This window comes from Peromyscus maniculatus, chromosome 1 (assembly GCF_049852395.1).
Source record: "Peromyscus maniculatus bairdii isolate BWxNUB_F1_BW_parent chromosome 1, HU_Pman_BW_mat_3.1, whole genome shotgun sequence".
NCBI classification, from domain to species: domain Eukaryota; kingdom Metazoa; phylum Chordata; class Mammalia; order Rodentia; family Cricetidae; genus Peromyscus; species Peromyscus maniculatus.
In genome coordinates, this window is record NC_134852.1 from 25,425,830 (window position 1) to 25,496,783 (window position 70,954).

Consider the following 70,954-nt stretch of genomic DNA (forward strand, 5'->3'; position numbering starts at 1 on the left):
AGGAATAGATAGGTGAGGAAAACTCACTTATCGGGGGTTCTTTTGACCTTTGTAAAGTGGATTCAATAGCTTCTTTTGATCTTCTGAGGTTAATATGAATTCTTATTTTATAAAAGAACATAAAAGTTTGATATAAGGCTGGAGAGATGGCTCAAAGGTTAAGAGCACTGGCTGTTCTTCCAGAGGTCCTGAGTTCAATTCCCAATACCCACATGGTGGCTCTCAACCATCTGTAATGAGATCTGGCTCCCTCTTCTGGCCTGCAGGAATACATGCAAACAGAACACTATACATAATAAATAAATAAATCTTTTTTAAAAAAGTTTGATATATTAGTATTATCAGTCAGTATTGAAATCCAAATTATAGAAAAGCAGTTGATGGATAGGTAACCGAGGAAAACTTAGTATCCTGAGCTTGTGACCCAAACAGTATCAGAATTGTATTAATGTTAAAATCTGAAATTTTAAAATCTTAAACAATATCTATAACAATATCACTTGCATGTGGTTTTGCTGATGTCCTAGAGGGGACTGCATACGCCTCTGAGCTCTGCCCATATGAATGGCCACAGAGAAATAAACGCCAAGCCACAATTGGACCTCTGCCCCACCCAGATGGCTAGAGTGCCGGGCACCCTGCCCATGCTGGAGCCACTGACAGGAAGTGACTTTTTGCTGCCCTTAATAAAGATGGCAGTGAAGTCATATGACCTGTCTGTCTTTGACCTTAGCAAAGATGGCACCTGACCAGGTATTCACATGGATTTTTTGTTTTGTTTTGTTTTTTGTTTTAGACAAACTGAACAGATAAGGAACAGATAAATTGAAGCATTTAAAGTTAGTCAGATGGGCTGGAGAGATGGCTGGCTCAGTGGTTTAAAGCACTGGCTGCTCTTCCAGAGGTCCTGAGTTCAATTCCCAGCACCCACATGCTGGCTCACAACCATCTGTAATGAGATCTGGCGCCCTCTTCTGGCCTGCAGGCAGAATACTTACGTAATAAATAAATTTAAAAAAAAAAAAAAAAGTCAGAAACAAGTGTATGTGGTCACCTCCTGAGCCTCAGTAGCTGCTGCAAAGGGAATAATGCCAGCTGCCAGGGGTGGGAGGGGCTTGTCTCCAAGAGGCTCACCCCTGCAGTTAGTGTGGAAACAGGGAACAGGCAGAGACAGAACAGCATGAGACAAAAGCCTAATGGTGAAGGGACCAGACAGCAGCAGAGGAGAGGGATGAGGGGCAGAGGAAGGGTGAGGGGCAGAGGAAGGGATGAGGGGCAGAGGAAGGGTGAGGGGCAGTTTTAAAGGGTGGAACTGCTAAAGGAGCATGGGGGAGCGGGCAATAAGGAAGGAGTTGGGTCGGAGGTGAGGTACACGGTCCAGCGGACGGACCTTCAGGGTCTCAGAGGGTCAGTGAGGACCAATAACTGCTCAAGATAGCCAGTGGACTATCATACCAAACGCTAAGAGCCGTGGAATGAGTGGCTGCAGGCCGTCTCCATATGCAGTCTCATAGGAACAGGCGCCGGAGGGCTTAAAGCCCAAGACACATGGTGCTGGTACCGGAACTTCAGGAGACCATGGTCGACAGACGAGAGCATCCTCGTTTGTGGGAAATGGCCAGAGGGAAGGGGGGAATCTTACTGATCCCAGGGGTCCCAGTGGTGGGCGGTACAGCGTCCCAGTGTTTCTCAGACTGCCAGCAGGCAGGAGAAAGCGGTGGGAGAGCCTGCCGATGTCACTGGCGCCAATGTAATGATAGGGGGCACGGGAGGCCCTGGCTGGCCGGGCCAAGGTGTCCCGTGGGTGATGGAAACATGCTGGGCAGATGTGGCGGTGGGCTGCGGCACATGAACAGCCACCCATACCCCAGACGCTGCATCCACGTGGAAATGGGTTTATTATGATAGAAGATAGAGAGAAAGATAAGGAAAGAGAGAGAGAGGGGCGGGGGGAGGACAAGGGTGCACGCCTCATGGCGGGGAAGGGCAAAAGAGGGAGCGAAAGGGGGAGGAGTTTTCTTCTTAAAGGGAACGCAGGATGGTGTCAGGAGGACCCAGGTGGGTCCCCAAGGGGCGGGTCAGAATGCTAACAGGTATCCCTCAAGACTGTACCTGATCTGGTTCAGGTGCAGGCTCTTGGAGTGGAGCCGGTCAGGGGTCTTGAGGAGGGCCAGAGCCTTGAAGTTGCACCCTGGTTTGCGGTCTCTAGGCGTGAGACCACGGTGGAAAGGGTATTCAGATGAAAGGGCTGTACTGGTGGGAGGCACTGGACTTCTGGGGAGATTTGGAGGGAACAGAGGCAGGACAAGATGCTGGAGGTCTGAAACAAAAATAGGAGCCAGGTGGCGGTGGTGGCGTATTCCTTTAATCTCAGATCTCGGGAGGCAGAGCCAGATTCAGGTGGATCTCTTGAGTTCGAGGCCAGCCTGGTCTCCAGAGTGAGATCCAGGACAGCCAGGGCTACACAGAGAAACCCTGTCTCAGAAAAAAAAAAAAAAAAAAAAGGAAAAATCTAAATACATGTAAGACTCCTCCTTTCTGTGGGGAACACTGACTACCTCTAAATTGGTTTGTTTTGCATACTTGAGTTAAAAGTCTGCATACAGACATGTGTAAAAGTCACAAATGGGCATCCTGGTTTAGTTAGAATTTTAAAGGATTCACAAAGGATGTTATAGGGGCTGGAGAGCTGGTTCTTTCATCCTTGGTGAGGACTAGGGTTCAGTTCCCAGCACCCACCTGGAGGCTCACAACCATCCATAACTCCAGATCCTGAGGGCTTTGGCTCCTTCTTCTGGCTTCTGTAGGAACTAGGTGTTCACACACAAACACTCAGGCAGAGCACTCACAGAAAATAAAAATAAGTACACCCACAAATAAATTCTTAAGTTGGTAATTCACAGTAGTTAGTAAGATTTCTAAAGACTACACATGAGTTCAAAGCCGATGCTAAAAAAAAAAAAAAAAAAGAAATCTATTTTGAAAATACTTTAGCCGGGCGTTGGTGGCGCACACCTTTAATCCCAGCACTCGGGAGGCAGAGCCAGGCGGATCTCTGTGAGATCGAGGCCAGCCTGGGCTACCAAGTGAGCTCCAGGAAAGGCGCAAAGCTACACAGAGAAACCCTGTCTCGAAAAACCAAAAAAAAAAAAAAAAAAAGAAAATACTTTAGAGGCTATAACAAAGCAAAGATAAACTCTGGGAATAACTTTCTAGTAAATTCTATATCGAAGGGAAATATCATGTCCTGGGTTAAAGACAGAGGGGGAAAGAGAGAGCTTCCGGCTATTCTGAAGTTTCCCCATTTGTAGCCAGGCATGGTGGCACACACCTTAATCCCAGGGAGGCAGGTTGATCTCTGTGAGTTCAAGGCTAGCCTGGTCTACATAGCAAATTCTAGGACAGCCAGAGATACATAAAGAGACCAATATATATATATTTATATTTATATGTATTTTCTCATTTGGAAAGGCCATGTTCCCTCAGGAAGCCACACTCACACGGACCGTGGTCATCTCTCTTTTATCCACTTTCACACTTAAGCCTGTGTGACACTGTCTTTATTTTACAAGCCGGTCCTAAATAAAATTCCTTTCAGGACTGAAGCCTTGAATCCCAGTTTGTCCTGAATCAGGTCCCTAAAGCTTAAGGGGAATTCTTCCAGCTGCTGAGGGTGACAAGGTGGAATGGGGTCTCTGTCTGCTCAGGGCTAACATTCCTGAGTGGTCCTGCTGCAACCCATCTAGTTGATAGGTTTCCCCACCCTGCTCCTGTCTGCCCCCCCTACTCCCCCCCACCTCCCCACCCGCTCAGCTTGGCTTGAGTGTTAACCTTGGGTTCCTTTGCTTTTGTTTCTCTGCCCAGAGATCCAGTGAATGCCAATAGCACCAAAACTAGGAATCCCCTACCAGTGGTTCTCAACCTTCCTAATGCTGAGACCCTCTAACACAGTTCCTCATGTGGTGGTGACCCCAAAACCATAAAATCATTTTTTTTTTTTTTTTTTTTTTTTTTTTTGATTTTTCGAGACAGGGTTTCTTTGTGTAGCTTTGTGCCTTTCCTGGATCTCGCTCTGTAGACCAGGCTGGCCTCGAACTCACAAAGATCCACCGGCCTCTGCCTCCCGAGTGCTGGGATTAAAGGCGTGCGCCACCACCGCCCGGCCATAAAATCATTTTTGTTGAGACTTCATCACTATAATTTGACTGCTGTTGTGAATCATAATGCAAAATATCTGTGGTTTCTGATGGGCTTGGGGGTCGAGACCCATGCGTTGAGAACCACTGCCATAGAATCATTTATACTTGGTTCCTGGGTCCCAATAATAAATAGTACATGGCTTTGAGGCAGACATCATCCTAAGACCCGATACCCCACACATCTGAAGCCAGTCTCTTGCCTCTAGAGAGCAGCCCAGGACCCAACGGAAAGACTTCCCGGATGCAGCCTGTTCAGAACAGCTGCCTTCTGGCGTGCTTCCTCCAAACCCGGAGCCTCATGACCATTGTCTGTGCCTCTGCTTATCTGCCATCTTCGACACTGTATAGAGCCAGCAGCTTCCGGGGTGAGAGAGGGGGTGGAGGGTTGGAGTGGGGCCAGGGGAAACACTCTGGCAACCTCTTCCCCTGTGATGGTCCCAAGAAGAACTGGGTTCTACAACGTATAAACCTAGGCATTACAAGGATTTTTGTTGTTTTTTCAAGACAGGGTTTCTCTGTGTAACAGCCCTGGCTGTCCTGGAACTCGCTGTGTAGACCAGGATGGTCTCGGACTCACAGAGATCCACCTGTCTCTGCCTCCCGAGTGCTGGGACTAAAGGTGTGTGCCACTACCACCTCCTGGCGAGGATTTTTTTTTTTTTTAAATCACTACTGCCTCTTTAAAACAAACAAATGAACAGGCAGGTTTTCACAAGGTCCACAGCTTAGCCAAATCTATGTACAATACAGTTCTAGGGGCTGAAGAGATGGCTCAGGGCCATCTGTAAACCCAATTCCAGGGGATCTGATGTCTCTTCTGGCCTCCAGACTCACCAGGCACACCAGTGGTGCCCAGATATACATCAGGCAAAGCACCTGTACACGTAGAATTTAAAAAGAAGATACAACTCTAAATATTTTTTTATTTAAAAAATATTTGTATTATGTGTCTGAATGTACACATTACGTGAGTGTCTGGGAGTTACAGATGGTCATGAGTCACCCTTGTGGGTGCTAGGAATTGAACCTGGGTCCTCTACGAGAGCAGCAAATATTCTTAACCACTGAGCCGTTTCTCCAGACCCCTATTTATTTATTTATTTATTTATTTATTTATTTATTTTTATTTTTATTTTTATTTTTATTTTTATTTTTATTTTGTTTTTGTGGCAGAGTTTCTCTGTAGTCCTGTCTATCCTAGAATTAGCTCTGTAGACCAGGCTGGCCTTGAATGCAGAGATCCACCTGCCTCTGCCTCCTGAGTGCTGGAATTAAAGGCATGGGCCACCACCACCTGAGTATGGGTTGGTTGTTTTTTGATTTTTGTTTGAGAGAAAGAGAAAAAAAAAGAATATGAAGTTGGATGGGTAGGGAAGGAGGATCTGGAAGGAGTTGGGGAAGGGATTTGGTCAAATACATTGTATGAAAAGAGATTTTTTTTTTTAATGAAAAAAATCCTTTGAATGAGAGAGAGGGCAGCATATTGTCAGCTACTGCTCCAAACTGGAAATGGAGGAAAATCATGTTAGAAAATAAAAAAAGGTCCAAAATTGATATCCTGAGATAAAATTAATGTGTGATTCTGTTTACAACACTAAGGTTTTCTTTTCTATTTTTTCCTTTTTTCTTTCTTTCTTTTTCTGTTTCTTTCTATCTTTTTGTTTTGTTTTGTTTTGTTTTGTTTTGTTTTTCAAGACAGGGTTTTGCTGTGTAGTTTTGGTGCCTGTCCTAAATCTTGCTCTGTAGACCACGCTGGCCTCGAACTCACAGAGATCTGCCTGCTTCTGCCTCCTGAGTGCTGGGATTAAAGGTGTGTGCCACCACTGCCTGACTGGCTATTTTTTCTTTTTTGTTTTTTTGACAAGGTTTCACTATGTAGACCAGGCTGGCCTATATCTCAGAGATCCACCTACCTCTGCTTGCAGAGTGCTGGGACTAGAGACACTAGGCCTCATGTGTTTTTTACATAGTCTGTTTCCTCTCAGACTAGCCCTGCATCCCTGTCTTGGTTAGGGTTACTATTGCTATGATGAAACACCATGACAATGCTGGATGATAGTGGTGCCTTTAATCCCAGGGCTCGGGAGGCAGAGGCAGGCAGATCTTTGAGTTTGAGGACAGCTTTGGTCTACAGAGTTCCAGGACAGTAAGGGCTTCACAGAGAAACCCTGTCCCTAAAAAAAACCAAAAACAAACAAACAGAAAAAGAAGCCAGGCAGTGGTAGTGCACACCTTTAATCCCAACACTTGGGAGGTACAAGCAGAAGGGGTCTTGACCCACAGGTTGAGAACCACTGCTCTAGGAAGGAGGGGAAGGTTGGGAAGGCAAACTTCTCTCCTTTTTCCTCTGTCAGGAGACTTCAGCCTCTCTCTGCTTGTCTGGTGACTGCTGCCAGAAATCAACGTGATCTTGAATTTTAATCAGGCTTTATGCAATTTCATCACATTATCCTCACGTGTGTCTGCACACACACCCCAAAATATGAAAAAATAAATAAATAAATCCAACTAGGTACTAAATACTTTCATTAGTCACAAAACTGAAAATTTTGTGATAAAACCTAAGGATGCCCAGGGTCCTGAGTATTCATTCATTCACTCACTCACTCACTCACTCACTCACTCACTCACTCACTCACAGGTACCCAAGTCTTCCCCAGGTACATGGCCTTCCCAAACAGCAGCCTAGCCCCTTGTCCTCACAAAGCCCTGGTTCTAGTGGACTAGATGGCAGAGCAGTGAGTGCTTCTAGAAAGTACAGCCAGGGGTTGACTGTAAACACACTGGGAACAGAGAAATAAAACCGGAAGGGATGACCCAGGGTCTCTGGAAGAGGAGGTCAGGGAAGGCATCCTCCACCCCAAATATAAAGGGCAGACACCTGAAGAAAGGGTTCCATGCAGAGGACACAGCTTCAAGGGCATTGCGGGAATGGGGTTCAGGTTGCTCTCCCGCACCAAGCAGGATGGACACGCCCCCGCCGCCCACACACCGGGCTGGATGATGAACACCACCGACCCAGTATTAATGAGTGTTTTCTCTTTCCTTCTAAGCCTTGCTTTTAACCCACTGGAACTCAGCCGCCACAGCCCAGCGGACTACTAAAGAAATAACGATTCTCTGCTGCTGAAGGGGGAATGTTGCTCTGATTTTATTCGTAGGCAGTCAGAGACTCTTCCAGCCTTGGACTTGGACAGAGTAGCCCACGTTCATATAGGCCGTGAGATTGTAAATTAGGAAATATCCACTAATTCACTTAAGCGGGGGCTGAAGGGAGCTGTAGAGAGATGATACCCTTCAGTAGATGTGGGGCGTTTACCCACCACCCCCACAGCTTCCCAGAGTTTTCTTGAGTGCGAGCAGCAGGAAATATTAGATAGAAGGATTTATAGCGGAGAATCTTGCGGAGATAAACAGATAGAAAATAAAGGATAGCCTTGAGAGGGCCTGGAACCTATTCCAACGGGCCCGGACTGTCTCTGGTCCAGGGTTTTTATAGAGACGCCAAGGGGTGGAGCAAAAGACCTCCTCCCCCAGCACAGCCAAGTGCAGGCCATCTCAGACACCTGCACTCAGGCCCGTGGTCCTGATCATCCTCTATTCGGACCTGCTGGGTAAAGCCACGAGGAACCCCAGAACGGGCTCCCACAAGTAGATCCCTGCTGCTCTGGAATATCAACCAGGAAAACACGGCTCTGCGCGGAAGAAACCTTGAATACATATGCGTACCTTTGAACACACAGTCAATGATGCTCTTGATGTCTGAATGCTAGAGAGGGTTTATTCTACTTCACACACACAGCACTGTAAGGCCTGAACTGGGTCTCCCTCCCCTCTGCATTGTGTCCTCATGGCAGGGTGGGAGGATGGGTGGTGGGTGGGTGTGAACACTTAATGGTGGAGGTCATCAGAGTCCTTCACCTAACTCCACTCTGCAGAGAGGCGGTGTGTGCTGGATAACCCAAAGCGGTCGGTCAGTCTCAGCCCAGGCTCTTGGGGCTCTTACCATACACATGGCCCTGTGGGAGTCAGGCAGGCTGAGGAAGCCATGGGATCCTCACAGAGGGATGAGTACCTGGAAGCCCTGGCTCCAGGCCTCTGTCCCAGACTCCACCCCAAGTGACCCTGGGGACCTTTCCTCCAGGGCTGGAATTGGACTTCCTGTTAGGGCTTTATTGGCCTGTGTAAGCAGCCCGCCCACTGCCATGACAGCTACGTGTAAACTGGGTCCTCTGGCCATCTCTTTCTGCTGAGACTCGGTGTGGAGAGCAGACCTGGATGGGTGCTCTTGGCCTACTGCTCTGGTGGACTTCTAAGAAACATGTCCTCTTGGCAACTGCTTATACTTGGAGTCCAGTTTAGTGAAATCTCACAGCCAGGCAAATGGTAACAGACTACTGATTTGGGATGCCTCACTGTCACAAGATCAGGTCGTTGATCATACTTAAGGTTAACTTATAGCCATGACAATGACCATTTACCTTGTGTCCTCTAATACGGAAACTAAGACATGGAAAACACAGTGCTGGATTAGTCACAGGCAGCAGATATAATGAAGCACAGGATGCTACAGCTTTAGCTGCAACTCCTCCGCCCCAAAGCCTCATTAGATGTCTGTGGACCAGAGAGAGGTGGCTGAGATCCGTGAACATGGACTACTCCCATTCAGTCCCCTCCCCTTCCTTCACAAACTGTGGCACAACCCTCTCTCCGAGTCACAAAAACCAGAGTCCAAGAACGGGGCTCTCTTTCCCTCACCCGCCAGTCAGCTGACACTGGAATCTACAGACTGTGCCTCTTCCGTAACCAGAACCTGGAAATGAACAAGAGGACGAGGCTGCACCATGAACATCGCAGGTTCAGCACAGCTCTGTCTGAGGGCAGATGCAGGGGTATCAGTGTAAGCCCTTCAAACGTTTCATGTCCAAGGGGAGCAAGTGAGTTCACATGTCCGTGATCAGTGAGTGACCCCTCGTCCCTTCCTACGCCACTGTGGGGAAAACTCTTTGTCAATGGTGTGAAAAATGGAGAAACATTCTTGGCCAAAATTACTAAGCCATTAAAAAAAAGCCAGCATAAAACAGAAATGCAAAGGGGTTAAGAAGAGACTGGGGTCCGAATCAAAAGCAGAGTCAATCCTCAGAATTCATGGGGAATGGAATTCAGGAGCTTAGCACACCCCAAAAGCTGTGGAAGCTCTTGAGTCCCATGTTAAACAGGGTGTCGTGTTTGCATGGAGCCAAACACATCCCTCACCTGCTCCAGTCATTTCTGATACTTAATACCAACACTGTCTAGACAACAGTCATGCGCGTGAAGTGAGGAATGGCGGCAGGACTCACATTGTCCATTGGGCGGAATGTGTTCCTAAACAGTTTTGAGCTGCATCCTGTCGGCTTCCTTATCACTGCGGACTCTCTAGCCCACTTCCGCAGCCTCTAACATGCCTCATTTTGTCACCCGCGTATATGCGCACAGACACATAGACACATTTACCGTGTGCTGTGTGACGTGAGAGCTCCTGTGAATAATCCAGATGAGAACAGAAGAACCCCCATTCTCCTCAGCCAAGCTACCAGGGTGGGTGGATTAGATGACAAATTGCCGTCACTGAAACCCCTACATGCTGTGGATTCTGACACTGAGGAATGACACAGACGCGTTCATCTGTTTCTGGCAGTGTGCTCCAACGCAGCCATGCGCCAATCCATCCACTCGAGGTGGGGCTAACCCTGCCTGCCTGCCTGCCTTTCGAAAGGTCATCTAGAGAGGCATAGCTTTTCCTTTTTCCTGGCTTTTCGCTGCTTTCCTTTCTTCCAGGCACTGGGAATGGCCTGGTCCTGCTTTCTTCCACACTCTGGGCCTCTTCGCTCTTTTCTGAAGCTCCTCCCCCTCCCTTCCCAGTAAAGCTGCTTGTCTGCCCTGTGGTTGGTGTGCCCTGCTGACCTCCATTCTGACTCACATCCCTGGCTCCTCTCTTCCTTGTCTCCATCTCCCTTTCCAGGCAGCCGTCAAGATTTCCATCTGAATGCCCTGCTCTGTCCTTTCTAATTTTGAAACATATTTAAAATGTTTTATTTTATGTATGGGTGTTTCACCCTCATGTAAGTCTGTGCACCCTTGCATACCTGCCTGAGGCACATGCAGGCCAAGAGAAGACATTGCAGACATCGGAAATAAACTTATAAAGGGTTGTCAGCTGCCTTGTGGGTGCTGGGAATCAAACCTGGGTCCTCAGGAAGAACAGCCAGTGCTCTTAACCACTGAGCCATCTCTAAGGTTCCTTTCTTTTTCTTTTTCTGACAGGGTCTCACTGTGTAGCCCTGACTGGCCTTGAATTTGCCATGGACATCAGGCCGACCTTGGACTCACAGAAATGTGCCTGCTAGTTTGGCATTAAATGGGTGTATTACCACCTCAGGCCAGCCCCTGTATTTGATTCCCAGCACTGGAGAGGGATTCAGAAGACAAAGAAATCTAATGGAAAGCAGAAAATATGGCTACACCTTGGAATCATTGAGACCTTTGTTCAAACGATGGTAAACCCCATTCACAAATTCTAATTTAATTGTTCTGTAATGGAATGCAAGCATGGGCAACTTTTAATCACCTATTGGTGCTAAAAATAGGCAGTTGTCATGGTTAATGGTGTCAGTTGGAAAGACTCTAGAATCTCCCGTGACAGGCCACAGGCACACCTGTGAGGGCTTATCTACGTGGGGGCAGCCTCAGAGAATGTCTGGAGATATTATCTTGGTCACTTAGTACAAATGACAAGACCCATCTCCAGTGTGGGTGGAACTGCCCCCTGGCCAGGACTTCCTGGACTGTGCAGATGGAGAAAGCACACTTGGCACTGTGGACGGTGGGTGTCATGTGACCAGCTGTGACCTTCCCACCCTCAGGGACTCTACCTTTGAACGTGAACTGGATAAACACGCTGTCCCTTACGGTGCTTTTCTCAGTACTCTGCTAACGGGCCCCCACCCTGCAGACCTCAGCACACAGCTGCCCCTTCAGCTCCTCTAGCCCCTCCCCCCTCCAGTAATGGGCCGTTCTAACCGGCTGACTGGCACCCACTTTTACCCCCCTGTTACTCACTCCCGCTCCACTATGGGACCCCCTCCATCTCTCTCTACCCATTCCAACCTGGCCACAGTTCTCCCTTGGTGAGGGGTTGTCGGGGTGCATGCAATGGTTAAGGTACATGTCTCCTTTTCATTAAGTGAACTCTCTCAAATAGAGAAAAAAAAAAAACCACCTGGGGTCTTATATGTCTAACTCTACTTCTTTCATTAAAGAATTCCAATATATCACCCGACCATATAGTCTCACCTTCCATGATTATATATGGATATCATATATCACCTTCATATACATATACATACATTATATATAATTATATATATTATTATAAATATATATTATATATATAAACATATATTATAATATATAATATTATATATATAATTATATATAATGTATGTATATGTATATGAAGACCTCAGGTCAGGGTCCTCAGCTGCAGCCACTAAGAGCCCTATACCCCCCTTGAAAAGGAAAGCTCCCCCATTTCCCCGTCTCCTCTGCATCCTCCGAAGCTTCTCCCCCAGAGGCCGGCTTCTGTACCCTCTCCCCCTTTCCTTCTCCCCCAGTAAATCTCCCACATGAATTCTGTGTATGGTGTGACTCTCTCCTGCCACTAAACTGCAGCACACAGCACCCAGGTCATCCAGAAGATGAGGAAAGTCTCCCCAAGGGAGAGTGCCCCCAAGGGAGAGTGCCCCCAAGGGAGAGTGCTCATGTCGGTAATAGAGGCAGAAGGGAAGGCGTTAGGATGAGTCCTGGAAGTGTGGTTCTCTCAGGGTTGCCCAGCCTGGGTGGAAGGAGCCTCCTTCAGGGCTATCTCAGGCAACTCTTTTATAGTTATGAAGAGTGTGGCTAGGTCTGGGAAGAAGAGGTCCCCTCTGTAAACACACAGGAAGGAGGGAATAAATAGTCAGTGGGCCCAGGATCTCCTGCAGAGCAGGACCTGCAGTAGAACACTGTAGGAAACCTTGGAGTCGCCTTAAGACACCCCAAGACCAAGTTCTCAGCACAAAGATTTATTTGCCCCAGAGGGACAGAGGGCAGGGAACAAGAGATAAAGACAAGAGACAGAGGACAAGGGAGAAGGGGCAGGGGCATTTGTCCTGAGGGGGGGGACGACAAAGGACTGCCTCTGGATAGAGAGGAGGCAGATGTGGCCCATAGGAAAGATGGTGGTTTATTAAAGGTAAAAGGGGAAACCCTGTGTTAGGATGAGGTGTTTAATTTTAACTGGGCGTGGTAATTAGGGCAGCCAAAGGGGACTTTGATTGCTGGATTCAACACTTTGATAGTTGGACCTTGGTAGTCAGCCTCAGGAGGAGGAAGGGGCCAAATAAGGGACTAGGCCTTGGTGTCCAGCTTTAGGAATGTGATCTAATGGTTTTTAGCAAGGCAGAGGGAGTGGGGGAGAAGGGCAAGGCCTGCCAGAGCCATGTTTGCCAAGCTTGGTCTGGCTAGAGACCCTTCATACACGACGACATGACTGTGCTTGATGCCATGAACTCTGCTTCAAAATGGCTGCATTGGTCTGTGCTATCAATGTAATTCACCGCACCAGGAGCTGTTAGGACAAAACGGGATCTCGGACAAGATCTCACCGTAAAGGCCAGCCTTGGGCAGGAAGCTCAGCCAACTCCCTCCTCTCACCCATGCATTTACATATATGGATGAAAAAAACCTGCAGACAGAACTGTTCAAAGGCATTTTACATGTGAAACCCGTCCTGCCCAATCTCCCATCAGTATTCCAACATCGCGTGGATGACTGATGTCTAGGCAGCACAGGCATTTGATAGGAGAAACAATTTGCACGTGAGAGAAGATGTGTTTAGAACTCTGTGTAGTCATTGTACCATTTTAACAGGATTCTGTTTTTGTTTTTTGATTTTTTTCAGGATAGGGTTTCTCTGTGTAGAGGATTCTGAACACCTATAAGCTTTTGGTGTGTAGAGAGTGCCTGAACTCTGTTCCCCATGGATCCTGAGGTACCATTTGTATTTAATCCAGAATCTATGTCTTTCTTAACCCCTTTGCAATTCTGACCCCCATGTTGAATTCTGTTCCCAAGCTGATGTCTTTTTTTTTTTTTTTTTTTTTTTTTTTTTTTAATGGTTTTTCGAGACAGGGTTTCTCTGTGTAACCCTGGCTGTCCCGGAACTCACTTTATAGACCAGGCTGGACTTGAACTCACAGAGATTCGCCCGCCTCTGCCTCCCAAGGCTGGGATTAAAGGCGTGTGCCACCACCACTGGGCCACTGATGTCGTTTTTAAATCAAACTCACTGTGTGACTGGACTGGAATGACATTCCTCTCGACTTGTGTTTTATTTGGGGATTACAGGTGTATGTCACCATGTTGGCTATCTCTATGTCTGCATCAACCATCTTCTCGCTAGAATCACCCACTTTCCCTAGAATTACCCACTTTCCCTAGAATCACCCACTTTCCCTAGAAGTACCCACTTTGCACACAAGTGTGAAAGGAACTTCCCAACTGTAGTGAGGAAAGAGAGAGGATATCATACACTGATCAAGAACAAGTAGACGGGGTGACTTTTCTTGGAGCTGAAGGAGTTGGAGATCTCACACAGATACTCCCCTGCATCCTCCAGCCTGAGGGGAGCTATGGTGAGCCTGTGCTTTTCAGGGGACAGCGTCATCCTCCTGCTGAAATCCAGGGTCTTGTTATTGAAGATCCAGCTGACGTCAACTCCCGAGTAGGGTGACATGCAAGTGAGAATTGCAGCGTTCTGTCTCCCCACTCTAGTGGTCTTGACTTGGATGGTGGGCTGTGTCACAATCTCTGTGTAGAAGAAACAGAAGAGACCAAATGAGAGATTCAGCGACAGAGATCTCAGCCAGCCCCTCCGGGCTCCATGCGCACCTCATAAGGTTTTTTCAATAGGGAATTCAGGGCCGAGGCTACAGCCAGACATCTTGTGTTTGAGACCTGCCACCCATGGCCTGTGTGACCCTGATTCAGCCACTGGATCTCTGTTTCCCTATAATAGGACACATGGCGAGTGATCATTGCCTTGTCTGTGAGTTAATCTTAAACAAGGACCTGACCTTGGGATGGGGGAGCTACCCAAATCAGGGTCATCTATTACCATTTGCCTGGGATTTCTCTGGGATGGACCCCTGAGGATGAGCTGTTGCCATGGGCACCTGCACAGCTTTGAGAACAGCTGGCTGATGGCCTGGGCACCCATCTCGCTCTGCTCTGTATGCTGTTCTCAGGGGACCCAGCTTACATGTGGCTGTTATGGTAGTGGGCGGGCTGCTTACACAAGCCAGTAAAGGCTTGGGCCCTGTCAGCCCTAATAGGAAGTCCAATCCCAGCCCTGGAGAGAAGGTCTCCAGGGTCACCTGGGGTGGATTCTGAGACAGAGGTCTGTCTGGAGTCGGGGCTTCCTGGTGCTCTCGTCTGTGTGAGGATCCCATGTTTTCCTCAGCCATGCCCTGCCTGGGCTTCTCAGGGTCCTTCTCTGGGTCATGTTCATAATGACAGTTCCAAGAGTCTTGCCCGAGGCTAATGTCCTTAGCTGAGTTACCTGTTGCACATCCTCCCCTCTGCAGGACAGATTTGGGTGATGGTTTAACTCTCCCATGTGTGTCCTGCACTCAATGCTCAAACCCCAATGAGGGGACCCAAGGCAGAGAGAAGGCGGGCACAGGGCAGCCCTGACATTGCTGTGTGTTAAGTGGAATGATCTCCACCCAGCACCCACAGGTCACAGAGAGTCACTTACTGTACACCTGGAGGTAGACATGTGTTATTTCACATTGGTAATATGTTCCAAAGGTTTCTAGGGTGTAGATCCCCGTGTCTTCCTGGGTGACATTCTGGAGCAGCAGGGATCCGTTGGTGTACACCCTCTCCCTACCACTGTATTTACGCCCCCATTTAAGTGATTGAGAGGCTGTTTCATAATGTGCAATTTTAAATTCTTCAAAGGCGCGTTTGCCTTTATACCAGAAAAAGGCCTGAAGCTTCTCTGCCTGGTTATCAACACGTAGAAGAACATTTCCCCCTTCAGGAAGAGAGGGCGGTACAGCCTCAATAGATGGGTGGGCCACGGCGTTTGAGGTCCAGCAGGCTAAAAGGGAGGCTAGAAGAAAAGCGAGAACACCCATCAATCTTGGGTCCGTGTGTCCTGTGCATGTGTGCCCATCACTCAGCCTTGGTATGTGGGTTGGGGTACGTCCACATACCAAGGCTGAGTGATGAGCACACATGCAAGGCAAGAAAGCCACATAAACCCCATTCCCACAGTGCCTCTGAAGCTGCGTCCTCTGCATGCAACTCTTTCCTCAGTTGCATGGCTCCCCCCTCATTGTCCTCACATCTCTGTTCACTCTTGGGAGTATTTTGGGGGATGGGAGGTGCCTACCCTGACCTCCTTCTCTGGAGACCCCAGGTCACACATTCCTTATTTTCTTGCTCTGGTCCCTTTGCGTTTGCAGCCAACCCCTGACTGAACCTTCTGGAAGCCTTTGATTCTCTGTCTCCCCTCCATTAGCGTGCTGGCCCTGCCGGGACTAGGGACTCAGTGGTGAAGAGTTGCTCTTACTGAGGACCTGGGTTCAGTCCCCAGCACCCACATGGCTTCTCACAGCTGTCTGTAACTCCAGTCCCAGGGGATCCAATGTCGTCGTTGTCGTGTAACCTCCTCTAGCACGACACCCAGGGAGTGGCACAGACAGACATTCAGGCAAAAGAGCACATGCCAAAAATAAAAATAAGTGAAGCCTCAGAACAAAGGCCCATGGAGTCTGCTCTCTGTGGGAGGCCAGGTGCCTGGGAAGGGCTTGAACACCTGTGGATGAGAGGATGAAGGAATGAATGTGACCAGGGCCTGGGTACCCAAGTGGTTTGTTTTTTACAAACTCCTCGTTTTGGGAGCTGATGAGTGTTTAATGCCATGGGTTGGTTTATATTTTTCCCATTTATTTATATATTTGCTCAAGGGGGGGGGGGCGAGGGAGGTGAGAGAGGGAGAGCAATTTCACAAAGCCTAATTGCAATTCCAGACCAGGTCCATTATTTGGCCGTGGTCACCCTATGAAGTGGGGGAGGCTGAGGTCTCCCGGCAGCAGAAAATGGAGCCAGCTTTGCCTTTTTCTCCAGGGAGAATGCTGCTTTGTGTGAACCAGTCCTCCTGGGGCAGATAAGGAATATTCAGACAGGAGGCGTGAGAGCCAAGGAGACCACGGACTCCTTAGCTTCTAACGTGATCACCTCTCTGATAGCCATCTGGATCTTTATATCCACAGGGCTCTGCTGAATTCAGATGGCTGAGCCAGTTCATCAAATGCAGCCCAACAGGCTACCAGAGGCCTGGCTGACACTGTCCTGATGTGACGGTACTGCTACCAGCCACTCACCAGCAACCTGCAGTCAACTGAGCAACACAAAATGCCATCCAGCTTGCAGAAGCCTGAAGAGTTTGTGTCCAAGCCTCCATGGCCCTCTTCTGGAGAAGGCGTCTTAGCTGCCCTTCCCCCACACCTCCCCAAGTCCTCTAGTTTCCTTCTCCAAAGTGTCTTGAGACAACTTAACACACTCCCCTATCTCCCCAGATAGAGTTGTAAGCCCCTGGAGGCACACGAGTGGCCAGGCCCCTCTCCCAAGGACCTCTAACAGGTTCCTCCCACAGAACACTCTAATTGCCCTAACAGCTGGACCCTGACCCCATCCTACAGGATAAAAAGCCCAGTCTTTAGACATGAAATCCCACCAATCTCCACCCTGGAAAGCTCCACAGTGAGAAGTTCTACCCCCTTCCCAAGAAACTCTATATAAGCCCTGTATCCTGTTCAGTTTGCTGCTTTTTCTCACCGGAGCAGAGGCAGCCACTCTCTTGGTTTTTTTCCCTCCTAATGAATCTCTTGTGTGAGGTTCGTTGTGCAGTGTGACTTTGTGGTATTCCTTGGCTCCCGGCTGCCAGGCTACCTTTCCATCTGAGCTGTAATGCTGACAGATGTGATCTTTTCCATGCTGTACTCTGCCACGCCCCGTGACAGCCTGTAAATCTTGTGTCCTCAAGGAAAGATCTTTTACCTGTATCCACCATCACACGTCAGACCTTCACACTAACGACAGGAAAACACAGCTCTCATGTCACAGGGGAGAAGAGAGAGATCGAGTGACCGTAAGGCCAGAAACACAGATTTAGATTTAGTAGTTCCAGTCAGTACGTCAGGCTTTGTAGGCACAGCTTCCTTCCAGGAACTCCCCTCCACAGTACCCCCCTGCTCAAGCTTCACACTGGTGCACAGGGAGTCCATATTATAATACAATGTCCCTGTCAGTTACGTGGTTCCTAGCAACTGATGTAGATGAGGCTGGACAGCAGACAGGGCAGCAGTCTTCAGGAGAGGGCAAGAGCTGGTAAAGCCATTAAGGAACACAGCCTGGGTCTATCAAAACTGTTAGTTCTCAGGATCTCAATCTTATTTCTTTATCTTTTACCTTTTCCTTTCTTTTTTGTCCTTCCTTCCTTCTTTCTTTCCTTCCTTCCCTCTCTCCTTCCTTCCTTCTTTTTTGTTTGTTTTTGCTTTTTTTTTTTTTTCCAGTTAGGGTTAGTCTGTGTAACAGCCCTGACTGTCCTGGAACTTTCTCCGTAGAAGAGGCTGGCCTTGAACTCACAGAGATCTGCCTGCCTTTGCCTCCTAAATGCTAGGATTAAAGGCATGCACCACCACTGCCCAGTTCTCACTTTTTCTTTTTCTTTCTTTCTGTCTTCCCTCTCTCACAGAACTTTCTGTGGAATGTGGCGACATCAGTATGAAAGTATCTCTTGCATTCTATGAGGCTATAACTTACGTTGGAACCTCACAACCAAGGTAGTAATACACCTTGAGGCCACTTAAGACTTACCAGTGGTTCTCAACCTATGGGTTGTTATCGCCTTGGGGGCTGCATATCAGATATCCTGCAGGTCAGTTGTTTACATAATGGTTCACAACAGTAGCAAAATTGCAGTTATGAAGTAGCAATGAGATAATTTTTTCTTTTTTTCTTTCTTTCTTTCTTTCTTTCTTTTTTTTTTTTTTTTTTTTTGGTTTTTCGAGATAGGGTTTCTCTGTGTAGCTTTGGCTTTGTGCCTTTCCTGGATCTCTCTCTGTGGACCAGGCTGGCCTCGAACTCACAGAGATCCGCCTGCCTCTGCCTCCTGAGTGCTGGGATTAAAGGCATGTGCCACCATCGCCCAGCTGAGATAATTTTTTCGTCGGGGGTGGGGGTTCCTACAACATGAGGAACTGTATTAAAGGGTCACAGCATTAGGAAGGTTGAGAGCCACTGCTTAAGATTGATATTCTCAATCAGCATTCAGCCATTTGTTCAACCTGCCTTTAAGAGAACAAAGTAACAACCAAATCTCACTTGCCTTGGCTTCCCCAGCCTAAGCTAATGCATAGCTGTAATCTTACATTATATGCTCTTCCTTGCCCTGACCCAGGAGTGATGCACCTGTGTATCTAAGGATGGAGTGGTCGTCATTTGTTGAAAACATCTAATAGCTTGAGCAACCTCGTAGACTATAAATATCCACCATAAATGCTGGAAACAGCATGGATGTAGTGATGTTTGCAGTGGACACTTGCTTTTCTAAGTACTTCAGAAATAAGTTGGAGGAAATAACTTGATCCCTTATAATATTCTGCAGAAGATTTCTGTAACGTGTCCATCTTTCCTTCCATGTTGGATGCTTTCTGTGCTGGTCAATAATTGAGAGAGCAAAGGTCATTGTTCGGGACAGACAGATTCCCAAGATAGATAAGATAGACAGCATTCAGGCAGCCAGGGGGGACACAGATTCAGACTTACACAACAGATAGGTTACAGACAGGCCAGTAACCACCAGCTAGCTACAGAAGGTTACAGAGAGGCCAGCAACCACCAGCTACAGAGGGACAAGGGCTGGGACAGGGGAGAATTCTGGTTTGGGATGGATCTTACTCAAGCCAAGCAGGAAGGACGTCTCTGGTGTCGTTCGTGGGACATTGATGGGTGCTGGTAACTCTGAGTTTATTGCGACTATGTTTAACAGACTCAGTAGAACAGGTTATTATATCTCAAATTAAAATCATGAAGAACACTGGCCTAATGGAGTAATGCTAACAGATGAAAGGAACAACTCACATTTACATATTTACAAGTCTAGATTGATCGTATGATTATCCTGTATTTACAGTTTTGTGGATGTTAGGAAATATCTATTCCATTTTGGAGTATTTAAGCAAATCTGCCATCTTTTCCTGTTAGTTTTTCCTTTGTCCAGTGTGACCTTCAGCTATAAACATCAGCACATGAAGATGGATCAGGAGGAGCCCCGGGAATGTCAGTCCTGAGGGGACAGAGGCATAGCTCCACCTTGTCAGCAGCAGCCACCCGAGGAGTCCCCTAAGCTTTGGGGAGCTGGACTGAGGCCAAACCAGGCTTCACAGGTTAAGTGCTAAAGGCAATTTTAGGATTGGCTGAGGAATAAAGACATTTTCACCTCAAGCATTAAAAAATAAAAAATACAAAAAAGAAAAAGAGCAGGCTGTGGTAGGTCAGTGTGAGGAAGCTTCCTGAAGACAAGGGCTCTTTAAACACCGACATTTCCACACAGCGTGGACTCTGTATCTCTTTTGCTTTATCTTTAAACGGGCTGTGATGTTTCCCTTTTATACTGAATTTTACTGTTTGGAGATTCAGAAGAAGGAGGCACTGTCAGAAAGAGAGGAGAGTAAGAAGGTAGCCCAGGAATCTATCTTCACACTGCTTCGGCACCTACTTTTAAAAATTGAATTTGGCTAGGCAGTGGTGGCACATGCCCATAATCCCAGCACCCAGGAGGCAGACGCAGGGGGATCTCTGTGAGTTCAAGGCCAGCCTGGTCTACAGAGCGAGTTCCAGGACAGGTTCCAAAAAAAAAAAAAAGAAAGAAAGAAAGAAAAAAATTGATTTTTATATTCATTTTTAGTATATCCTCACATGCAGTTTTCATAGTTCTTGCTACTTTGTCAATTGCCAATTTCATAATTTCTTTTTTGTGTTTTCTTCCGGATACAGGGTTTCTTTGTGTAGCCTTGGATGTTCTGGAAATCACTCTGTAGACAGGCTGGCCTTGAACTCAAGAGATCCGCCTGCCTCTGCTTGCTGAATGCTGGGATCAAAAGGTGTGGGCCACCATCTCCAGCTATAATTTCTTTTTTATGTTATTTACACTGTAACAAAAGTGGGCAGCCTACTTGTTACTGTTAAAATATTTTTAATTGCCAGTGACAGCTAGCTAATTGCACTAAGTCAACCAATTTAGAGGTAGTCAATGTGTGGAAGGGACTTATTTTTTTCTTTATTCCTCCAAGGTCTTGTCTCACATTGTTTTAAAGGTTCCCTTTCCCTCCAATGTCTCCCACAAACACATCCCTTTCTCCTGACACTCTTTCTACAATGTTCTCTTGCCTAGAGATCCAAGTGACCCCGATATGCAGAGCCAAGGTCCTGATCCACCCCTACCACACCCTTGACCGATTACAATCCACAGAGTCTGCACCCTCCACTAGCAGACCTACCTCCACCAACCTCTGGTAAGAAACACTCCTCATGAGCATGGTGACCCCTTTCTGGACCCCACTGGCCAGTACTCAGAGAAAATACAGCAGGCAATAGTGATTCACGTTGAAGAAAGTATAATCTGGCAACCCCCACCTCACCACCCACCGGCCCCCAACACTTCCGGTTCCGGGAGCTTCCTTCAGCCCAGCCTCTCTCTGTTCCTCCCCGTACCCTCTGGGACTCAAGCAGAGAGTGCGTCTCCCCTCAGGGCCTTTCCCGCTCTGAGACCCGCCACTCTCAGGACCCATCTCACCTGTGAGCAGGAGCCCTTTGCAGAAGAGTAGAGAGAGGGGCGCCATGGTCTCTGTGCCTGCTTGCCTCAGCTCCAGCTCTGCCTCACACCTGTGCTCTTCTTATTCCTCCACACCCGAGCCCCATGGGAGCCCCTCCCAGGGTCACAAGGCTGTGGGTCATGTTGTGTCTCATCCCAGTCTACTGCTGCTACTGGTCCCTTCCAGGCTCTCCCTCCCTTCCCCCACCTCTCTTTCTCTCAGTCTTTAAAGTATTTTTAAATGAGTTTACATTTCTTACTTCTCAACTGATAGATTAAAGCCCACAGACAGATATGATTATACTTCTGGAAGTCTGAAGTCCAAAATGAGTAACTAGTCCCGAAATCAAGGCATCTTCAGGATTACAAAAAAAAAAAAAAAAGTCATAGAGGTTGAAGGCTGAAATCATCTCTACCAAATGTAGCTACTGGAGATGTCTTCAAACATTTTGTCTTAACATTTTGGTTTTTGGTTCTGTTGTTTCTCTTTGTTTGTATGTTTGATACAGGGTCTCATTTTATATCTCTGGCTGCTTGGAACTCACTATGTAGATCAAGCAGGACTTAACTCAAGCAGCTAATGTCTAGGAGGTATTAATGGGGCACTTGGCTTGTTTATTTTATTTCATTTATATTTTTTGGTTTTTTGAGACAGGCATTCTCTGTGTAGCCCTGGTTGACCTGGAACTTGCCCTGTAGACCAGGCTGGTCTCAAACTCACAGAGATCCTCCTGCCTCTGCCTCCTGAGTGCTGGGATTAAAGGCATTCACCACCACTGCCTAGCATTTTGTTTTGTTTTTGTTGGTTTGGATGAATTTTTTTTTTTTTTTTTTTTTTTTTTTTTTTTTTTTTTTCGAGACAGGGTTTCTCTGTGTAGCTTTGCGCCTTTCCTGGAGCTCACTTGGTAGCCCAGGCTGGCCTCGAACTCACAGAGATCCGCCTGGCTCTGCCTCCCGAGTGCTGGGATTAAAGGCGTGCGCCACCACGCCCGGCGGTTTGGATGAATTTTGTTGGGGTTTTTGTTTGTATTTCTGGGCTTGAGGAGGGAATTTCTTTGAGTGTGTGGATGGGACTTCACAGTGTGTGCACTTCTGGCTGTCTTAGGACTCTCTATGCAGTCCAGACTGGTCTCAAACTCTTAGGGATCCACAAGTACCTGCTTGACGTCCTGTCTAAGTTTGATTTCTGTTGCTGGGCTAAACACATGACCAACATCTACTTGGGAGAGAAAAGGGTTTATTTCAGTTTATAGTTTATAGTCCATCATCGTAGCCAAAACCAGGAGTCAGGAACTGAAGCAGAATCCATGGAGGAATTCTGGTTAATGGCTTACTTCCATGCTCATGTTCACCAACCTTTCTAAAATAGTCTAGGCTCAACTGCCTATAAAAGATAAGTCCACAGTGCGCTGGGCTCTTCCACATCAACCATTAATCAAGAAAACGCTCCACAGACATGCCACAGGACAGTCTAATAGAGCCTCTTCCCAGAACTGTCAAGTTGACCACAGAATATTCATCATCACGGGTTCATCCCTTGTCAATTTGACAAACATGTCATTGCTGAATCATAACCTTTCCTCTCTAGTTTACCCCCAGGCCATGGTAATATTATTACAGATTTAATATACAGTACAACTTTAGAGGTCTCAGTCTTCAAACAAACAAACAATGTCATCACTTAAAAGTTCTGCATCTCAGGGCTGAAGAGATGGCTCCGTGGTTGAGAGCACTGGCTGTTCTTCCTGAGGACCCAGGTTCAAGTCTTAGCACCCATATGGCAGCTCACAACTGTCTGTAACTCCAGTTCTAGCAGATCCAACACCCTCATACAGATATACATGTAGGCAAAATACCAATGCACACACACACACAAAATAACTTAAAAAAATTCTAGCCAGGCAGTGGTGGTGCACGCCTTTAATCCCAGCCTCAGGAGGCAGAGCCAGGCAGATCTCTGTGAGTTTGAGGCCAGCCTGGTCTACAGAGCAAATCCAGGATAGGCACCAAAACTACACAGAGAAACCCTGTCTCAAAAAACAAACAAACAAAAATTCCCTATCTTATTCTATATCTTATATCTATATCTTATTTTAATATCCAGTATCTAAACTTTGGGCTCTTTTAGAATTAAAAAAAAAACCAAGTTATTAATTCTACTCCAAGAGGAAGAACCAAAGCATAAAAACAATCACATTTAAGCAAAACTAGAATCTAGCAGTGTAGCTCAAATCCCATACCTCAGCGGTTTTCATTTTGAACTCACTCATGATTTGCTGGGTGCCACAGACAGTGAGGAGCCCCTATCTCCCATTGCAACCCATGTAGCTTGTCTCATTGGCTCAGGCTAGCTCCCTTCCACACCTGCTGTCCTTGGCATTTATCCTGGAGTCCTGACATCTCCAACATGCCAGGATCTCCATTGTAGCTGAGACTTCACCCTCATCAATGGCTTCCTGGCCTCTCTTCAGGGAAACTCTGATCAAAAAGAACTTGGGGGAGTAATGGATCTATTTCACATTCCATCACTGAGGGAAGCCATGGCGGAGACTCAAGGTTGAATGATGCCTTGATAAGTGATTTAGATGTAGTCCTGTTTCTTTTAGTGCTCTTGTATTTGATGCATAAATGTTTACATTTGTAATATCTTCTTGGTGAATTTTTCCTTTCATGAGTATATACTATCCTTGCCTATCTTTTCTGGTTTGCATTGATTGAAAGTCAATTTTGACAGATATTAAAATAGATACAGCCGGGCGGTGGTGGCGCACGCCTTTAATCCCAGCACTTGGGAGGCAGAGCCAGGCGGATCTCTGTGAGTTTGAGGCCAGCCTGGGCTACCAAGTGAGTTCCAGGAAAGGCGCAAAGCTACACAGAGAAACCCTGTCTCGAAAAACCAAAAAAAAAAAAGATACAAATTGCACTGGTCAAGCTGTGCATCTCATATCTTTTTAGCGTAACTTAAGATGAGTCTGCCATCCTTCAGTTGATACTGATTCCAGGAGAATGACCTGGCCCAAATGGAATGCAGGATCTCCACCCAGGCCACAGGGTCTATTCTCTTGACCAGAAAGAGTTTTCTTTTAACATTCCTTGACTTCTATTCTAACATCCTCTTGTCTGAAGAGCCAACCTTAGAATCCCTTAGGATCCAGATCCATAATCAGAGCCCCCTAAATACTTGTGGGAATCTGACCTCTGGCAAGGACGAGGTTGATTTGAAGCCTGTGGTCATTTCATGCTCTCTGCCAGGAAAGCATCTGGCTACTGTTTTGGGGGGCTTTGTTGTTGTATTGTTTTTGTGTTTTGTTTTTGTTTTCGAGACAAGGTTTCTCTGTGTAGCCCTGGCTGTCCTCAAACTTGCTCTGTAGACCAGGCTGGCCTTGAACTCAGAGATCTGCCTGCTTCTGCCTCCCAAGTGCTGGGAATAAAGGTGTGCGCATTACCACCACCCAACAGTTTGGGAAGCTTTTTAACCTAAACTTACTAGCCAGTTTTACCTCCTGCTTCTGTCATGCCATCCCCTAAGTTAGGTTAACTGTCATGAGAAACAGGGGTAACTGGTCGGGTTTCTGCCCACTGAAGGCGGGTGTTGCGTGTGGCAGTCAGGATACCCAGCACTGGGCTCATTTAAAAGGCCCTAAAAGTGCATCCATTGTTCTGTCTGTGTAACAGGCAGATGTCAGCAGAGAGGAAGTCCTTGACTAAGAGAGGTGTGAGGGAGATGTGCTTGCAGGGACTTCAATAGCAGTTGGAGCGACTGGGATCAGCGTGCATTCCCTCCCGAACTTCTAGAGAGGGAGGGAAAGAAAGCAGTCATTTCATTTTGAGGTTCAAACCACAGTAGGCTGGTCCGTCTCTCGTGGCTGGAGGTAGGGGCTACGGTGTGCTGTGGCCTGAAGTCTTAAGGCCACGGGTGGGAAACGGCTGTATAAATAACATCTCACGTGGATTTGAGTCTGAGGTCTGGGGAGTACGATCTGTAAAGGAAACAGACCAATCCTTTTAGCCTTCAGTGACATCTTCCTGTTGCGTAGTTGACACCACACAGGTGGCCACGGTTAATCATTTTCATTTTGTAAGGCCAAAGCCAGTTGAGGATCGATCTGGTCCTCAGCGATCAAATGGGCTGGAGAGGATCTTCTGGGGCCTCTAGATTTCCTTTCAACCCTTGTGCTACCTGCGTGAGGATCGTCAAGGATGACTTGCTTAGAAGTGTTGAGAGATGATTTCCCTGTGTGGACCATCTTTTACACTGGACACTGGTTAGAATGCACCAGCGATGGCTACAGAGAAGCCACCAGAGATGGCCCTGGAGGGAGGCTCTCTCCATCCAGGCCAGGCTGCTTTAAGAGATACATGTTTCACCAGGTGGTGGTGGCGCATGCCTTCAATCCCAGCGCTCAAGAGGCAGAGGCAGGCTGATCTCTGTGAGTTCGAGGCCAGGCTGGTCTACAGAAGTAGTTTTAGGACAGCCAGGGCTACACAGAGAAACCCTGTCTCAAAAATGCACTCTCCCCAAAAAAGAGAGAGACAGAAAGATGTGTGTTTCCAGGACTCATCCTAAAGCCTTTCCTTTTGCCTCTAGTACAGATATGGGTAGACCTCCCCCTCCAGTGGAGACTGCCCACGTCTTGTGGATAATCTTGGTGCTTTGGGCCCCTATGCACCTCCATGTCATGGCAGCACGTCACCGAGAGTCACACCTGAGTAATCAATGCATTTCGAACACGTGTCTGGGGAAATCAGACAGGGCTGCATCTTGCTCCTTCTCTGACACTAACACAGAGGATCTGGATCACAGAGGGTAGCTAATTCCTGAGCTGATCGTGGGCCACCTCTCCCAACACCCAGCCCCCTCCACCCAGCCCACCTCCACATGCTTGGGTCTCCATAGCAGCTAAGACTTCACCCTCCACTAGCTTCCTAGCCCCTCTTCAGAGAAACTCTGTGGTCCAGACCCACTGTGTTAGTGTCAGAGAAGGAGCAGGATGGAGCCATGTCTCATTTCCCCAGTTCACGAGGTGTTCGTTGTTTGCCTAGATTCCCCCCCCCCCCCAATGTGCTCCAATGTTAAGAAGGAGCTTAGAGGTCACAGCACTCAGGTCATCCAGAAGATAAGCAAAGTCTGGCCACTAAGAGTGCCCAAGTCGGGCGGGAGAGATGGCTCAGTGGTTAAGAACACTGACTGCTCTTCCAGAGGACCCGGGTTCAATTCCCAGCATGGCAGCTCACAACTGTCTGTAACTCCAGTTCCAGGGGATCTGACAAATTCACACTTACATATGTGCAGGCAAAACACCAATGTACATGAAATTAGAAGAAAAAAAGAAAAGAGGTGCCCAAGTCTGCGACAGAGGCAGGAGAAAGGGCAAGAAAGGGAGAAAGGATGAGTCCCAGAAGTGCGGTTCTCTAGGGCCTGCCTAGCCTGGCTGCCGTGAGCCTCCTTTGGGGCTATCTCAGGCTAATCTTTTATAGTCAGGATGAGTGTGGAGATTTATGAGACCTTTAGGTCTGATCACTGGAGATCCTTTCTAGAAAACTCAGAGGGGAAGGCATGGTCAGTGAACCCAGAATCCGCCTGGCAGAGCAGGGCACATGGCGGGACACAGATTCTCACCTATTGCAGCTGGAAACTGAGCCACCTCCCATAAATATCCATCAGACGCCGTGACCACTATTGCACACACAGGGCCTTCATTCGCTCTTGGATTGGAGAGGACGCCATGGGCAGCTCATTCCTGGGCTCCTTGCTGTCACTGATGCTTGGCACTGCCTCCTCTCCTGGGGCCTCATTCCCTAATCTAAGTGTGATTGACGCCTGCTAGTGCTCATCCTTTGTCTTCTCTGGACTCAGCGTTTGCTCTACTTTGTCCCCTGGTGCTGGGACCACACCCACAGTCGATGCTTTACTTCTGAGCTGGATCCCCAGTGCTTTAGCTCTCCTTGATGCTTCTGCACCTGTCCCACTTCACACCTGTCCTGTTTCGTTTTCCATGGGTGGTTCTGTTCTGTTTTGTTTCCTGCTCATTTTCTTGATCAAGAGGACTTGAATGCTCCTTCTTCTCCTCCTACCTTCCCTCCATTACAATCCCCCCGCCCCGATTCTTTCTGCTGCTACAGTCAGCAGCATATGCCTCCCTCCAGGTGGAAGTTTTAACTGCTCCTGTAGCTGTGTGGTCGCTACACGGGTGTGTGGGTTCACAAGGGTCCATGGAATGAAGACACAGGGGCATCTTAAGAATGAATTTAGCCTATCATGGCTCCAGGGGAGTCCAGCCTCGAAGGACTGAAGCACTAACCCTTTGCCTGGGGCATATTTATTTACTCCATTTTACAGTGTAGATAGTTAATCTCCATACCTTGAAAGCAACCCAAAAGGAGCTCCCAGAGACCAAATGCCAGGTGCAAATTACTTGATTTACCAGGTACCACGTTTCCCAGCTTTCCTGGACCAAGTTTTGCATAGGCCTTTGATCCTTGGGGACTCTCTGATCCTTGACTCTCAGACAAGATTCACATAGGACGATAAGAGAAACAAATGGTAAAAGAAACAAAGGTGTGGCTAAACAAATGAAGGATTAGGTCTAGGTGTTGCTCTCTGGAGCCAGGCCAGGAGCTCAGCAGGAATGCCACTACATGTTCCCAAATAACCACCATGGAGATTTAAGATTACTTGTGTTGAGCTGGGTGGTGGTGGCGCATGCCTTTAATCCCAGCACTCAGGAGGCAGAGCCAAGCGGATCTCTGTGAGTTCGAGGCCAGCCTGGTCTACAGTTTTGGTGCCAGGACAGGCACCAAAAACTACACAGAGAAACCCTGTCTCGAAAAACCAAACAACAACAACAACCCCCGCAAAAACCCCAAAGGATTACTTATGTTGTACCCAGAATCCCCTAAAGACCTTCAAAAGCCCGAATCTGATGCAAAAGCACAGAGTCTTTTTACTACGAGTTAACTCGGGACCCTCTATCCATCTGATGGAGCAGCAGAGCAGGAGAGACCCTGAGGAGCAGTGAGGCAGGGATTTTAAAGCAAGGAGGGCTTGGGGTCTCAGACTACATAGGAACAGACTCAGGATTGGCTTATGCAAGTGGCAACCATGTTAGTAACTTTTAATTGGCTAGGATTAGTTGGGGATTACAGTTATCCATTTTCGAGCAGGCCTGGACAAGCCCCTGGCTTTGTCCTTGAGCTGACATGGAGGCTGGTTGACCTCGCAGTACTGACTGGGGGCGGGGCTGACTCAGTGGCCCGGGCTCTGTCCTTGACTCATGCATGTAGCTCTAAGTTGGTGAGGGGTCCCAGACAGTAAACAACTGGCTGAACCTTGAGCAGTCAGAGTACGTGCAGAAAGGGAGCTACTGCAAGGACTATGTCTTTTGTTCATGGCCCTCCCAGAGACTGCTTGCTCAAGTCTCAGGAAACTAAAATTGAGGCCTGATCTCTGAGAGAAGACTGAGTAATCTGTTATGACATCTGTTTGGTCCTTTCACTTAAAAATGATTGGCCAATAGCTCAGGCTTGTTACTCACTACCTCTCACAACTTAACCCATTTCTATTAATCTATGTCCCACTCCGAGGCTCATAGCCTTTTACCTCTTCCCCATTTTGTGTGTCCGACTGGTTCTCCGTCTGGCTAGTGACTCCCCTTCCTCATCCCACTGTTCTCAGTTCGGCTCTCCTGCCTAACTTTATCCTGTTCAGTTATTGGCCAGTCAGCTTGTTTATTAAACCAATCATAGCGACATATATTCACACAGTGTACAGAACTCCCTGCATCCTCTTGCTGCCCCTTGGAGTCCCTCACTTCTCTATCTTCCTGGACCTTGGCTTCCTGAAGGGGGTGGGGACAGAGGGACATAATTGAATCTGTTCTCTAACTAGATGGAAATGGACTCCAAGAGACAGGATGTGTCAGTCAGGGTTCTCTCTCTCTCTCTCTCTCTCTCTCTCTCTCTCTCTCTGTGTGTGTGTGTGTGTGTGTCTGTGTGTGTGTGTGTGTGTGTGTGTGTGTGTGTGTGTGTGTGTGTGATTTATTGGAATGACTTACTTAAAGGCCGCAACCCAGCTAATCCAACAATGGCTGGCTATGAACACAAAGTTCAAGAATCCAGAAGTTGCTCAGTCCACAAGGGTGGATGTCTCAGCTGGTCTTCAGTCTATGCTGGAATCTCAAAGAAGTAGGTTCAATGTCAGTGAAAGAATGGATGTGCTGGCAAGGTGAGGGCAAGCAGGCAAAGAACAAAAGCTTCCCTCTTCCATGTCCTTATATAGACTTCCAGCAGAAGGTGTGGCCCAGATTAGAAGTGTGTCTTCCTGTCTCTAGATCCAGATCAAAGGTGTGTGTCTTCCTACCTCAAAGGTCCAGACTAGAAAGGGATTCACCATTTCAAACCAAGCAAAAATAACCTCTCACAGGTGTGCCCTCTGTTTCTGGATTGTAGTTCATTCAGAGGTGGTCAAGTTGACCACCAAGAACAGCCATCACACAGGGATGCGTGAAGATGGGGAGGTTGAGCCCACAGCATCGGTTCTGAGAAGCAGAGGCTTAGGAGGCAATGGGAGATCCAGCCCAGAGGCAGGAGGACAGAAGTCCCTGCCTGCTCCCAAGCATGGCACTCAGACTGCAGGAAAACATAAGAAGAAAATTAACCATATCCGCCAGGCTTCTCTGTATGTAAGAAATATGGCCGCCACGCTGTCACGGCCACCACAGCCACAACTCCAACCTCCATGTAAGCCGTGGCCCCAGCTGAGAGGCCGGGCAGGCTATCAGAGAGGGGAAGGCAAAGCATGAATGTGAAGGGGTTTCACCCTGGGCTCTGCTGGGGAAAGGCGCTCGGCATGATGAACTTGGATTTGTTCCTTCGGGGAATTTATCACCTGTGACTGTCATGAGACAATCATTTCCATTTTAGGATGAAACACTGAGGCTTAGAGTCAGGAGGGGCATTAGTTAAAGTGTGTGTGGTTTATCAGAGGTCCACCCGCCTGCCGGACTTCAAGTCTATCGCTAACGGTGCTCACAACAGCAGCTAAGACCTGTGCGACCGACAGCCCATGTGCAGACGTTTGCCAAAGAGGCCCTTGATTCTTGATCCTTAAAGCAATAGCATGAGACCCGCCCATCGTCGAAGGAAAATAAAGAACGTCCCCTGCTCGCCAGCCTGTGAAAGAGGGAATAAAGAGAGAATGAAAATTAACGGTATCAAAAAGTCAATTCCATTAAAAGTTGGCTTTTGACAAAGGATTAATATTTTCTTTTATTGAGATTAACTTTATAATGTAATAGATTGAAATTACTAAAATTAGAAGTAAAATTTGAGACAGTGCTATGCATGCTTCACAATAACAAGAATTCCATGCTTGATAAAATATATTATATAGTAGATATGTATAATATATGTGTGTATCCCTGTATAACACACACACACACACACACACAGGGATATATGTGTATATATATATATTTGTGTGTGTATGTAATTTTACACACATATATGTATGTTGTGGTAGTTTGAATATAATTGACCCCCATTAGCTCATAGGGAGTGGCACTGTTAGGAGGTGTGGCATTGTTGGAAGAAGTTCATCACTGTGGAGATAGGCTTTGAGGTCTCATACATGCTTATTCCACACCCTGTGTCTAGACCATTTCCTGTTGCCTGTGGGTCAAGCTGTAAGAATCTCAGCTTCTTCTCCAGCATGGTGTCTGCCTGCAGGATACTATACTCCCAGCTGCCCCGCTCCCCACGGTGAGGATAATGGACTAAATCTCTGAAACTGTAAACTGCCACCTCAATTAAATGTTTTCCTTTGTAAGAGTTGCCGTGGCCATGGTGTCTCTTCACAGCAATAGAAACCCTAACTAAGCAGGACAGTAGTGTCTCATACCTTTAATCTCAGCATTCAGGAGGCAGAGGCAGGCAGATCTCTGTGAGTTCAAGGTCAGCCTGGTCTACAGAGTGAGTTCCAGGACAGCCAGGTTGTTACACAGAGAAACCCTGTCTCAAAAAACCAAAACAGAAAAAAGAAACCCTAACTCCCTAACTCCATGCCATATGCCATAAGACATATGCCATAAATATAATACTAAAATTCCAAAGCCAAAAATATGTCTTCAGATGGCATGAACTTCTCTGTAGAGAACCCTAAACATCCTGCAAGAAGTTTGTCAGGACAGTGAGCAAACTCTGCAAAAACAAGCAAACAGAAGAACAGACTAGGATGAGTTGTATTTCTCCACGCTGATTTTAACTATGAACAATTAGATTTGTTTTTGTCGCATGCATAGGGACAGAAGTAGTATGTTCGTTGTTCAGGGCTGGAGTGAATGGGAAAGGTTTAAACGGGCTTTGGAAATGGACAATGGTGAAGGAGATGTTTTGAATAGGAATGGCCCCCACAGACTCACGTGGAGCCTATCGGAGTGACACTATTAGGAGATGTGGCCTCGTCAGAGGAAGTACGTCAGTGTGGAAGCCGGCTTTGAGGTCATATGTGTTTAAGCTACGCCCAGTGTGGCACACAGTCTCATTTTGCTTTCTGTGGATCAAGATATGGAACTCTCAGCTCTTTATCCAGCACCACGTCTGCCTGCCCGCAGCCACGTTTCCCACGATGATGATAATGGACTGAACTTCTGAAAGTAAGCCAGCCCCAATTACATGTTTTCCTTTGTTGCCATGGCCATGATGTCTCTTCACTGAAACAGAAACTCTAAAACAGTGATGTTCACACAACAATGTGAAAGTGCTTCGTGCCACTCAGTTGTGATGGTCAAAACAGCTAAAATAGTAAAACTTACATGTAATATCTGAGGGCCTTCAATCACCATTTATAAAGTACTAAGTTTGAACACATTAAAAAAAATAAATCTTAGCCGGGCATAGTGGAGCCTGTCTTTAATCCCAGCAACTGGGAGGCAAAGACTGGCAGATCTCCGTGATTTTCAGATTAGTATGGTCTACAGAGTGAGCTCCAGGAGAGCCAGGACTACCCAATGAGACCCTGTCTCAAAGAACTAACAAACAAATAAATGAATGTAATTCACCACCCCAGAAACTGGTAAGACAAACGATCTTGTGCAAGGTCCCACTGAAAAAAATACCAGACTCAGGACAAGAAACTCAGTACATGGGTCCTTTATGTCCAGGAATTTTACATTTATGCAACAAACTATCTACAGATCAGAACTGTCCAAAAACATATGGCCACTGTGAAACATGGCCAGTCCGATGCCCTGTCGTTATCCCAACTAACACGGATGACTGGAGTCTAGACAGCATAGGTACTGGGCATCAGGAGCGGTCTGAGCGTGGGAGATGTGTTTAGCTCTATGCAAGCACTGCAGCGTTTTCACCGGGACTCTGAGCAGCCACGGCTTTTGGTGATTGTGAGGCACCTGACAGTTCTCTCTGGATCCTGAGGGCTGGGTTCCTATGGGATTCAGAACCTGAGCCCTACTTAACTCCATTGCAATTCTGTTCCTGTACTGAGCTCGTTTTAAAATCGTGGTCGCTGTGTAACTGGACTGACCTTGTACAAATGTTCCTCCTGATTTGTGTTTTATTTGGGGATAGGTTTATGTCACGGTGATGGCTGCCTGTGTCTGCCGTGGTAACTTTCTCCTGTGACTTTTATATGCTCTGCACACTAGGGACATAAAATCCTTAGCGCTCTGCTGCGCCCGCACAGCTGGAGCACGAGGTTAAACAGCACTCTAGACACCCAGTTTCAGTTCGTCAGGGAAGCAGCTCTCTTTATTAGCACCAACATGGGCTTATATACCCCTGCAACAGCAGGAGTCAAGGAATGGCTACTCTGTATCCAGACGCAAGCCGGACACTGTTTTCCAAACAGGAAAAACCACAGGGGAACTGATCCCCAGCACCCTCCGGAACCCAACTGCACATTTTTCACACAAACAACTTAACTGGGACAGGACAAAAAAGGGCATTTAAAATGAAGGCAGCGAACTTACTGCTGCCGACAGCGCTCAGGTATAGGAAGGGAACAACATTAGCCATTAGCCAACACAAGGAACAGTGGGCCAGACTTCCTGGAGCTGAAGAAGTTGGAGGCCTCACACTGATAGATCCCTGAATCTGCCCACCAGACAGGACTTATGATGAGCTTGTGCCCTTCCGGTGACAGGGTGGTTCTCTCCGTTAGATTGACGGGCTTGTAGTTGAAGAACCAGTTGAAGTCAATTCCGGTGTCAGGGGACACACAGGTGAGAATCGTAGCGCTCCTTCGTCTCCCGACTCTAGTGGTGTTGACTTGGAGGTAGGGCTTCGTCACAATCTCTGTGTAGAAACAGAAGAGACCAAATGAGAGATTCAGGGACGGAGAGCCCCTCCAGGCTCCACGGGCACCTAATAAGGCCGTTTGGGTGGGGGAATTCAGGGCCGAGCCTACAGCCAGACATCTTGTGCTTGAGATCTGCCACCCACGGCCTGTGTGACCCTGATTCAGCCACTCGGTTTCCTGGGTCTCTGTGTCCCTGTAATAGGACACCTGGTGAGTGATCATTGCCACGTCTGTGAGTTAATCTTAAACAAGGACCTGGCATCTTGTGGGCCGCAAGAATATATTATAGAGATTCAGCTAGATATGAAAGCTATACCTATACATTTCAAGGTATTTTTCTAGAGGCAAGGCATTGGTTGTGGAATGTTTGGTGAGAGAGCGGAGAGGAAGAGTGAAGACTGAGGCAGGAACAGAAGAGACAGAACTGTGTAGCCAGAGAGAGGAGAGGAGGACAGGGGTTCGGGAGAGGGTAAAGCAGATCTCTTGTAGAGTCTCTCAGGGTCCTTCTCTGGGTCATGTTCACAATGACAGTTCCAAGAGTCTTGCCCGAGGCTGATGTCCTTGGCTGAGTTACCTGCTGCACATCCTCCCCTCTGCAGGACGGATTTGGGCGATGGATTTTGATCTGTTGAGGTTTAACTCCCCCATGTGTGTCCTGCACTCAATGCTCAAACCCCAATGAGGGGACCCAAGGCAGAGAGGAGACGGGCACAGGGCAGCCCTGACACTCCTGTGTGTTAAGTGGAATGATCCCCACCCAGCACCCACAGGTCACAGAGAGTCACTTACTGTACACCTGGAGGTAGAAATGTGTTATTTCAATATGATCATGTGTTCCAATGGCTTCTAGGGTGTAGATCCCTGTATCTTCCTGGGTGACATCCTGGAGCATCATGGACCCATCCTTATATACCTCTTCCCTGCCGCTGGTTGCATTCCCAAATTTAAGTGAATCTGTGTCCTTTTCATAATGGGCAATTGCAAAATCTTGGTCTTCTTCTTTCCCTTTGTACCAGTGAAAGGAGAGAAGATTCTCTGCCTGGATAGGAACAGAGAGAAGAACCTTCCCCCCTTCAGCTGCAGAAAACCGCATTTCTTTGGTAGATCTTAGCGCCGCAGTGGGTGAGTTCCAGCAGGTTAAAAGTGAGGCTAGAAGAGAGAAACACCCATCATTATTGGGTCCACTGTGTCCTGAGCAGATGAGTGCAGCCTCCTCAGGGGAAGGAAGCGTCTTTCAGCCTGGGTGTGTGCATGTGTGTGTGCGTGCATGTGCGTGTGCGTGTGCGTGTGCGTGTGTGTGTGTGTGTGTGTGTGTGTGTGTCTGTGTGTGTGCCTGCCTGTCTGTGTGTGTGTGTGTGTGTCTGTGTGTGTGCCTGCCTGTCTGTGTGTGTGTGTGTGTGTGTGTCTGTGTGTGTGCCTGCCTGTGTGTGTGCGCGCGTGTGTCGTGTGTGTGTGTGTGTGTGTGTGTGTGTGTGTGTGTATGTGTGTATGTATGTGTGCACGCGCGCGTGCGCATGTGTGTGTGCCTGTGGGTGTGCCACAGGTGATGTAGGAAAGCAACAGGAAGCCCGTTCTCAGGTGCCCCTGGAGCTGTGTCCTCTGCCCTCTGCACAGAACTCTCTTCTCTAGTGTCTATGGCTCCCTGCTCATTGCCCTCAGGTCTCTGCTCACACTCGAGTATATTTGGGGTTGGAGATGCCTTCCCTGACCTCCTCCTCGAGAGACCCTGGGTCATCCCTTCCCATTTTCTTGCTCTGTTCCCTCTGTGTTTGCAGTCAACTCCTAACCATACCTTCTCGATGCCCTGGCTGCTACCAGCCCACTAGAACCAGGGCTTTGTGAGGACAGGGTTTGGACTGCTCTTCTGGGGAGGCCTCATGCTGGGGACAGGCTCAGATGCCTGTGAGTGAATGAATGAATGAATGAATGAATGTGTCCAGAGACCTGGGTGTCCATGGGTTTATTTACCACATTCTTAGTTAGAGCTAACGACAGGGTTTTGTTTGTTTGTTTGTTTGTTTGTTTGAGACAGGGTTTCTCTGTGTAGCCCTGGCTGTCCTGGAACTCACTCTTGTAGACCAGGCTGGCCTCAAACTCAGAGATCTGCCCGCCTCTGTCTCTTGAGTGCTGGAATTAAAGGCACATGCTACAACCACCCAGCAAGCTAATGGTAGTTTTTAATGCCTCAAGTTGATTTTTTTTTAATGTTTACTTGTGTATTTGAGAGAAAATTTCACGAAGTCTAATGCACAGGGAGCAGTCAGCTTATAAAATGGTGGAGTCTGAGCTTTCCTGATTCAGACCAAATCAGAATTCCTGGCTGTAGTAAAGAAAGGAGGCTGAGGACCTGCTTGGGTAATAAAGACACTTTCATGCAGGAATAAGCATGGGCCAGGGCAGCTGCCCAAAGTCCTTATGAGTATCGCCTCCTAAGGAAAAGCATTCGTTACACATGGGATTTTAAACAGAGCATGAGGTCTTTCTTTGTTTTATCTTATGTCTTAAAACAAGCCATAAGGGTTTCCTTTGCTATTTTGCTATTAGAAGCCACAGAACGAAGGAGAAAGGGCAGAGACAGGGACCGTGGAGTGGAGGCAAATGAGAACCACTGACAGCTAATTCCCTCGTCCCTGTCCAGCTCGTAGAAGCCAGATGAGTCAGTGTCCCAGAATGCTCCTCTCCCATAATCTGTATTTTCATCCTCTCCACCACTGTCCCCTGTGCATTTGTGAGTGTGTGTGTGTGTGTGTGTGTGTGTGTGTGTGCCATCCATTTTACAAATGCCAGCGGGCAAGGACCTGGGATTGAGTCTGTAAACTAGACCGTGGGTCTCCTAGACTTCTGAAAAATTTTAATTCCCAAGGGGCAGTAAATAGCTAACTCCCTGTCTCCCACAGCTGCCCTTCCAGGAGATTCTGGGGTCCCCTGAAGCTGTGTGAAGAGAGAAACAGCCTGTTTCAGTTTGTAAAATCATCTGCTTCCTAGATGTCTCAATTCCTGAGAGTGACAGACACCTAGAAATGTGTGACCTCGAACCTCACGAGCACATCCCTGCTCACCCTGGATTCTGAACTTCTCCACAGTGACGATCCCCTCTCCCTTTCCCGACCTCCTCAGAGCACGCTCCCTCATCTTTTCCAGTAGTGCGGGGCTTCTCTGCCACACCACACCACATCCATCCTCTCTAGCATTGCATAAAACCCGTGGCCTCAAAAACAGGTCTTTGTCTGTTCCTGTATCGCATCTCAGGCATCTCAGCTCTTTTCCCACAAAGAGAATCTCTCCAGGTCTGTCTCCTCCATGGTCCCAACATTTCCCCTCTGCCAGTAATGCCAGCTCCTTCTCCTCACACAGAGGAGGCTTCCTTCCATGCCCTCTGTAGGGTCCCGGGCCTTCTCCATCATCCCCCCACCTCATTGCCCAGTCTGTTTTAAAAGCCCCAACCCACCAAGGTCTCCCTCAGCACAGCTCTGTCCCCTGCACTTCCCTTCCACAAAGTGACCCTGGAAACTCCAAACCCCGCCCCCGCCCCCAGCACAGCATCAAGGCCCTGACCCCCATTCCGGAGCCCAAGAGACTGGACCTGACCCAGGACATTTGAAGTCCTCTTGTGTACCCCTGGCTGGTAAATCTCTGGTGGGAAGCACACCCCATTTCCATGGCCACCCCCGTCAGGACCCCTGTGACTAACTTCCAATAAAGAAGGATCTGGCCTTTCCTCCACTCCTCACACTCCCTGGTCCCTGGAAGCTTCCAGCTGAGCAGGCTCTGTCTCTCCTTGTGTCCTCTCCCCTCAGGCTGAAGCAGAAGAGAGTCTCCTCCCAGGGTCCCCTCCTGAGAGCGCCCCCCCCCCCAGCTCTGCGGGGCTGGTCTCACCTGTGAGCAGGAGCCCTTTGCAGAGATGTAGAGAAGGGGACTCCATGGTCTCTGCTCCCCAGGGTGCCGTCCCTGTCAACCCTGCTGGTGTCCAGCCCTCTTATTTCCACTGTCCTTAGCCCAGGGGCATCTCCAGAGTCACATGGGCTGTGAGCAGGGTCTCTGCCCAAGGCCATGCTCTGTGTCAGCCCCTCTTCTTGCTGTGGCCTGTGCTTTCCGGCTTCCTCCTCCCCTGCCTCATCTGTCTTAGAGAGCCATATTTTTGTTTGTTTTTTGAAGACCGTCTTCGACACAGGAGAGGGAAAATGACCCAGTGACCCAACATTCTTTGCAAAATTTTTGGGTTTGTTTTTTTTTTTTTACTTCCTGCCTTTGCATCTCTCTAATGTGTTAGGATAAAGTGGCGGAAAAGATACCTTTGGCGGGTGGCCAAGGTGTGCCGCCGCCAAGAGATCATGCCAGGCAACAGATCTAATGCAAGAGGTTTATTGGGAGCGGTGGCGGGGGTTGGGGGTTGGGGTTCAAAAGACTGTTCAGAATGGTGACACCTGAGGCAGAGACACAGAGACAGATGGACAGAAACAGACCAGACAGAATGATCTGGGGTGGCGGGGACCGTTAAAGTGGGTGAGTGTTGCTATGCGACTCGCAGAGACTCTGTAGTGGAAATGAGCCCCACCTGGCATTGGCTGGCGGTGGCAGCAGCAGACGCCACTGCAGGTTGGGGCGGGGTGCAGACCCACAGCATGATGGCCGTCCTGACTTCAAGCTCCGCCTGTCCCTAGGACTCTGGCTGATGTGACTCCTAGCTGTGCAGGCCAGGTGTGAGGGTAGGATGAGGCTGGGGAGATGGCCGCCCCACAGAAGCCTGCTTCCTGGCTCTGGCTTTCCTCGTTACTACCGTTTGCCATCTTAAGTGAATAAAAGCAAGGACATGACCGTTCCTAGGTGTGATGGAGGAGAGGTTTTTACTGTAGATACGAGGCAGAGCACAGCCAGAGGCATTTGGAAGGGTCAAGAGCAGGGAGAGGAAGTAGTAGATTGAGCATGGTCGGTAGATTGAACTAGGCCATGGGGGAGGGGGGGTAACTGGAGAAAAAGGAGAGAGGTCCAGGGGAACCCAGAGGACCAGAGAGCCAAGACAAGGGCCGTCAAAATGGTTGGGCTTTATAGGAATCAGAAGCTGGGAGAAGGGCATCCAAGCTCAGGGAATGGAGAGGTTTAGGGTCGGGGGTCGGGGTGAGACAGGCTGAGAGGAACCCATCTCCTGGGGTCTATGGGCTTTGGGGTGTTAGAGAGGCGCCACAGTTAGCCATTTGTCCTGAACCTCTTTGGGACCGAACACTAAGCTCCGGAAGGAGTGGCCGAGCAGGGTATGCCCTTTCCAAAGGTACTCTCACCCCCAACACCCAAAACAGAGAGATAAAAGAACCCCACGACTTCCTGAGCCCCTCCCTGGACAACGGTGGTGACTGTGAGTCCCAGCTCTACCCTTGGGCCTTGAGAGAGAACTCACTAAAACACAGGAAAGAGTCCGTGTAGCCAGGGGTCTGTGGGAGCCTAGAGGGGACATCTGACTCAGCCTGATGGACATCTGAAGGTAGAATCGGAAAGGACAGCAGTTATTGAGTGGACAAGAATTTTCTATTCTGTCTGCCGTGAGATTTAACCCCAAATATCCTTTGGTTTACCATTGAATTAATAATTCATTCATATTTATTAATTTACATTTGCTTCTTACTGTTGGTTGAGCCTAGTAAGTTTGGAAGTCATTATGTATTCCCATCATATTAGTCCCTAACAAACGAATCCTCCTGCCTCAGCCTCCTGAGTACAGACACTACACACATGCAAGACTAAATGTACAGGACTAGCGGTGGTGGCCCACGCCTTTAGGCAGATCTCTGTGAGTTCGAGGTCAGCCTGGTCTATGGAGAGAGTTCTGGGACCGTTAAGTCTACACAGAGATATCATGTCTCAAAACAAAAACAAAAGAATGCTCTTTGAGACACACTCTGGTGTTGCCCACTCAGCCTGGCATCATCTGTGGCTGACGATGACCTTGAACCCCCGGCCCTCCTGCCTCCAGCTCCCCAGGGCTAGGGTGACAGAGAGGTGCCGGCACCCCTGGACTATGTGGTGCTGGGGTCTGACCCAGGGCATTCGAGGCATCCCTCTGCCTGCTGGGCAGCGTCTTTAGCCCAGCGTCGACTTTTATTACAGACCCCGGCACTGCCCAGCCACACAGGAAGCTCAAGGCCTCTCTGGATCCTTCCACAGGAAGATGGACCCACATCCTCTTTCCAGGACACAGGTCACTTCCTCCTGCACACACAGGATGTCACACTCCTGACACACCTGCTCCTGGACACCTGTCCTGGAAGTGAACTCTGGTGACATCAGTGATCATGGATAAGTTCCCTTACACAGTCAACTCCTATTTGATCTCTTCCTAGCCCTGGGAGGCGTCTGCCACCTACCTACTGGGTGTAAATTCTACCTTCAGGGAGGTCTGGATGATCAGCTGGGTTTCTGTGTCACAAAGGTTTTGAAGAGGACAGTGGTTCCCTCTGGTTCTGACAGCCCCAGGCCAGGACCCAGCAGAGTCACCCCTGGGTGAGCTGCTGCGGGGCACAGACCCTCCCCAGCCTCGCTGCTCACTGTGTGGTGTGGAGGATGAGACACAGAGAGGGAGAAGAGGTGAGGGATGGGAGGCAGCCTGAGAGTGCAGGGGGCCGAGCAGGGCCTTGGACACAGAGCCACCCACAGCCTCTGTGATTCTACAAGGTGCTCCTGCCTGGGAGGAGGCTGAGGTCAGAGGGAGGAAGACAGCAGAGCTGACAGCAGAGCATGGAGCTGGGGAGCAGGGCTGATGCTCTTCTCCACACAGGGAGGACCGAGGAGCCCGCAGAGACCATGAGGCCCCCTCCCTCCCTCCTAGAAAATGGCAACCCTGACAGCAGGGGCTTCTGTTCAGTGTCATAAATTAGAAAGCATCAGATTGGGTGCGGGCACCCTGCAAGCATCACAGCTGGCAGAGAAACAGTCCAGGTGACAGTGAAACTCAATTCAGCCTGACTTAGTAGTTCCGGGCCAAACTTCTGTGGTCTGACATCAGATGGTTTATTTTAGTCATATTAAAGCATAGCACAAGCTGGGCGGTGGTGGCGCACGCCTTTAATCCCAGCACTCCAGAGGCAGAGCCAGGCGGATCTCTGTGAGTTCGAGGCCAGCCTGGGCTACCAAGTGAGCTCCAGGAAAGGCGCAAAACTACACAGAGAAACCCTGACTCGAAAAACCAAAAAAAAAAAGCATAGCACAATTTTGGAAAAAACTTTCCTGATGACAATTAACTCAGTCCCAAGTGCACAACGAACTTAAGGCATGTTTACGTTGAGATCTTTTACAAAGAACATATGGCTCCTTCCATAAAGATCCATTCTGTTGACTCAGAAAAAATGCTCAAGATACAAAGGTCTAGGGAGCTTGACTGAGGTAAACATAATGCCTGTGGGAGTCAGCATTGGCCTTGCCCTAAGATAGCATAGAACTCACTTTGGCTGTTGTAAAGCACAGATTACATCTCTCATGACGATGGTTCTATGGACTAAGGACCAATGCTCAAATTTGGAGAGTGGGGGGAGTCTGAGATTTAAAAAAAAAAAAAGCAAAAACAAACAAATAAACAAAAACCATAATTTTCTGGGACTTGGGTGAATCCCCATAAGTAGCTAAAGATCACCAGGGTGCAAACTACATCCTTTCCCAGCATTCCAAGAAGACAGGAAAAAGGTCTCCTTCCTTTGAAGAGTGTAGAGGGAATATAGGAGGGTCTTTGTAGCTGGTATAAACACCAGAATGAAGCAATTGTTTTTAGATGTATTTAGGCTTTGAAGAAACCATTGTGGTAAACAGTGGTTGTTTTTTGTGAGCTGTTTTTTTCTGAAGGAGCTTTACAGAATCAGCTTTGCGTGATTGAGTCATGAGACGTTCTGGGCAAACCGGGAAGTCTTGTTCTATTGGGCACTGCCAACCCTTCACAGTAGAGGCCGAGACCGCACAGGTGACGTGATCCTTCAAGAAACACACAGCAAATCAGGGGCCCCGGTGTGAGGAACTTGCCTCTTTTTAGAAATTAACTTTTGTGTGACAATCAATAAATATGCTTCTAAAAGGTTGCTTTCGGTCCAGTCCGTCAAGGCTGGACCTCCCCGCTCCTTTAAGTTTTGATTGCATTCCGGAGTGTCTCTCTTTCTTCATCCATCCTGTGTGACTCAGAATGCTGTCAGAAGAAGGAACTTTCATGTTTGACTTTCCTGGCTCCTCCAGTGCTTAGCTCTCGGCACAAGGACCTCTTACCCACTACAGGTGGGAGATCCACACAGGAAGCTCAAGTCCCCCTTCACAGGGTTGGTTAAGATAACGGGTCTCAAGCCCATGATGGGGCCTGGAGTTTGGGGGAGAGGATTATACAGACACAATAGGATGTGGGAGAATCTAGATGCCACGAGGGACAAGGAGAGGCTATCTTCAAATCCTGGAGAGGAGCTTCATTATATTGAAAATGAGGGAGAGAGGAAGGGCCTTGGAGGGTTGAGGCAGGGTGAAAGGGAGGAGGGGAGGAAGGGGAGGAGGAAGGGAAAGGAGGGAGGGAGGGAGAGAGAGAGAGAGGAGAGGGAACGTGGAGATGCACACCTCGTGGGAATAGAGAGAAAGGGGAAAGGAGTTTTCTCTTCAAGTGAGCTTTACATAAGATGAATCAGGACGCTGGGCAGCCCCAAGGGGCAGTTCAGAATGCTGACCGAGGGAACGAGGGATGGAAGGGAGGCACTTCCACCCATGAGAGGGGTGGAAAGTGGGGCCACAGAACCTCTTCAGACAGCAGCCTTCATCTCAGGACCAGATCCCTGAGCACTTTCCCTGAGGAACCCTGGACCACTTCCCAGAACAAAGGAAAAGTCCTGTTGCTTCTGCCCTGTTAGCACCATTGGGAAGTGTCACATCTCATGACATAGTTCAGCACAGGGTAAGTCACAAGGAACACTGAGGACAAGGTTCCATAGACAGAGTCACGTCGGGGCTCAGTTTGCTCTTACCTAGCAGCTGAGGGAGCATGCCCTGATTGAGGCTGTGGGATCTGGTCCAAAGGTGCAGGGCTGTGTCCTGACAGATGGGGGATGAGACCCTCCTCTGACAGGGGGTGAGAAGAGCAGTTCAGAGACTGGCTGGGGTCTCCCTAGGAGCACAGGGGCCTGAGAGGAGACTCAGGGTGTCTGTCTGCAGCCTGAGGGGAGGAGACACAGAGGTGGGCAGCTCTCAGGGAGCATGACATGGTCAGGGGACAGGGGAGGAAAAGCAGATGTTCTCCAAAGCCAATGGCTTTGGCCGTTTTATTCTGCAGAATAATGTTTCTGTGTTTCTGTGACATTTCCTCACAGGGTAAGAGCGCCCGCTAAATAACTAACAGTTCAGCCTTCTGGATTCCCCCTGCTCCTGCAGAATTCCTGCCTACCAGTGCCTCCCACGCTGCTTAAGGGGAAATGATTTTTCCACACATCCTTAATCTGCCAGAGAATCATCAAGCCTGTGCTAGAACAAAAGGGTCACATTAGCCATCGGCTGTAAAATTGCATGATGTGTAATAGCCATTGATTTCTGTAGGCTGGGGCCTAAACACAGAGATACAGAAACAGTATATTCCAGAGAATCTCTCCTGTTTTAGAACATCACTCAGAAACACACTGGATTCTGCACCCTATGAAGTTTAAGTACATATAATAAAAATGAACAAACATGTGTGTTCATCCATGCACACAGTAAGTGGTTCTGTGCTCTCCGGGTGCTGGGTGGGTTCATTCTAATCTACACACTCAGTACAGTCAGGCCCGGCCTGTGCCTGTCTCTCTCTGCATTGTGTCTCTGCGTGTGTTGAGCATTTAGTGCAGGACACACAGGGCGCAGGCAAACTGCGGGAGATATCAACCCCTCACCCGACTCCACCCTGCAGAGAGGAGGGGCAGTGGGAGGTAACTCAGCCCAAGGATGTCAGACTGATGGGGTTTCACCATGAACATGGCCCTGAGAGAGTCTGGGTGTCGGGCAGGACCTGACTGAGGACAGTATGAAATCCTCACAGAGAGGTGAACAGCAGGGAGCCCCAGTGGGGTCCAGAAGATCATGAGTGAATCCCAGACATTAGATCAATTTTTTCAAGCTGTAGTTTTTTGGGGGGTCGAATGACCCTTTCACAGGGGTCCCTTAAGGCCATCAGAAAACACAGATATTTACACTACGATTCATAAGCATAGCAAAATTACAGTTATGAAGTAGCAATAAAAATAACTTTATGGTTTAGGGGGTCACCACAACACGAGGAACATTTTTTTTTTTTTTTTTTTTGTTTTTTGTTTTTTGTTTTTTGTTTTTTCGAGACAGGGTTTCTCTGCGTAGCTTTGTGCCTTTCCTGGAGCTCACTTGGTAGCCCAGGCTGGCCTCGAACTCACAGAGATCCACCTGGCTCTGCCTCCCGAGTGCTGGGATTAAAGGCATGCGCCACCACTGCCCGGCCACGAGGAACATTGAAGCATTAAGAAGAAGAAGGAAAAGACATGGCTACTCCTAGGTATGGTGGAGGAGAAAGTTGTAGATAAAAGAGACAGGGACATCTGGGAGAGCACAGGGTGAATGTGACCAGACTGAGCGGGGCCATGTGAGGAGAGTGAGGGGACAGCAGTTGCCCCAAGAGGGGCAGCCTGGGCCAAGAGAGTAGAAGAAAGGACCAGATAACCAAAATGGTTGGAGTGTATGGGGAAGGGCAGCTGGGGGAAGGAAGCCCAGCCTCAAGGACCCTGCAACCGGTAGGGGCTGAGGGATGCTGGGAGAACCGGGAGGCCAGGTCTGCTTTATATGTTTAGTAGGCACCTCAATCCTCCATCCTGAGTTTGAGACCTAACACTTCCCTCTTGCAGTAAGAAAATATTTCATTTACTTTTGTGTCACGCCACGGGTGTGTGGGTTCACGCATGTTCGTTGAATGTAGACCCAGAGGCACCTTAAGAATGAGTCTAGGGGCTGGAGAGATGGCTCAGAGGTTAAGAGCACTGGCTGTTCTTCCAGAGGTCATGAGTTCAATTCCCAGCAACCACATGGTGGCTCACAACCATCTGTAATGAGATCTGGCGCCCTCTTCTGACCTGCAGGTGTATATGCAGACAGAACACTGTATACATCATAAATAAATAAATCTTAAAAAAAAAAAAAAAAAAAAAGACTTCCTCCCTCCTTTAATAAATGGCATTTGGCATTAAAAAAATTAAAAAAATTAAAAAAAAAGAGAATGAGTCTAAGCCGGGGTGGGTGGTGGCACACGCCTTTACTCCCAGCACTTGGGAGGCAGAGGCAGGTGGATCTCTGTGAGTTTGAGGTCAGCCTGGTCTACAAAGCGAATTCCAGGACAGGCACCAAAACTACACAGAGAAACCCTGTCTCAAAAAACCAAATCCAAAACCAAAAAAAAAAGAATGAGTCTAGCCTTCCGAGGCTGAAGGGGGATCCAGCCTCTCAGGACTGATGTGCTTTTCCTTCACCCTGGGCATTTTTATTTTTCTCTGTATTTACAGTTTAGTCAGTTGATTTCCATATGCTCAAAACCACCTGAATAAAGCTTCCAAAAATACAATGCCAAGGGCAAGTCTCTCGATTTATCTGGTACCACAGTTTTCCGGGTTTCCTGAGTCAAGTCTTTGCATAGGCCTTTGTATCCTTGGGAGAATCTCAGACAAGATTTCACCCAGAGGACAACAAGAGAAACAAAAGGAGACCGAGGAACAGAAGATGGATTAGGGCTAGGTGCTAAGTCTCTGGAGTCAGGCCAGGAGCAGCCCAGTGGGAATGCCGCCACACTTTTGATTTCACAGAAGCACACGGTTGAGAGACTATGATTTTTTTAAATAATTTTTTTATTTATTTTACATCCTTGAAGTTTCCCCTCCCTCCTCTCCTCCCAGACTCTCCCTCCACCCTCTTCTGTTCCCACCCCACAATCCACTCCTCCTCCGTTTCTGTTTAAGAAAAGGCAAGTCTCCCATGAGTATCAACAAAACATGGCATATCGAGTTGCAGGAAGACTAAGCACCTCCTCTTGTATTAAGGCTGGGCGAGGTGACCCAGTATGGGGAATAGGTTCTCAAAAGCCAGCTCAGGTGTTAGGGACAGGCCCTGTTCCCACTGTTAGGAGTCTCACAAGAGGACCAAGCTACACAACTGTAATATATATGCAGAGGGCCTAGGTCAGTCCCATGCAGGCTCCCTGGTTGTCAGTTCAGCCCCTGTGAGCCCAGGTTAGTTGATCCTGTGAGTTTTCTTGTGGTGGTGCTGTACCCGGTTCTGGAAACCCCCAGAGACCACCAAGGAGCAGGTTTCCGATGATGCACACAAGGGTCCTTTTATTCAGGTTCAACCTGGGCCGCCACACAGCAGATGGAAGGAAATGTGGCCACAGCCACGAGCCCAGGTGTAGAGGGTTTTTATAGGGAAAAACCACAAGCCAGGAATTGGCAACTTGGGGTTGGGTAGAAGGGGCAAGGTGATTTTTTGAAACTATTGGTCTAGACTTTTGGCAGGGAACCACAACTTGCTGAACAGGATTATCTGGACTGCTCAGCAGGATTATCTAGATATCTCCAAGGGCCATAAATCACAGACAGGATCCTGTTAATCTTTCCTTTCCTGTATAAACAGCAGACAGGATGTCTGCAGGAGGATACTGCTCTGTATCCGTTTGCGTTATCTTGGAATATTCCTGAGCCTGTAAAGTCAAGTCTAGGCCTTCACAGTGTCCTTGACCCCTCTGGCTCCTACAATTCTTTTTCCTCCTCTTCTGCAGGATTTCCAGAACTCCACCTAATGTTAGTCTTCATCTGTTCCCATCAGTTGCTGGATGAAGCCTCTGATGACAATTGAGCTAGGTACCAATCTGATCACAGGAGATGGCCAGTTCAGACAACATATCTGCTATTGTTGGGAGTCTAAGCTGGGGGGTCTTCCTTATAGATTCCTGAGAGATTCCCTTGTACCAAGTTTTTACCTGACCCTGAAATGCCCCCCATTTCCAGTAGTCTTGTTCAGAACTCTCCCCGTCCCTCCCCACCCCCACAACTTGATCTCTCATGTTCCCATCCCTGCTGCCCACTACACTATCCACTCAAGAAATCTCTTCTATATCTCCTTCCCAGGGAGATTTGAGTGTCTCTCCATGAACCCTCTTTATTACCTTTCTCCCTGGGTCTGTGGATTGTAGCATAGTTATCCTTTATTTAACAGGTAATATCCATCTATCAGTGAGCACATATTATCTTGTCTTCCTTGGTCCAGGTTATCTTGGATGATTTTTTCCAATGAATAGTTCCATCCATTTGCCTTCAAATTTCCTGGTGTCCTTGTTTTTAACAGCTGAGTAATACTCCATTGTGTAAACATACCACATTTTCTTTATCCATTCTTTTGTTAAGGGGCATCTAGGTTGTTTCTAGGTTCTGGTTATTATGACTAACTAATGCTGCTATGAACATAGTTGAGCAAGTGTCCTTGTGGTATGATTGAGCATCCTTTGGGTATATGCCCAAGAGTGGTAAAGCTGGGTCTTATATCGGTTGGTTCCCAGTTTTCTGAGAAACCACCATACTGGTTTCCAAAGTGGCTATACATTTGCACTCCCACCAGCAATAGAGGGGTGTTCCCCTTACTCCACATCCTCTCCAACATAAGCTGTCATCAGTGTTTTTTATCTTAGCCATCTGACAGGTGTAAGATGGAATCTCAGAGTCATTTTGCTTTGCATTTCCCTGGCTAAGGATGGTTAAGGACGTTGAACATCTCCTTAAGTGTATCTTGGCCATTTGAGATTCTTTTGTTGAGAATTCTCTGTTTAGATATGTACCCCATTTTTAAATTGAATTATTTGGTTTGTTGATATCTTGGCACAGCCATATCTGAATGGAATGGCAGAAGTCATAAAGTCAGCACAGCTGCTTGACAAAGATCCAGCAAAGCTGAGCTGCATGATGGCTGCCATGCCACCTTTGGTTTTCATCTCCACCTGTTACATACTTGGGGCACTTTTAATATTTGTACAACTTGAGGATATTGGGTCGATGGAAAATTCCTTATGAATCATTTATGCCTTCTCTGAGGAATGCTGCTTCTAAGCATACCCAGGAAAGTTCTGAACATACTATCCCCCCACACACTTTGAGGGAAATATCCTTATCTACTTGAAGGTCTTCCTTATGCCTTGGAGGTTGTGACACATAAAGAAGAAGCCAAAGATCTCTTTATGAGGCTATGAGACATTCTTGAAACATCTGTCCCTCTACTTACACAGGAACAAGATATTCAAAACAAAGTAAATTCAAAAAGGTCAACAAGATTCAGTGGGCTAGAGGAATTGTCCACAATTGAGATTACAAGGCTCTTCCCACTGTACACTCAGACAATTACGTGGCATACAACTGCCCTACACAAAAACATATTGATGAGCAAAGTGTGGAGTGGAAAGATGATAAAAGTATGAGGTGTCATGAACTATGAACCAAAGGCTGAGGGCCCCCCAGCTGGATTAGGCCCTCTGAATAGGTGTGACAGTTGATTGGCTTGATCTGTTTGGGAGGCAATTAGGCAGTGTGACCAAGTCCTGTGCTCATTGCATGAGTTGGCTGTTTGAAACCTGGAGCTTATGCAGGGACACTTGGCTCAGGCTGGGAGGAAGGGACTGGACCTGCCTGGACTGAGTCTACCAGGTTGATCGCAGTCCTTGGGGGAGGATTTGCCCTGGAGGATGTGGGAATGGGGGGTGGGCTGGGGGTAAGGGGAGGGGATGGGAGGGGGAGAATAGGTGAACCCATGGCTGATATGTAGAACTGAATGGTATTGTAAAATAAAATAAATAAAATAAAAAAAAAGTATGAGGTGTCAGGACCTCCCTCTCTTAGAAGTTAGCTCAATGTGGAGCCACTACAATGTCATATGACCAAGGAACAACAGAATGCCAGGATTAGACATATAGACAAATTCTATAAGGATATAAATGTGAACATTGATTGTAATAACTGCAGCTTTAGCCTGAGGATTTTTCCTGGGCACTCTGACCACTAAGAGTTAATAACACACTGCTTGAGACATGGCAAAATGCCCAGGGTGGTTGAAGATTTTGTTTTGGTCTAGTGTCCTTGAAGCAACCAAACCAACCAGCCTGAGCACAGGCTGTCATATGCCTCTAGATTCTCAAAAATTAGGTTATGGGGTTAATGAGTAAGAATGATAACTCTGGGGCTGGAGAGATGGCTCAGAGGTTAAGAGCACTGATTGCTCTTCCAGAGGTCCTGAGTTCAATTCCCAGCAACCACATGGTGGCTCACAACCATCTGTAATGAGATCTGGTGCCCTCTTCTGTATACATAATAAATAAATAAATCTTTTTTAAAAAAGAATGATAACTCTGTTTATTAATGATGTCAAAACTTGAGGGAAAATGACTGGAAATGATAACTCTGCTCTGTAATAGTTTATTAATGATGACTAAAAGATGAGCAAAAGAAAGTGGAACACATGTCCAAAACAAAAATGATATGATCTATGTTTTGGAACATCATGAATGTATCCCTGCTAACTAAATTTTGTATAAATGAAGAAACACTCTGGCTGCCAGTCAGTCAGGCTGCAAGATTCTCCCGACCACCATGGCCTGGCTCACTTCCTTCTCCCAACGTCTCCTTACATCCTCTGCAGGACCCATCCACCGCTGGGGAATGGCTCCAGGCAATATCTAATTTCTTTTTCTTTTCTCTTTTTTTTTGGGGGGGGTGGGGTGGAGGATTTGAGACAGGACTTCACTATGTAGTCCTGACTGTCCTGGAACTTGCTCTGTAGACCAAGCTGGCCTGGAACTCAGAGATCTGCCTGCCTCTGCCTCCCAAGTGCTGGAATCAAAGGCATGCACTACCACACCTGGCTCGATATCTAGTTTCTTGAGTTCTTTATTTATTTTGGAGATCAACCCTCTGCCGAATGTGGGGTTAGTGAAGATCTTTTCCCATTCTGTCTTATTGACCATGCCCTTTGCCTTACAATGTCATGAGGTCCCATTTATTAGTTGTTGATCTCAGTGTCTGTGCTATTGGTGTTATATTCAGGAAGTCACCTCCTGCGCCAATGTGTTCAAGGCTACTTCCTACTTTCCGTCTGTCAGGTTCAGTGTAACTGGATTTATATTGAGGTCTTTGATCCACTTGGACTTGAGTTTTGTGCAGGGTGACAGATATGGTTCGATTTTTGCATTCTTCTACATGCCTACATCCAGTTAGACCAGCACTATGTGTTGAAGAGTCTTTCTTTTTTCCACTGTATAATTTTGGATTTTTCGTCAAAAATCAGGTTCCATAGTTGTGCGGATTTACATCTGGGTCTTTAATTCCATTGATCTACATGTCTATTTTTATGTCAATACCATGTGGGTTTTGTTACTATAGCTCTGTAATAGAGCTTGAAATCAGGGATGATGATACCTCTGGAAGTTCTTTTATTGTACCAGATTGTTTTAGCTATTCTGAATATTTTTGTTTTTCCATATGAAGTTGAGTATCGTTCTTTCAAGGTCTGTGAAGAAATATGTCGGGATTTTAATGGGGATTGCACTGACTCTGTAGATTGCTTTTGGTAAGATAACCAGAGAGACTATGAATTTTAGAAGACTTTGAATTTTAAAGAGACTTTCAATTTTTTAAAAAGAGTGAGTTTTTTTTTTTTTTTTTTTTTTTGGTGGGTGGTTATATTTCTACAAAGTTAGTGTTTTTATTAACTTTTTTTTTATTTCTTTGTCTTTCACATCATGCATCCTGATCCTACCCATTTCCTGTCCCCTTGTGTCTGCCCTTTGCCTCTACAGCCTCCATCCCCCCAAATAAAACAAAATAAAATTTAAGAGAAAAAAGAAAAAAAAAAGAAGAAGAAGAAAATCTTGTCATGGAAGCCGCAGTGTGACACGGTGAGTCACACAGTAAACCCCTTTATCCATACATCTTTTACATGCAGGTGTTCATCACAAATAACCATTGTCTGGTTGGAGGCCCCTGGTCTCTGCTACACCACTGGATGCTGGGCTCTCCCTGTGACTCTTCCTTGACATCCCATTGCAGCCCTGTGTTGTGGAGATCCTGCAGCCCTGGGTCCTCAGGACTACCCTCCCACCCCAACCCACCCCAACCCTGCCCCCATGCTCCAGCAGATCACAGATGAGTGGATGTTGGGGTGGGCCAACATACAACCCTGGTTCTGTGCCTGGTTAGCTGCTGGGTCGGTCAGCCAGTCGGCTCTCCCCTGTCCTCACCACCAGGGGGAGCTCTCCAGCATTGCCCTGGCTAATTCATCCTTTGCCACAATGAGCTAGGGGCGGGGTCAGTTCTCCTGCTTTCGTGTCCTCAGAGTTGATCTCCTACACCAAACCTTCAGGGCCAGCTCCACTGTGTTGCCCAGGCATGGTGTAGGGGCCACTCTCCCGAGTGCTGCAGCTGACGAAGGCCAGGGCCAGCTCTCCCTCTCTTATGATCTCAGAGCCAGCTCTCCCCCCTACCTCAGGCATCGATGAGCGGGGGTTGGAGATGCACCCCCACCCCCCCACCTCCACCCCTGCCCATGCTGCCACATGACAGATGAGTAATGGGGACAGCTCTCCCATGCCCACAGCTTCAGGGCTGGCTCAACCACACCTCCACCGCCGCCGCCAGGGTCGGCTCTCCTGGGCTGTCCAGGCCAAGGGCAGGGTCCGCTTTCTCGAGTGCTGCAGCTCATAAGGGAGGAAGGTCAGCTCCCTTGCCCACCACAGGTGGCGCGCGGGGGTGGGGGGTGGGGGGTGGGAGGGGGACGATCTTACCCTCGCTCTCACCACCACATGTGGCAGACTAGGGGGGTGTGACCTCCTATCCTGTTCTCACACCCTCAGAGCTATCAAAGAGTGAGTTTTTAAGTGGATGCTTTGTAAAAACTATAGGACTTTAAGTTTGGTGGTGGTGGTAGTGATGGTTTTGTTTGTTTTTTTGTTTGTTGGTTGGTTGGTTTTTTTATTTTATTTTATTTTATTTTATTTTATTTTATTTTATTTTATTTTATTTTATTTTATTTTATTTTATTTTATTTTATTTTATTTTATTTTATTTTATTTTTTGAGACAGTGTTTCTCTGTGTAGCCTTGGTTGTCCTGGAACTCACTCTGTAGACAAGGCTGGTCTCGAAGTCATGGAGATCCTCCTGCCTCTGCCCCCCAAGTGCTTGGATTAATGGCGTACCCCGCCACCACCACCCGGCTAGGACTTTAAATCTGTAAAATGTTTTGTATTGTGATATTGATATTCATGTAAGATCTTGGGGATGAACAAGGAAAGGCTGTGGCCTCACAGTGATGTGTCTGCGTGTCAAGTTGACAAGGGGTCAATTGTGCTGGGTAGTTTTATGTCATCTTGACAAAAGCTAAAGTCATCTGAGATGAAGAAACCTCAATTAAAATGACTGTAAAAGGGAGGTTATAGGCAAGACCATAGGGCATTTTCTTAATGATTGATGGGGAGGGCCCAGTCCACGGTGAGTGGGGCCATCCGTGGGCTGCTGGTCCTGGGTTCTATAAGACAGCAGCTGAGCAAGCCATTAGAAGCAAGCCGGTAAACAGCTCCCCTCCATGGCCTCTGCATCAGATCCTGCCCCCAGGGTCTCGTCCTGTTTGAGTTCCTGTCCGGATTTCCTTTGATGATGAACTGTGATGTGGATGTGTAAGCCGAATAAACTCCTTCCTCCCTGAGTTGCCTTTGGTCATGGTGTTTCATCGCAGCAATAGAAACCCTAAGACATACAGTTTTGTGGATGTTAGGAAATACCTATTCCATTTTGGAGTATTTAAGCAAATCTGCCATCTTTTCCTGTTAGTTTTTCCTTTGTCCAGTGTGACTTTCAGCTGTAAACGTCAGCACATGAAGATGGATCAGGAGGAGCCCCGGGAATGTCAGTCCTGAGGGGACAGAGGCACAGCTCCACCTTGTCATCAGCAGCCACCCGAGGAGTCCCCTAAGCTTTGGGGAGCTGGACTGAGGCCAAACCAGGCTTCACAGCTTCAGCGCTAAAGGCAATTTTAGGACTGGCTGAGGAGTAAAGACATGTATTCCTGTGGATCACCTCACAAAGAAAAAAAAGAAAGAAAAGAAAAAGAGCAGGCTGTGGTCGGTCGGTGTGAGGAGGCTTCCTGAGGACAAGGGCTCTTTACACATGGGACATTTCCACAGAGCGTGGACTCTCTTTCTCTTTCTCTTTCTTTTCTTCTTCTTCTTTTTTTTTTTTTTTTTTTTTTTTTTTGCTTTTGTCTTTAAACCAGTTTTCCCTTGATATCGAATTTTGCTATTTGAAGATACAGAAGGAGGAGTCAATGTCAGGAAGAGGGGAGAGTAAGGAGGTAGCCTCAGAATTTATCTTAATTCTGGTATGACACCCAATTTTAAAAGTTGGTTTTATCAAGCTGGGCAGTGGTGACGCACGCCTTTAATCTTAGCGCTTGGGAGGCAGAGACAGGCGGATCTCTGTGAGTTGGAGGCCAGTCTGGTCTACAAAATAAGTTCCAGAACAGCCAGGGCTACACAAAGAAACTCTGTCTCAGAAAAAAAAAAAGATCTTGTATTTATTTTTCATATCTCCTTGTACCATACATGTATCTTCAAAGTTCTGGCTAATGTTGTGAATTACCAATTTTCTATTTTCCTTTATAAGTCATTTATACCCTAAAGAAAGAGGGCTGCCTATTTGTTGCTTTATTTTTTTTCTTTTTGGCTTTTTCCTTCTTTCCTTCTTTCTTTCTTTTTTAAAGATTTATTTATTATGAACACAGTGTTCTGCCTGCATGTATGCCTGCAGGCCAGAAGAGGGCCCAGATCTCATTACAGATGGTTGTGAGCCACCATGTGGTTGCTGGGAATTGAACTCAGGACTTTTGGAAGAACAGCCAGTACTCTTAATCTCTGAGCCATCTCTCCAGCCCTCTTTTTGTTTTTTTAAGACAGGGTTTCTCTGTGTAGCCCTGGCTGTCCTAGAACTCACAGAGACACAACCGCCTCTGCCTCTGAGTGCTGGGATTAAAGGCATGCGCCACCACCGCCCGCCCAGCCACATTTCTTAAACAATCTAGCCCAGTGGTTCTCAACCTTCCTGATGCTGAGACCCTTTAATATAACTTCATGCTGTGGTGACCCCCAACCACTAAATTATTTTGTTGCTGCTTTCCAAGGAACCGTGTGGAGTTGGCCTGGCCTAGCCGCTTTGAGAGGTCTGTGTTATAGGTTCAGGCTAGAGTCCATGGCTTCTGGGCACAATGTGTCTTCTGGTTCCTGAAAGATGGATGCACCCCCTCAGGAAATAAAATGTTCAGGTTACTCTATGTTTCTTTGTGTGTTCCCTCAGAAGTCAAGGAAGCACTGAATCGTGACAGGACCACTGATCTTGGACACTAATCTTGAGTGCCCTGTACAGCTTGCACACGTCATTGTGTCCTGGCTCCTACAGCTGTATTGATCCTGGCAATTGCCATTATATTCTGCTTCCGGTAAAGGTATAAAAAGTCTGATTGCTTTCAATAAAATTACCACAGCTTAAGTTTTTCTGTGGATCCTCCAGCCAGGCTGGTTTAATTCCTTGAGGCCCTATCAGGTGACCTTGGCCCAGAAAATAAACACAGGTGCTTACACTACTTCATAACACTAATTTTGCTACTGTCATGAATCATCATGATATACTGAAAATATGATATGCGATTCCTGTGAAAAGGTCATTTGACCCCTCAAAAAAGTTGCAACCCATGGGTGGAGAACTACTGGTCAAGGCTCAACTGCCTGTGGATGAGAGGTCCACAGTGGGCTGGGCTCTCCCACATAAATCATTAATCAGGAAAATGCTCCACAGGCCAACGGTTAGAAGCAGGTATCAAGATGAGGTGCCCTATTTCCTAGGCTGTCAAGTTGACAACCAAGATTGGCCATCACAAGTCCATGCCTTGTCAACTTGACTCACAAATATGTCACTACTAAATCATAACCTTTCCTTTCTTGTTTGCCCCCCCAGGTCATTATTATCACATTATTATTATTATTATTATTATTATTATTATTATTATTATTATCACAATATTCAATACAATGCAACTTTAGGGGTCCCACATTCTTTATCAAAATGCCATTGCTTCAAAGTTTAAGATCTCTTATCAATATCCAGTATCTTAACTTTGAGCTCTTTTAGAATTAAAAAAAAATAAAAACACACCAAAAAAACAAGTTATTAAGAGGAAGAACCAAAGCATAAAAGCAATCACACTTAAGCAAAACCAGAATCTAGCAGTGTAGCTCAAATCCCATACCTCAGTGGTTTTCACCTTGGACTCATTCATGATTCAGACCATAAGGAGCCCTTATCTCCCATTGCAACCCACACAGCTTGTCTCATTGGCTCAGGCTAGCTCCCTTCCATACCTGCTATCCTTGGCATTTGTCCCGTAGTCCTGACTTCTAACACACCTGGGTCTCCACTGCAGCTGAAACTTTACCCTCATCCATGACTTCCTGGTCTCTCTTCGGGGAAACTCTGACCAAAAGAACTTAGGCAGTAATGGATCTATTTCACCGACAGCTTATATTCCATCACTGAGGGAAGCCATGGCCAAAGTCAAGGTGGGACGATGCCTTGCTAAGTGATTTTAGATGTAGTTGTGTTTCTTTTAGTGCTCTTGTGTTTGATGAATAAATGTTGACATTTGTAATATCTTCTTGGCAGATTTTTCCTTTAATAAATGTATACAATCCTTGCCTATCTTTTCTGATTTGTATTGATTTAAAGTCAATTTTTGACAGATATTAAAATAGATACAAATTGCACTGGTCAAACTGTATAACTTATATTTCTTTAACATGGCTTAAGATGAGCTTGCCTTCCTGGGGATGAAATCTGGTCCAGGAGAATGACCTCAGAGGGGGAAGACAGCAGAGCTGACAGCAGAGCATGGAGCTGGGGGGCAGGGCTGATGCTCTTCTCCACACAGGGAGGACTGAGGAGCCCGCAGAGACCATGAAATCCATTTCCTCCTAAGTGCTGGGATTAAAGGAGGGTGCCACAAGGGCCAGCTAAGGTTCCTTTTTTAAAAATGTCTTCAAACTTCTTACCATATAAATGATTAATGAAGGCCCACAGATAATAAAAGAAGTCAGGACTGGACTTCACCTTTCCTTACCTGGCACCCAGCCCCCACTGCAAACCCACCATTCTGACGATACAGGGTCTCCAGGTCCTGACCTTCAGCAGCTGCCCTCATGCTGACGTCCTGCATGCCTGTCTTTCTCTGCAGCTTTTGCACAAGGCCAGGATCACTTGGAAGGGACCCCTGGCCAGCTGGGCCTGAAGAGCAGCAGCTCTCCTCCTCCAAAGCCCACTGCTCTCCCCACCCGGGACACAGGAGAGGAAACATGAGCCGGCACCCCACAGTCTCTGCAAAATCAATGTTTGTTTGTTTGTTTACTGCCTGTGCATCTCTCTGATCAACATCCCCACCTCAAGTCCCCCCTGGTCCCTAGGGCTCTGGCTGATGTGACTTCTGGCTGTGCAGACCTCCAGGGTCACACTGGGAAATCCTGGTGGAGATCCAAGCTGGGGTCCAGCCCCCACTTCTTGCTTTGTGATAACTGGTCAGGGGCACATTCATTTGTCCTGGAGCAGAGGACGGCCAGGTGTGAGGGTGGGGTAGGTGCTTCCTGGCTTTGGCTTTCTTAGCCCCAGTTCCTGAGCCCCTGCCTTGTGTCCTCATCTATCATAGACACACAGGTGGTGACTGTGAGTCTTGATCCTGTCCTTAGGCCACGAGAGAGAAAAACTCACTAAGAGACAGGAAAGAGTCCGAGTAGCCAGGGGTCTGCAGGAGCCTAGAGGGGGCATCTGACTCAGCGATGGACATCTGAAGGTAGAATCAGAAAAGTAATTAGTGAGTAGAGAAGAACTTTATCTTCTTCCGGTCGGGACAGGAAAATGTCTGATTGCATATGGTGTTCCAACGTGTGGCCGTAATTTTCACATAAGACCTGAAAAAGCTTTAAAAAGTGTTCTAAAACAACAAAAACCACAAAATCAAACACGGCTTCCTGGTTAACTGTCTTTCCTCAGGTAGATCCTGTTTGCTCTTGGCGAGCTTAGGCATGGCTCCTTTAAGACACAGCTTTCCGGTTCATACTGGTGCCCTGGTGGCTGCTTTGAGAGGTCCTGCTACTGAACACTTTAATGGGGTTTATGAGCAGTGAGTGACATTCTACTTGGAGGCAATGTGGACCCAAAAACTCCCCAGAGCTGGGGTGGTAAACATGAGTCCTGCTGGTACCTCTGCCATGAAGCTAAGCTTTCACAGACCAAGGAGTGGGGTGGGGCCAGCTGTCAAAGCTGCGGCTTTGGTCCTAGCCATGCCTGCTTAGCATGTTCATGTGGTCAGAAAAAGATAGAGCTATGCAGTAAAGACAGATTCAGATGGAAAAACAAAACAAAACAAAAAAAAAAAACCTCTAAACAGTTTACAGTGTGTTTAACAATGTACATAGGCTTGGGAGAGAAGAGAAAGGGTAGAAACAGTCATAGATTTAAAAAAAAAAATGATTTAAAAATAATAGTAAAATCCTTAAAAGGGGAATAGAGTAATAAAAAAAATATGGTGAGCCACATAAAGATGAAAATACACAGAGAGTCTGGATACTGTATGTTATTGTGTTGTCTTTGAATTGTTTTTTGTTTGTTTGTTTGTTTTGTTTTTCAAGACAGGGTTTCTCTGTGTAGTTTTGCGCCTTTCCTGGAACTCACAGAGATCCGCCTGCCTCTGCCTCCCAAGTGCTGGGATTAAAGGCGTGCGCCGCCGCCGCCGCCGCCGCCGCCGCCGCCGCCGCCGCCGCCACCACCGCCCGGCTTGTCTTTGAATTGTTAAACAGCTGAGGAAGGAGCAACAGCGGCTAAGAGACATATGATTATGAATGTTGCTGGATTAATCCAACCTATATATGTTAAAAATGTCTTGACTTCAAAAGATTTGTTACATTGGGGGAGAGGTTTTGCTTTTATTTCCACAGGAAATAAGAGGCTGTGGATTCGTTCTGGATTAAAGAAAATCAAGTTTGATAAAAGAAGACCCTCTGAAATCCTGACTACAGACATTAAAAAAATAAACCTAGAAGAACTACAAGACACGTGATGTATATTTTACCTGCTCAAACACAGAACTGCTGTGGGATGGTCTGTATGTCAAATTGTTCTGATTGGTCAATAAATAAAACACTGATTGGCCAGTGGCCAGGCAGGAAGTAGGTGGGACAAGGAGAGAGGAGAATTCTGGGAAGCAGAAGGCTGAGGCAGGGAGACGCTACCAGCTGCCGCCATGACCAGCAGCATGTGAAGACGCCGGTAAGCCACCAGCCACGTGGCAAGGTATAGATTTATGGAAATGGATTAATTTAAGCTATAAGAACAGTTAGCAAGAAGCCTGCCACGGCCATACAGTTTGTAAGCAATATAAGTCTCTGTGTTTACTTGGTTGGGTCTGAGCGGCTGTGGGACTGGCGGTTGACAAAGATTTGTCCTGTGGGCAAGGCAGGAAAACTCTAGCTACACAGAACAAAAAAATAAACTTTGGCTGACTTGTGTACAATGTACAATCTATACTTGTATTAATACAAATATGTATGTTACCAGACACCAGTGAAAATGAATGACCCAGATGATCCAAGATCCCCAACAGCTTCAAGGCTGCTGATTAAGATGATCCTGCCTCTAAAGAGCTAAACAGAGAATTCACAAAACAAGAATCACAAATGGCTGAAAGACATTTAAAGAAATGCTCAACATCCTTAATCATCAGAGAAATGCAAATCAAAACGACTCTGAGATACCACCTTACACCTGTCAGAATGGCTACGATCAAAAACACCAATGACAGTCAATGTTGGAGAGGATGTGGAGCAAAGGGAACACTCCTCCACTGTTGGTGGGAATGTAAACTTGTACAACCACTGTGGAAATCAGTATGGCGGTTTCTCAGAAAATTAGGAATCGAACTACCTCAAGACCCAGCCATCCCACTCTTGGGCATATACCCAAGGAATGCTGATTCATACCACAAAGATACATGCTCAGCTATGTTCATAGCAGCACTATTTGTAATAGCCAGAACCTGGAAACAACCTAGATGCCCTTTAACTGGAGAATGGATGAAAAAAATGTGGTACATATACACAATGGAGTACTACTCAGCAGAGAAAAACAATGACAGCATGAAATTTGCAGGCAAATGGATGGAACTAGAAAAAATCATCCTGAGTGAGGTAACCCAAACCCAGAAAGACAGTCATGGTATGTACTCACTCATAAGTGGATTCTAGATATAAAATAAAGAACAATCAGACCACAACCCATAGAACCATGGAGACTATATATATAGCATGGAGGTCCCTAGGATGACTGTGGCTTATAATAAATTTTGGTTTTACTCAATTACTGAAAAAAAATAGCCAAATGAATGGAAACACATGATCTATGAACCAAAGGCTGAGGGGCCCCCAGCTGGATTAGGCCCTCTGAATAGGTGTGACAGTTGATTAGCTTGATCAGTTTGGGAGGCAACTAGGCAGTGGGACCAAGTCCTGTGCTCATTGCATGAGTTGGCTTTTTAAAACCTGGAGCTTATGCAGGGACGCTTGGCTCAGTCTGGGAGGAGGGGACTGGACCTGCCTGGACTGAGTTTACCAGGTTGATCGCAGTCCTCGGGGGAGGATTTGCCCTGGAGGAGGTGGGAATGGGGGGTAGGCTGGGGGTAAGGGGAGGAGGGGGGAGGGGGGAGAATAGGGGAACCCGTGGCTGACATGTAGAACTGAATGGTATTGTAAAACAAAATAAAAAATTAAAAAAAAAAAAAAAAAGATGATCCTGCCTCATAATACTCCAGACAAGACTTAACAATTATACTGATTTTCTCATAGTCACTCACAGGTTACCAGTGTTTCCACTCAGCAGGAAGTAGTCTAGAGATCTATGCCCACATTCCCAAAAATAAATTATGAATATTTGTCATTGTTTAGGGGTGTTGGTTACAAGTTGTTACTGGTAATGGTCAGAAAAAAAAAAGCTGAGGCCGGGCGGTGGTGGCGCACGCCTTTAATCCCAGCACTTGGGAGGCAGAGCCAGGTGGATCTCTGTGAGTTCGAGGCCAGCCTGGTCTCCAAAGCGAGTTCCAGGAAAGGCGCAAAGCTACACAGAGAAACCCTGTCTCGAAAAACCAAAAAAAAAAAAAAAAAAAAAAAAGCTGAACAAAGATATTAGATTCAGGGATCTCATTATAAAAAGAAAAGGGGGTGATATAGAAATGATAGGAAAAAGGGGTAGATTATTGCATCACTTTAATCCAAAAAAACAACTATTAATCTTATATATGTTAATAAGTATAGATTTTGGCTTATTGATAGAAATTTACAGTTAATTTGGTTGTAGTGTATGTTTATTTCTACTCTTGTTTAAGGTATTGTTTATATAGCTCAATTAAAATGTAATGTATAAGAAACAAATGCAGATTAATAATTAGTCATCTATAGTAGTCACCCATACCTATCAAACTTATAGTCATGTTAGTTAGGTTTTCTAGGTATACAGATATATTTCAGATAGATAGGTAATCTTCAAACACTTCAAAGACCTACAGAATATTTTTTAATAACTTAGGCTTTTTATGACAGTGAGACATGTCTGTTCCTGGCAGCACCAATCTACTTCAGAGAAGATAATGGGCATCGAAGAAACTCCATATGGAATTTGTTTTCTTAATGGCAAAAGCTAGCCATGTGGGCAAAGAAACTGCCCTTGCCTCCATTGCTGACAGTTACTGTCCAAACTGGACCAGCAGGACACAAAAAAGGAGACTACTGAACTTTGCCAAAACAAGGTAGGACAGTCCTTCAGAATTCCCTGCTTCACAGGAAAGTCTGTCAGATATGCTTGGCCTGTAGGCCAAAGTTGGATGCCCCAAAGTTACAGAGGAACTTTGGGTGACTGTCCAGGCAGCCTGGTGTCCCTGTCATTAGGTAACTTTTCATCATTCTGGTGTCTTTGATGGAGTTGAAGACTAAATAATTATAATTATAGTTCTTCTTAGTTATAATAGAAAGTAAATTAGATACAAAACTTTAGACTCATCAACATAAGATAGATAATTAAGTATTTTCTCTAATTTTGCCAAATACAAGTGGATCATATAGTGTTACTGTAATTCTTAATAACTTTTTGTTGTATATAATCTTATTATGTTAAAGATAAAACCTTCCTTTTAATTAGACAGAAAGGGGAAAATGCTGTGGAATAATCCTCTTGTACACTGGAAAGATATATCACTCGAATTGGCCAATTGCTGGGCAGGAAGTATAAGTGAGGTGACCAAAACAAGGATGATGGGAAGGAAAAGTTCAGGGTCAGGAGAGATGTCAGCCAGCTGCCAAGCAAGCTGGATGTGTAAAAGTGAGGTAACAAGCCATGAGCCATGTGGCAAAGCATAAATAGAAATATGGGTTAACTTAAAATGTAAGAGCTAGTTAGTAATAAGCCTGAGCTACTGGTCAAGCATTCATAAGTAATATTAAGCCTTTGAGTCAATTATTTTGGTAGGAGCTGCCAGGTCTTTGGAAACAGGCGGGTGAGAGAGAAACGTCTGTTTACAATCTTTAAACCAAACTGTGGTATTAACTGCCATTAGATTAAAACCTGAGGATTTGTGACTACACCTAGGACATGCAGGGCCCTGGGACACTCATTGATTGAGTGATTCATGGCTACCTGAACCTTTTCCAGACACTGTACCTTCCAAAAAGAGTAGACCAATTCCTGTCCTCATGAAGCCCCAGTTCTAATGGATTGTAACACCATCAAGGGCATTTAGAAGTGATGTCAGGCCGGGTGGTGGTGGCAGTGCACACCTTTAGTCCCAGCACTCGGGAGGCAGAGGCAGGCGGATCTCTGTGAGTTCGAGGCCAGCCTGGGCTACCAAGTGAGTTCTAGGAAAGGTGCAAAGCAGAGAAACCCTGTCTCGAAAAACCAAAAAAAAAAAAAAAAAAAAAAAAAGAAGTGATGTCAGGGGTTTATTGGAACCACAAGAGAACAGAGGTTAAAACAGAGAAAGTCAAGGTCCAGGGTCTAGAGAGGAAGAGTCAGGGAAGGCATTCACCCCCTCTAACGACTGACAGTGAGCAGGGATCTGAGGACAGTGAGTAGTGAGCCATGCAGAGTCCCAAGGAGAGAGTCCATACAGGGGAATTGACAGGTTCAGGGGCAACAAGAGAATGGAGGCCATGTTGCTTTCTTCACCTAGTAAGAAGCAAACACCCTCACCCACAGTCCTAGGTTGAGGTCTGTGCCCATCTGTTCAGGATACAGAATCCCATCTTTCCACCCAAGACAAGTGTCTCAATACTGATGGAATTCTGTCTTTATTTCTAGCCTCATGTTTAGCCTGCTGGATTCCTCCCACCTCTGCAGAATTCCTAGGAATCAGTGCCTCCTAGTCCTGCTAAAGGGGAAATGCTTCTTCTGTGTGTCCCTAATTTGCCAGAGAATCATCAAATCTTGTCCTGGTACAAAGGGGTTGCTGTAGGCATCTGCCATGAAACAGCATGATGTTTAATAGCCATCAATTTCTGTATCTCTCTGCCCAAACACAGAGGCAGAGAGACAATATACTCTGGAGGATCCCTACTGTTCCAGAACATCACCCAGAAAGACACTGGCTGGGTTCTGTCATCTAAGAACTTTAAGTACATACCTTATTCATCAGGCAGTGGAGGGGGCAAGCTTTTAATCCCAGCACTGGGGAGGTAGAGGCAGGCAGATCTCTGAGTTGGAGCCCAGCCTGGTCTACAGATTGTGTTCTAGGACAGCCAGAGCTATGCAGAGAAACCCTGTCTCAAAACACATTCCCCCCTGCAAAAAAATAAAAAATCAAAAGTATGTGTGTTAAAAATGAACATATATATGTTTATGCATGTGCTCTGTAAGTGATTCTCTGTGATCTCTGGGCTCTGGGTGGGTTAATTCTAATTCAGTGGTTCTGAACCTGTGGTTCTCGACCCCATGTGGGTCAAAAGACCCTTTTACAGTGGTCACCTAAGACCATTGGAAATCGCAGATATTTACATCACGGATCATAAGAGTAGCAAAATGAAAATAATTTAATGGTTGGGGGTCACCACAACACGAGGAACTGAATTAAAGGGTCACAGTGTTAGGAAGGTTGAGAACCACTGGTCTAATTTACACACTCAGTCCAGTTAGGCCCGGCCTGTGCCTGTCTCCCTCTGCGTTGTGTCTCCGTGTGTTGAGCATTTAATGCAGGACACACAGGGCACAGGCAAACTGCGGGAGATTTCAACCCCTCACCTGACCCCACCCTGCAAAGAGGAGGGGCTATGCAGGTAACTGGCAGGTAACCAGACTACATTTAAATTCTCGGAGTTTCACCATGTATGTGGCTCTGAGAAAGACCCTGTGGGTGTCAGGCAGGGTCTGGCTGAGAAACCTTCTCACAGAGAGGGAAGCCCTCTCCAGACCTTGTCCCAGATTGGACTGCAGATGACTGTGGCGAGATTGTCTTCAGGGATGAAACTTGACTTCCCGTTAGAGCTTATTGGGAACAAGTCTTTTTGGATGCCTGTGTCTTGCAGCAGCATGTGGGACCAGTCAGGCACTACCATGACGGGTATATTTAGGCTAGGTCTCCTAGGCTGCTTCTGAGTCCGTTGGCGGGGGGGGGGGGGGGGGGGGGGGGGGCGTATTGGGCATAGCTGGACAAGGGCCCAGGCCATCAGCCAACTGACCTGATGGGTTATGAGACTTCACAGGAAGGTCAGGTTTTCCAGGGGAAGAGACAGAGGACAGAGGTTCTCCTGTTTGTCCTCTGGGGTCCAGTCCAAGGTAGGCAAATAGTAACAGACTCTGCCAATGTGCACTTATGCCCCAGACATGGACTGCAGTTCCCCCAGTGATCACCAGGGGGCGGCATCCTCTCCTCCTTCTCTCTGTCTCTCTGTCTCTGTCTGTCTCTGTCTCTGTCTCTGACACACACACACACACACACACACACACACACACACACACACACACACACACACACACACTCAACTCTCAGAAAAGTATTTTCCTGAATCAGAAATTTACCTCCTAGCCTGGCTTAAATCCCAGGGAAGCTGCTGTTCCCTCCCACAAGCCTGCGCTGACCTCCTGCGCTGACCTGACCTGGTGCTTTCTGTGTCTGAGCACAGCACTCTGACAGTGGACCCTGGACCATCCCCTTCCTCCTGGCATCTCCCACGGGAAAAGACTTGGTGACTATAGAGGAATTAACTAGGCAAAGGGCATCTCAGAATAGCCAGGGAGGACATGGACCAGGCACAGGTCAGCCAGCACAGGAAGTCTCAGGCTCTCCTTGAAGCCACCCCAAGAAGGATGGAGGCACCATTCTTCTCTCCAGGACTCAGGTCACATCCTCCCATTTCCCAGAATGTGAAGATCCTGACAGGACTGTTCCTGGGCCTCTCTCCTGGATCCGAATCCTGAATGGTCCCACTAGTGCCGATGGATTGGTCCTCCTCCCCAACCCGCGCTCAGCTGGTTCCTGTCCAGCCTTCACGGACATCTCTGTCACATTACTGCTGGGAGTAAATCTCGCCTTCCTAGACCACTGAGAACACATGCAGACTGGGTGTTCCTTCGGGTCTCTGTGTCACAGGGTGCAGAGTGAGTACAGAGAGGCTCCCTCGAGTGAGGACAGACCCAGGGACAGGACATGGCGGAGGGCAAGCCTGGGGTGAGCTGCTATTCTCCACATGGGATGCTTATCAGCCTCGCTGTTCACTGTGTGGTCTGGAGGGCTGAAGCAGAAAGAGGGAGAAGAGGAGAGAGGCATCCACGCCGGGAGTGGAGGCGTCAGAGCAGCGAATTGGACACAAAGCCGCTCACAGCCGATATGAATCTGGGAGGTGCGTCTCCCTGTGGGAGGGACGTCTCCCTAGAGGAGGGACCCCAGAGCTGAGACCACAACTGCTGGGCTTGGAAGTAATGCTGGCACAGAATCTGTCCTCCACAGAGGGAGGGCAGAGCCAGGAGCAAAGACCATGGAACATCCCTCCCGCCTGGGCTTTAGTCCCAGCACTAGGGAGGCAGAGGCAGGCGGGGCACCCTGTCTCGAAAAACCAAAACAAACAAACAACAACAACAAAAACCAAAAAGCATGATTGGGGGCTAAATAGTTAACTCAGTGGTTAAGAGCACTTAATCTTCCTTCCTTCCTTTCTTCCTTCCTTTCTTCCTTCCTTCCTTCCTTCCTTCCTTCCTTCCTTCCTTCCTTCCTTCCTTCCTTCCTTCCTTCCTTCCTCTCTTCTTTTCAACAGGGTCTCACTCACTGTGTAGCTCTGGTTGGCCCAGAACTCACTATGTAGACCCCAAACTTAAAGAGATCCACCTGCTTCTGCCTTCCAAATGCTGGGATTAAAGGCGTGTTCCACTGGGATTGACTAAAATAATAAATCATAAATATATTTATATATTTCTCAAGATACCAAAATATCGTTAATTTATTTTTATGTTTAGGAGTGTTTTGCCTCCTGCACGTGCTATCTGTGCACTGTGTGCATGCAGTGCCCGTGGAAGCCAGAAGAGGGTGTCAGATCCTCTGGAACTGAAGTTACAGATGGTTGTGAACCACCCTGTGGGAGCCGAGAATCAAACCTGGGTCCTTGGGAAGGGCAGCCAGTGCTCTTAACCACTGAGCCATCTCTCCAACTCCCAACTATTGTTAAGAGGGAAAAAAATAATTCCATGCAAGGTCATACTATAAATGTCAGTTTATAGTATTTTTCAGTATAAGAAACTCAGTCCCATTGGGCTTTTATGTGCGTGAATTTTACAACTGAGGATTAAACAAACTGCCAGTCAAACTATCAAGAAACACATTGTGTCTTTGGTGAAATGTGGACAGGCCCTTCTCCTGTCATCATTCTCCACTTCTCAAGGATGCTTGGTGTCTAGAAAGCATTGGTGTCACGTTATCAGAAATGACTGAGCATGTGAGCATGCTCTAAGCAAACACTACATCCACTTTAACCAGAGACTCAGAGCACCCAGAAGTTTGGGGACTCCTGAAATCATTTCCCCATGGGTTAAGAGGGTTGACTATATTTTATTCAGAACCCAGGCTCTTAGCCACATTGAAATTCTATTGATGTGTTTTTTTGGGGGGCGGGGAGTTGGGAACAGGGTCTCCCTTCGTAGCCCTAGCTGGCCTTGTGCTCACATTCCTCCTGACTCATATCTAACCTGGGGTTCCAGGTCTGTGTCCTCATGCTGGCTGTCTTGCTGTCTGCACTGATGATTTTCCCCTGGAACGGTTCTCCATTTTCCATATCATCGACAAAGAAATCCCCCCGCCCACCCCACTGTGGTGCCTGGAGAGAGGAGAGGTCACTCACTGGTCACAGACATTTGGATTGGGAGACTCGTCTTCGAGCTGTACCCATTGGAGACCTCACACTGATACTCTCCAACATCCTCCCTCCTGACCGGGTCTATGCTGAGTCGGCTGTTTTTCTGCCATTGAAATACAGGCTCTGGTGATTGAAGAGCCAGCGGATGGAGAGTCCAGGGTCTTCTGGGAGGCAGGTGAGGGCCGGCGAGCTCTGTTAGGTTAATATGGCATTGTTGGCTCGGAGGGGGGGGCTAAGGCACAGGGTCCATGAAGAAACAGAGGTGGAGACTCAGAGCAATCCATCTTCAGATCTCAGCCAACTGCCACCAATCTGTCATCCGTGGCCTGTGTGGCCCTGCGTCAGCCACTGTGTTTCGTGTCTCTGGTTCCCTGTGGTAGACTATATGGTAAATGACCCCTTCAAGCTCCCTAGGATAAGCTCCAATGTGATCAGTGATCCAACCTTGGGCAAGTCAACAAGTCAACAGTGTGTGTCACCACCTGGCTACACCAGAGAGCTCCCGGATCGGATCCTGGGGAGGCAAGCAGTTATGAGGCATATCTGTCTCCCTTGTTCCTGGCCTTGGGGGTCCCTGGACTTCTTGTGACATCACGTAAACCCATCAGAATAACTGGCTAATGGCCTGAGTACATGTCCAGCTATACTGTCCACACTAAGTCTCAGAAGGAGGTGCCCAAGTGACCTAGTTTAAACGCGGCTGTCTGGTAACTTAGATGCAGAATAAAGCCTTGTTCCTATTGGTTCTAATAGGAAGTCCAATTCCAGTTCTGGAGAAAATCCCCCCAGGGCCACTTGGAGTGGAGATTGGGACAGAGGTCTGGAACCAAGGCTTCCCGGTACTCACCTCTCCATGAAGATCCCATGGTTTCCTCAGCCAGGTCCCTACCTGACTCCACAGGGTCTTTGTTGGGGCCATGTTCATGATAAGAACCCCAAGAGTCAGTATTGAGGCTGACATCCTTGGACTGAGTAAACCTCTCTGCATGTGATAAGGCAAAGGATTCTGGTCTGTCTCCACCGTGTGTATCTGGAACTAAATTCTCCAAACCCAGGTTGGAGAAACAAAGGTGAGGTGAGCACCATCCAGGCTTGACAGTGTAGAGTGGAATGAACGCACCAGTACGCACAGAGCACAGAGTCACTCACTGTACATGTGGAGATTCACGGGATGGGAGCACTCCCGCTGGGTACACCTGCTCTGCCTCCAGAGTGCAGCACCCAGCCTCAATCCGCCTTTTGTTTCTCTCATTGCCCTCTGTGTGAATCTTGCCTGGGAGTTTCCCAAGGGTACAAAGCCTGTGCAAAACTTGGCTGGGAAAAATCCGGCACGCTGGGATATTCCTTAATCGAGGATTTGCGTTTGGCATTGTCCCTTTGGGAAGCTTAGTTAGGATGTTTTGGGGATATGGAAGTCAACTTGCTAAAGTGTAAATTGGAGGACGATAAAAATGCCCTTGGCTAAGGGAGGGGTCTCAGTCTGTGAGAGGCTGAGTCCCCCTGCAGCAGGAAAGGCTAAAACATCCTTAAAGTGTGCTGTGTCTTCTTCCCATGAACTTGTGTGAATCCAGCCCTGGTCAACAACAGATGCATACATGTATATCTGTGCACCACACGCATGCCTGATGCCTGTGGAGTCAGAAGAGGATGTTTGCATCCCTTGGAATCTGAGATGGTTGTGAAGCACAACGTGCATGCTGGGAGTTGAACCTGGACCATTTCAACTGCTAAGCCGTCTCTCCAGATCTTCAGTTCTTTTCAGCTCGGATCCCTTTGTGCTTCCAGTCAATCCTGACTACACTTTCTAGCTGCCCTCACTGGCTGTCTTCCAGACCCCAGAATGAGGACATTGTGAGGACAGGGGCTGGTCTGACCCTTTTGGAAGCCCCACTGCCTGGAAGAGGCCCTGTGCCTGAATGGATGGATACATGAATGAATGAAGGAATGAACACGTGTGTCAAAGAGTGCCCCGGTCTCCTAGGTGTCTACGGTTTGTTTAAAAGCTTCTTTGGTTTGGAGCTCATGAGAGTGCTTCATGTTGCATGTTGATTTAACCTTCTCCTAGATTTATGTATGACTCCGTATGTGTGCGTGTGCAAGGGTGAGTGTGTGTGTGTGTGTGTGTGTGTGTGTGTGTGTGTGTGTGTGGTGGCTGAGTGGAGTTGGGGGGCACTGGGTTGAATGTGTATATATGTGTGTGGTGGCTGGGTTGTGTGTGTGGTGACTGGGTTGAGTGGTGTGTGTGTGTGTGTGTGCGTGTGCGTGCGTGTGTGTGTGTGTGTGTGTGTGTGTGTGGTGACTGGGTTGAGTGGTGTGTGTGTGTGTGTATGTGTGGTGACAGGGTTGAGTGTGCATGTGTGTGTTTGTGTGTGTGTGTGTGTGATGGCAGGGTTGAGTGTGTGTACATGTGTGTGGTGACTGGGTTGAGGGTGTGTATGTGTGTGTGTGGTGACAGGGTTGAATGTGTACGTGTGTGTGTGGGGGGGTGACAGGGTTGAGTGTGTGTACGTGTGTGTGTGTGTATGTGTGTGTGTGTGTGTGTGTGTATGTGGTGACCGGGTTGAGTGTGTGTACGGTGAATGAGGCCCACGCCCTCCTGTGTGTGTGAGTGGGTACGTCAAGCCTCAGCAGCTATCTGGAGTCAAGAGGACAGCGTGAAGGAGCAGGTGCTCCCCTATCACCTTGTGGGATCTGAGAGTTGGACTAAGGTCATCTAACTTGGCAGCAAGCATTGTTCTTTAGACAGGCACCCTGGAAAGGTCAGTCTACAGAATATGACGGCTAATGTACTGGTGGTGGAAAGCAAGATGACCTCCACGCCCTCGGTGCCCCGAGTGGCTCACTGAATAAGGAACAGAGGGTCTTTGCTCACCCCCTTACCATCTCTTGTTTGCTGAGAGCTCCTCCTGCTGGGCCTCTGTCCCTGCCCGTGTCCCCTCCCCCTCATCCTCCTCAGGGACTGCACCCAGTCCCATGGCTCAGCTCCTCCACCTCCTATCATGGAGTGCTCTCCTCTCCTGTAAGCAGGAGACCCAACCAACAGGTGTGCCCTCTGCATGAAGGTTCAGAGGTCTCCATGGTCATTACCGCCCTTATCCTCACTCTGCGGAGATGAGCTTTGGATCCAGTTCTCATGTCCTCCTCCTCTGCGTTCAGATCCTCCCAGGCAGGAGCATTCTCAGAATCACATGGGCTACGGGTAGGATCTGTGTACAGGATCCTGCTCTGTCCCCAACACTCTCAGTGATGCCCCCTAAGCCTCTCAACTTTTCTCTGTTTCAATCCTCCAGACCGCACAGCGAGCAACAAGGCTAACAAGCATCCCTGTTCCGAGAGAAGGACAGCGCACCCCAGGACTCCCCCTGTGGTGTCTTGGCCTTGGGTCTGTCAGCACCAAAGACGTCCCTGTCTTTGCTACACTCCCCGCCTGCCCTCTGGAAAGGTGGGATTTACTCCCAGCAGGAATGTGACAGAGATGTCTGTGAGGGCTGGAAAGGGACCTGCGGAGTGACGCCAGGGAATGGGATGGGGATGGACTCATTATCACTAGTGTCACCACTCAGGGTTCTGATCTAGGACAGTGGCCAAAAAGCAGTCGTGTGAGGAGCTTCACATCCTGGATTTGCAGGAGGAGGTGACCTGGACTGAGAACTGTGGACACATTTGTCCTATGGAGCGTTTCAGAATCTTCACCTTCCCGAGCTGGCTGAGCTGTGCCTGGACCACTAATTGCACATGGAGTGAGTGACGTGGCTTGGTTGGTAGAGAGCCTGTCCAGCATCCCCTGGGATCCATTCTCAACACCACATCAACCACAATGGTGACATAAGCCTGGAATCCCAGCACTTGGGAGGTGGAGGCCGGGGGATCAGAAGGTCAAGGTCATCTCCTTTTTATTTATTTGCTTATTTAATTTTGGTTTTTTGAGACAGGGTTTCTCTGTGTGTAGCCCTGGCTGTCCTGGAACTCACTCTGTAGACCAGGCTGCCTTGCACTCACAGAGATCCCCCTGCCTCTGTCTCCTGAGTGCTGGGATTAAAATAAAGTCATATACCACAACCACCCGGCTATCTTTATTATTTTTAATAATTTTGTGTGTTCTCTGTGGGTATGCCCATGTGAGTGCAGGTGTCTGCAGAGGTCAGAGGTGACAGATCCCTTGGGGCTGGAGTCGTGCAGGGTAATGAGCTGTCTGTCATAGGCAGTGGAAGGCAAACTTCATTCCTGTACAAGAGTGTATGCACTCTTAACCCCTGAGCCATCACACTCCTGCTCTAAGCAGAGGCTCTCATTGCCATGATGGGTTAGGAATCCGAGAGTCAGAGAAGATAAGAATCATGAGCAAGGACTGAAAGCACTTTAAGCTACAAAGATTTGCATTTAAAAAAGAAAATTTTGCCGGGTGGTGGTGGCGGTGGCAGCGGCACACGCCTGTAATCCCAGCACTCGGGAGGTAGAGGCAGGTGGATCTCTGTGAGTTCAAGGCTAGCCTGGTCTACAGAGCTAGTCCAGGACAGGCTCCAAAGCTACAGAGAGACCCTGTCTCAAAAAACCAAAAAGAAAAAAGAAAATTTTAATTTTTTAATTTATTTATATTTTGTGTATGTATCCTTTGCATATGTGCCTGTGGGCCAGAAGAGGGCACCAGATTCTATTATAGATGGTTGTGAGCCACCATGTGGGTGCTGGGAATTGAACTCAGAACCTCTGGAAGAGCAGCCAGTGCTCTTAACTGCTGAGCCATCTCTTCAGCCCCTAAAAAAGAAAATTTCAAATCAGCAATATCACTTTATACTCTAAAAATATAAAATGAAGAAAGAATTAAGAACAAACTAAACCAAAAGCCAGTAGAAGAGTAGGATATGGGAGTGTGAACTAGAATTTCAGCATTTGGCAGGCTGAGGCAGGAGGATTTCAAGTTTGAGACTGAGTTAGTACATAGTGAGGCCTCTGTATCAGAAAAGAAAAGAACAACACAATGAAAACC

At 47.4% G+C, this 70,954-nt stretch overlaps 2 protein-coding genes across 2 annotated transcripts; both read right to left on the reverse strand.

Annotated features, from left to right (window-relative positions):
- Positions 1–13,583: 13,583 nt before the first annotated feature.
- Positions 13,584–21,258, reverse strand: LOC121825725 (cell adhesion molecule CEACAM15-like). Its single transcript, XM_076566837.1, has 3 exons — positions 21,151–21,258; positions 15,040–15,399; positions 13,584–14,090 (listed from the first exon to the last, which is right to left on the reverse strand). Exons 1-3 carry the CDS (start codon positions 21,194–21,196, stop codon positions 13,807–13,809), a joined length of 690 nt encoding a protein of 229 aa, XP_076422952.1. The 5' UTR covers positions 21,197–21,258; the 3' UTR covers positions 13,584–13,806.
- Positions 21,259–32,906: 11,648 nt separating this feature from the next.
- Positions 32,907–37,440, reverse strand: LOC102906349 (cell adhesion molecule CEACAM15-like). The gene is made up of 3 exons (XM_006991487.3): positions 37,361–37,440; positions 34,274–34,633; positions 32,907–33,480 (listed from the first exon to the last, which is right to left on the reverse strand). Exons 1-3 carry the CDS (start codon positions 37,404–37,406, stop codon positions 33,194–33,196), a joined length of 693 nt encoding a protein of 230 aa, XP_006991549.1. The 5' UTR covers positions 37,407–37,440; the 3' UTR covers positions 32,907–33,193.
- Between the last annotated feature and the right edge of the window lie 33,514 nt (positions 37,441–70,954).

Coding starts and splice junctions, on each gene's coding strand:
- LOC102906349 (XM_006991487.3), bottom strand. CDS start 37,406: ATGGAGTCCCCTTCTCTACATCTCTGCAAAGGGCTCCTGCTCACAG. Junction 34,634..37,360: donor CAAAGGGCTCCTGCTCACAG/GTGAGACCAGCC, acceptor TCTCTCTTCTAG/CCTCACTTTTAACCTGCTGG. Junction 33,481..34,273: donor TTTCTACCTCCAGGTGTACA/GTAAGTGACTCT, acceptor GTTTCTACACAG/AGATTGTGACGAAGCCCTAC.
- LOC121825725 (XM_076566837.1), bottom strand. CDS start 21,196: ATGGCGCCCCTCTCTCTACTCTTCTGCAAAGGGCTCCTGCTCACAG. Junction 15,400..21,150: donor CAAAGGGCTCCTGCTCACAG/GTGAGATGGGTC, acceptor CTTTTCTTCTAG/CCTCCCTTTTAGCCTGCTGG. Junction 14,091..15,039: donor TGTCTACCTCCAGGTGTACA/GTAAGTGACTCT, acceptor TCTTCTACACAG/AGATTGTGACACAGCCCACC.